This window comes from Amblyraja radiata, chromosome 1 (assembly GCF_010909765.2).
Source record: "Amblyraja radiata isolate CabotCenter1 chromosome 1, sAmbRad1.1.pri, whole genome shotgun sequence".
Classification (NCBI taxonomy): domain Eukaryota; kingdom Metazoa; phylum Chordata; class Chondrichthyes; order Rajiformes; family Rajidae; genus Amblyraja; species Amblyraja radiata.
The window spans coordinates 138709330-138781418 of record NC_045956.1 but is presented as its reverse complement, the minus strand read 5'-3'; the positions used below and the strand labels follow the sequence as shown (position 1 = coordinate 138781418).

General features: G+C 43.0%; 1 protein-coding gene across 1 annotated transcript; it reads left to right on the top strand.

Moving 5' to 3' along the window:
* The first annotated feature begins 42442 nt into the window (after positions 1–42442).
* Positions 42443–67156, top strand: spag8 (sperm associated antigen 8). Its single transcript, XM_033031420.1, has 6 exons — positions 42443–42844; positions 51439–51607; positions 52286–52331; positions 53232–53352; positions 57090–57152; positions 66615–67156. Exons 1-6 carry the CDS (start codon positions 42458–42460, stop codon positions 66699–66701), a joined length of 873 nt encoding a protein of 290 aa, XP_032887311.1. The 5' UTR covers positions 42443–42457; the 3' UTR covers positions 66702–67156.
* Positions 67157–72089: the final 4933 nt, after the last annotated feature.

Below are 72089 nucleotides of genomic sequence, written 5' to 3'. Positions count from 1 at the left end.
AGTAGCCGCAAAAATAGTGGATGCATTAGTGATAATTTTTCAAAACTCTTCAGATTCTGGAGTAGTTCATGAGGATTGGAGGGTAGCTAATGTAACCCCACTTTTTAAAAAGGGAGGGAGAGAGAAAACGGGGAATTACAGACCAGTTAGTCTAACATCGGTAGTGGGGAAACTGCTAGAGTCAGTTATTAAAGATGGGATAGCAGCACATTTGGAAAGTGGTGAAATCATTGGACAAAGTCAGCATGGATTTACGAAAGGTAAATCATGTCTGACGAATCTTATAGATATAGAGGGGGGGGGGGGGGTGGGGGGGGGAGGGACTATAAAACGCAGAAGTGTGGACGTGGCTCACTCTGCAAGATGGAGGAGTGAGAGGTCATGACTCGCTATCTTTAGTGGACTTGCACCCTGCTTGAAATGGTATGAAACTGCACTTGAATTTGGTGGCCTTGAACCCTGCTTGAAGTGGTAGGAAACTGCACTTGAATTTGGTGGCCTTGCACCCAGCTTGAAATGGAATTTCAAGGAATCCCCGTGAGTCAACTGCCAGCCCACCAGCCGTGAGTGAGTGAGCTGCCAGCACAATAGGCTTGAGTGACTGAGCCGCCAGCCCAAGAATCCATTCGGCCCACAATGTCCATACTAGTCCTCTGGAAACCAGTCCCTTCAGCCCACAACACCCATACTAGCACTCCAGAAAGCCCCCCCCCCACCACTGGCCACAAATACTTGAATTGGTGGAGAGGTGGAATATTGCGTTGGGGGACCAGCCCTCCTGTGTGATGCTGGGACCCAACGGGTCCCACTTCATCTAGTACTATACTAAAGTTCTTATTTAGGTGGGTGAGCAATGTCAACAACAATGACATCAACCTGTTTCACTGACACCAATCTTAACATCTTGGTCAAAGAAGTGGGTAACAGGAAAGTCATTCTAAATGCGAAGGGCACCAGAAAGCCATCAGAAATTGATATGAAACAACAGGGATCGGAGGTAGCCAGACAGATCAATGTCTATTGATGATAGGCTGAGTAGAAACATAGAGACATAGAAACAAATAAAAATAGGTGCAGGAGTAGGCCATTCGGCCCTTCGAGCCAGCACCACCATTCAATAAGATCATGGCTGAACATCCAAAATCAGTACCCCGTTCCTACTTCCTCCCCTATCCCTTTATTCCGTTAGCCCTAACAGGTATATCTAACTCTCACTTAAAAACATCCCATGAATTGGCCTCCACTGCCTTCTGTGGCAAATAATTCCACAGATTCACAACTCTCTGGGCGAAAATGTTTTTCCTCATCTCAGTCCTAAACGGCCTACCCCTTATTCTGAAACTGTGACCCCTGCTTCTGGACTCCCCCAACATCGGGAACATTTTTCCTGCATCTAGCCTGTCCAATCTGTTATGTTTCTATAATCTCCCCTCTCATCCTAAATTCCAGTGAATACAAACCCATTCGCTCCATTCTTTCATCATATGTCAGTCCCGCCATCCCGGGAATTAACCTGGTGAACCAACGCTGCACTCCCTCAATAGCAATAATGCCTTTCTTCAAATTAGGAGACCAAAACGCACACAATACTCCAGGTGTGGTCTCACCCGGGCCCTGGACAACTGCTGTAGGACCTCCTTGCCCCTTTACTCAAATCCTCTTGCTATGAAGACCAACATGCCATTTGCTTTCTTCACTGCCTTCTGTAACTGCATGCTTACTTTCAGTAATTGAAGTATAAGGACACCCAGTTGCACCTCCCCTTTTCCTAATCTGGCACCATTCAAATAATAATCTGCCTTCTTGTTCTTGCCACCAAAGTGGAGAACCTCAGATTTATTCACATTATACTGCATCTGCATGCATCTGCCCACTCACCCAAATTATCCAAGTCATCCTGCAGCCTCATAGCATCCTCCTTGTAGCTCACACTCCCATCCAGTTTGTGTCATCTGCAAACTTGGAGATGTTACATTTAATTCCTTTGTTCTTATCGTTAATGTATATCATAAATAACTGGGGTCCCAGCACTGAGCATTGCAGCACCCCACTAGTCACTGCCTGCCATTCTGACAAAGACACGTTAATTCCTGCTCTTTGCTTCCTGTCTGCCAACCAGTTCTCTGTCCAAAGATAGATGCAAAATACTGGCAGCATCTCCGGAGAGAAGGAATGGGTGATATTTTGGGTAAAGACCCTTCTCGACCTGAAACATCACCCATTCCTTCTCTCCAGAGATGCTGCTTTTCCCGCTGAGTTACTCCCGTTTATTGTGTCTATTTTTGGTTTAAACCAGCATCTGCAAGTACCCTTGCATGTTGAGCTCCCAGCTTTGGTCACCCTGGAGCCATGTCTCCATAATCCCAATTATATCATATCTATTAACAACTAACTGTGCTTTCAATTCATCCACCTTATTACGAATGCTCCTCGCTTTGAGGCACAAAGCTTTCAGGTTTGTTTTAACATTCTTAGCCCTTCCACTTTTACTTTTCTCCCTTCTACCTTTTGCTTCTACCCTCATTTTACAACCCTCTGTCTCCCTGCATGGGTACACATCCCCCTGCCATATTAGTTTAAACTCTTCCAAACAGCATAAGCAAACATTCCCCTGAGGACATCGGTTCCAGTTCAGCCCAGGTGAAGATCATCCACCTGGTCCCAGTACTGGTCCCACCTCTCCCAGAACGGGTTATAAAGCCCCAAGACTATGAATTCCTCCCTCTTGCACCATCTCTCAAGCCACGCATTCATCCAAAATCTGTAATTTCTACTCTTACTAGCATGTGGCACTGGTAGTAATCCAGAGATTATTACCTTTGAGGTGCTACTTTTTAATTTACCCCCTAATTCCCTAAATTAGCATTGCAGGACTTCATCCCATTTTCTATCTATGTCATTGGTACCAACATGCACCACATCAACTGACTGTTCGCCATCCCCTACAGAATGCCTTGCAGCTGCTCAGAGACATCCTTGAATAAAATTGGCTTTGATTTTGACTTTGAACATTGTACCAGGGAGGCAACATACCATCCTGGAGTCTCTTTTGTGACTGCAGAAACGCCTATCAATTCTCCTTACAATGAAATCCCTTATCACTATAGAGTACCTGATCGTAGCACCAGAGATAATTTTAAGGGCTTTGAAAATCCAGTCATGTTGGTGAAATGGCCAATAAACTGGCGGATTGGCCATTTAAGGGTACAAAGGACGTAGGGGTACAAAGGTAAGACCTATGCTGAGGATAGACTGTTCAGCATTGGTGAGGGGGAGTTCAGGTGGTTAATGAAGACTTGACAGGAGTTAGACTCAGGACTGAGGAAGGGCAGTGGGGCGGATTAACTCGCAATTATTTTGGAACATTGGTGTTGTGTTTATCACTCGTTCTCAAGTAAGACCATGACATCTAGTTTACAGTGTTGCATTGTGCATTGTGCATTAGACCAATCTAGGTTCAAAAGTTTATTTTACACTGGTGACAAAGCTGTAGGGATGCTGTAGTGGCTGTTGATTTATTGGTTTATTAATTTGTAGTAATTCATGGAAGAACAGTGTGAGCATAATTGGCTAACATAAAATGTATTATTGAAATGGCCTGCACTTCAGGTTCATTTACCATAAGATTGGAAAACATGTAGTCCATATCAACCTGGTCTGGAACTTATTACAGCTCACCATTGTGACTATATTTGCCTCAGGGAGTGGCTGGATCTGGTCATTACCTTGAACATGTTTAAAACTTACACAGGCATTGCTAATGAGATAGGTCTGGTACTAACTGGTCTCCACCAAAGTGCCTTTATATTGCAATATAATCAAATTCTAGCTCAATTTAATGTAATAAATTTCCTGGCCAATTACTTGGATAAAAAAACTGCAGAAACAGGAGATTGTCTATGTTGAATGGGCACTTGGCAGAAATTTGCAAGGATTAATATTAAACCCCTGATGTGGCAATACATCTGGCACAGTCACTGACTGCCAAAGGTAAACTCATTGGAAACATTATCCTCAACAACCTCCTCAGTGGTTGAAATGGTGTCCTTGATTTACAGTGTAGATCTTACCCATCCAGAGGGGCAATGGCATAGTTTTATTTTGTCTTGATGAGTCTTTGAATCCATCAAACAAAAGGAGGCATATTTGGCTGCTCTCTGAAATTTGCCTCCATCCTATGATGATGACTAGCAAGCTGTGATTTTGACCATTAATCTCAGTACAGATTGATGTTAAACCAGGCTGCATTATCACCTAAACATTTCTCTCAATCTTTCTCACCAGAATGCTGCACAAGGCGGCACAGTGGTGCAGCTTGGGACAGCACAGTGGCGTAGGTGGGGACGAGACGATGGCACAGTGATAGAGTTGCTGCCTTACAATGCTTACAGTGCCAGAGACCCGGGTTCGATCCCGACTACGGGTGCTGTTTGTATGGAGTTTGTACGTTCTCCCAGTGACCTGTGTGGGTTTTCTTTGAGATCTTCGGTTTCCTCCCACACTCCAAAGACGTACAGGTTTGTAGGTTAATTGGCTTGGTATAAATGTAAATTATCCCTAGTGTGTGTAGGATAGTGTTAATGTGTTAATCGCCGGTCGGTGCGGACGCGGTGTGCCGAAGGGCCAGTTGCCGCGCTGTATCTCTAAAATAAAAAGGGACCCTGGTTTGATCCTGACTTCAGGAGCTGTCCAAACCAGGCAGTGGAAGAAGTTTCACCCAAAGGATTATAACATTTCAAGGAGGTTGCTCACCCACTTCCCAAGTGCAATTAGAAGTGGGTAATAAATGCTGACCTTACCAGAGATGTGGAGATGCTGCAAAATGAAAAAATAAAAAAGATGCACCGCTTCTAAACAAATCTAACAATATTAAGCAAAGAAAAAATCCTAGAATTGATCATGGATCAATATTGCAATTATTGACTTTGAATTAAGATTTTGTTAGTATAGTTAATTAATTGCAGAATTCACATTAATGAAAACAGGTCAAGGTAACTGAGAATAAAATTACCATTGTGGAACACAACATTTCGTGATCATTCATTTAATGAGATACTGAAATTAGAGGTTAAGAAATGAATTGTTTAAATAGATAACCAAGACTGCAATCAGTAAAAAAAATAGAATTTGCAATGTAATGTGTTAACTTGCACTGTTCACTGCAAGATTTCCCCCTTCTTTTTTGCTGCAGCTCCAGGGTTATACTGTGGGAGTGGAGTTTTCTCATGCTCATTGCGATTATACAGGTTTCCCCATGGAATTCCTTGCACATCCCAAATGTGTGCTAGTAGATTAGCACACATACAGTAGGCAACTGTAAACCTGACCTTAGTGTATGTTAATGATTAAGATAATCAAAATGGAATTGACAGTCACATACACATTAATTGCAGGAAAACTATGAAATAAGGAGAGGGAGAATGGAACAAATTGGATAATTCAGCATGGACTCAAAGGGCTGAATGTTCCCCTGTCTCATTGTAAGCCAACAATAAGATAAGAAATTCTGGCCTGGGATGTAATCACATTGAAGTACTTAAATAAAACAAGATAAATATAATGAACAAAATCAATTAATGATGTAATACAAAATCCAGGTTCCAAAAAATGTCAATTCAAAGTAATTTTATCATTTGCTAACGTGAAAATTTTTATTGGCTTCAAAGTGTTCTCAAATGTACTGACCAGATAGCTCAATCCAAGCATAATCCAAGTATTTTTCTTATCTGAAAGCAGTGGCGTAGCGTGGGGGGGGGGGCCAGAGGGGCGGTTGCCCCAGGTGCTAAAATTTTAGGGGCGCAAAAAAATTGTTGGATAAAAAAAAATTATAAAATGGCAAAAGATTTTGTTCTAAATTTTGCACCTCTTTGGCAGCCTTCCCCTGAATTATTGTAATAAAATGTAAAAAATTTTTATCCAACAATTTTAACCAACCAGCGATCTCCGCACACAAACTTGGGACAATTTACACTTATACCAAGCCAATTAGCCTACTGCCTACAAACCAGTACATCTTTGGAGTGTGGGAGGCAACCGAAGATCTCGGAGAAAACCCACGTGGTCATGGGGTGAACGTACAAACTCCATACAGACAGCATCCGTAGTCAGAATATATCTCAACCATAATGTCTAAAAGAAAGGAATCTGGTGCCGAGGGCAGGAAAAGACGAAAAACAGAACAAGAACAGCTTGCTAAACTAACTGGAAGTCTTGACAGATTTATTGTGAACACTGCTGATAGCACCAGATAATGTCCAGATAATCCACTGCCTGTAAACTGTTCACTTTCTGCTTTAGAAGCAGAGACAGCTTTGCCTGAACATGCTTCAACATCTGGGCAGTCAAGTGCTCTTTCAGAGCATATTGATATGAAAGTTTTCACTGATATTGGTTATTGGCCAGAAAATGTAGATAAAACTTTGAAAAATGAACTTGTTAAGAGAGGGATGTCTGAACTACAGAATAAAGATGCATTTTTTCCAAGAGATAATAATGGCAGATCATTCTCTAAGGATTGGTTTTATATGAATTTAGATAATGGTGAGAGTTTTAAGGACATGGTTGCTGTATTCTCCGGTGAAATGTGCTGTATATTGCTTTCCTTGCATGCTTTTTCAAAAAAATAAAGGAAGAAGTTCTTTTGCACAGCCAGATGGATTTAAAACATGGAAAAAGCTAAACCCCAGAGTATTAGATCATGAAAAAAGTTGCCATCACGTCACTTGAAAAGTGGAAAGAACTTGAAATGCGACTACAGAAATGTGAAACAATCGATGCTGCTGTTCAGATAGAACAACAGAAGTCATTTGAGAAATGGAAAGCTGTATTATCAAGAATTCTTGATTGTGTGCTGTATTTAGCCAGACAATCCTTACCCTTGCGTGGTCACTCAGAAGATCTAAGTGTAAGTGATAACTGTGGAAATTTTTTTGAAGTTTTCAAGTTACTTGCCAAATATGACCCAGTTGCTAATCAACATCTTCACAAAGTTCAACAAGCAGATGGCTATGTCGTGTCTTATCTTTCTCCACAGCCAAAATGAGTTCATCCAACTACTTGGTGATCACATCCGAACAGATATCTTTCAAAGAATTTTAAAGGCCAAGTATTACTCTATCATGTTTGATAGTACACCAGATATTTCGCATACCGACCAAATGTCCCAAGTAATTCGGTATGTGCATATTGAAGATACAGAAGTCACAGTTGAGGAGTCCTTTATCGACTTCATTCAGTTACATGGGAAATCAGCTAATGAAATTACAGAACAAATTTGTGACAAGTTGCAAGCAGATGGTCTAAAACTTGAGTACTGCTATGGACAAGGATATGATAATGCTGCAACTATGGCTGGCCACATACGTGGTGTTCAGAAACGTATTCTAGATGTAAACCCCAAAGCAGTGTTTGTGCCATGTAACAATCACTCACTTAATCTTGCTGGTTTACATGCAGCTAGTGTTGGAACAAAATCTGTGACACATTTTTCTCAAGCTCTACACACAGGTGGGATGTTCTTAAAGAACATGTGCCAGTTAATGTGAAGCGATCCTGTGACACAAGATGGAGTTCAAAGCATGAAGCTGTACACGTTCTTGCTGAGTACACTGAAAAAATAATAGAAGCTTTGGAAGTCTTGAGGGATGGATTAGAAGAAACCTCAGAAACCAAAGGAGATGCAGGCAGTTTGTTAGTTTGCATTATGACCTATCCTTTCTTTGCATTCCTTTATTTTTGGAGCCCAGTGCTTACTGAAGTGAATGACGCTCAGATATACCTACAACAAAGAGGACTTGGACTTGATCAATGTGTTCAAAAGCTAAAAGCATTGACTCTATTTTGTGAGGAAAAGCGTGATTCTCTAGTCACAGAGGCAGCTGAGAGAGCTATGCAGATATGCAATACATATGATATTTCTACAAAAAGAAGAATTGGAAGACGAAAGAAGATGTCAGGTGAAAAAAGTAGTGATTCTGGCTTAAGTTTAATTCAGGAAACACGTCGGGAACAACTTGAGGCAGTAGATAAGCTAACAGCTGAAATTACAAACGTACAGTACAGATGAATACACTTCATGAGCTATTTGCTTTTCTGCAAATTCAAACATTGTTAGATGCAGAAAAAGATGACTTAATTGTTCGACACATTCAGCATTTATGTGTGAAATATTCTGACTTGAATGCTACAGCTATGACTGCTGAAGTACATCGTATTAGACGCCATATTGCTTTATTTAAAGAAGTTCATCCAGAAGAGAGCATTTCTACATGGACAGCTTTAGATTTGCTTTGCTGGATAATTAAGTGGAAGCTGCAAGAAAGTTTAACTAACATTGTTGTGGCACTGAGAATGTTTTTAACAATTACTGTGTCCAATGCTAGTTGTGAAAGGGGTTTCTCCAAATTAAAGTTAATAAAGACATATCAGCGATCAACAATGAGCCAGGAAAGATTAAGTAACCTTGCAATTTTGTATATTGAGATAAATTTTCATGTAAATTTTGATAGTGTAATTGAAAAATTTGCAAGAATAAAATTCAGAAGATTTTAAATAAATGCAATATACTGACAATGTCTAACATTTAATGTGTTCTGTTTCCCTATTATTCGAACACTTTGTAATACTTTTATTGGAACCTGTAAAATGTTGTTACAATTTTGAAATAAATATTAATGGCTGCAAAGAAGTAATTTTATTTTATAAATAAATAAATAAATTTTATGCAAGTGTAATTATAGTAACAAGTAACAAGTAGCCTTTATTGTCATTCAGACCTTGCGGTCTGAACGAAATGTTGTTGCCTTGCAGTCCTACATATAGTAAAAATGACAAAACACACAATAAACACAAATTAACATCCACCGCAGTGAGTTCACCAGGCACCTCCTCACTGTGGTGGAAGGCAAAAGTCTTAAGTCTTTGTCTCATCCCTTCTTATTCTCCCTCTGTGCCGAGGCCGCTGCCGCTGTCCCAGCCGCCGCTGTCGTCCACTGGGCCCGCGGTCGGGTCGAGTGGCCGCTGCCGCCGGAACGTGCCCCAGCTCCGAGTTATGGTCGCCGCTGTACCAGCTCCGAGGCTAGGTCGCCCCTGCCGCTGCTCCAGCCCCGATGCCGTGTGGCCGATGCCGCTGCCCCCGCTCCAAGGCCAGGCCGCCGCTGTCGTTGTCCCCGCTCCGAGGCCAGGTCGCCGCTGCCGCCGCCCCAGTTCCGAGGCCAGGCCGCCGCTGTCGCTGCCGCTGCCGCTGCCGCCGTCCCAGCCGCTGCCGCCGCCGTCCCAGCTCCTATGCCGGGCGGCCGCTGCCGCTGTCCTAGCTCCGAGACCAGGCCGCCACTGTCGCTGCCACCGTCCCAGCCGCTGCCGCTGCCGTCCCAGCTCCGATGCCGGGCGGCCGCTGCCGCTGTCCCAGCTCCGAGGCCAGGCCGCCGCTGTCGCTGCCGCTGCCGCCGTCCCGGCCGCTGCCGCTGCCGTCCCAGCTCCGATGCCGGGCGGCCGCTGCCGCTGTCCCAGCTCCGAGGCCAGTCCGCCGTTGCCGCTGTCAAAGCCGCCGCTGCCGCTGCCCAGCTCCGAGTTCTGGTCGCCGCTGCCGCTGCCGCTGTCCCAGCCGCCGCTGCCGCTGCTCAGCTCCGAGTTCTGGTCGCCGCTGCCGCTGCCGCTGCCCCAGCTCCGAGGCCGCCAGCTCCGCTATTAGGCCTCGGCACAGGCGGAGACGGGGGATACGACAAAAGAAGTCGCATCCCCCGAAGGAAGAGACCAAAAACGTGTTCCCCCCCCCCCACATACACAACATAATAAACCAAAAATCAACTAAACAGGACAAAAGAACAACACAAAAAAAGAGAAAAAAAACAGACAGACTGCAGGTGAGCCGCAGCTGCTAAGGCAGCGCCGCCATCCTTTTGTTAGGTTGAGAAAATAAATACAAAATTTGGATTTATAACAGCTCATGGGCCATGGCTAGCCACTAATGAGGAGGCGCAATATTTTAAACTGCCCCGGGCGCTCAAAACCCACCCTACGCCACTGTCTGAAAGTGACATCAAAGTACAGGTCCACTAATGATTTTCCAGCACCCTTGGTTCCAGAGCATTGCCATGTGATCCATTTTGCCGGAGCAACAGAGTTCAGGGCCTTAGGGGGCAGAGATACCAGCCTGCAAATTCGGACGCGGAAGTCGGCTATGGAATGGATCTAGCGGCTCATCTAGAGCCGGATTTCCAGACTCCTGGCCGCAGGCAGCAAATTCGATCTGCCAAGGAAGACGGCTATGAAACAGATCTGCCTGTTCCGCTAAGCCCAAGTTCCCGAGCCCCGGCTGCAGGGGACAAATTCAACCCGCCGATCGGCGCAGATGTCCCGCAAAGGTCGAGATCAGCAGCCTCACCCGGCCTAGACGTTACATTTTCGGGGAGAATTCCGGTGTGGATTTCAAGTACGCTCTCGTAATTTTGTCCGGATTAAAGAAGGCGCCAGACCACCAGTTGCCATAAAATCGGCAGTGGACCTGTATTACAACTCAGACAGTGCTTACAAGATAACATTATGTCCTAAGAACAAACCAGCAGTCCTCTTCAAATAAAGACAACAGTCATTCTCCAAGCTTGCACATTGGATGTTATTACAGCTACACAAATAAGCTATTTGGCATGATGGATGGCACACATTAAAAACCAAAACTGAGGAATTTAAAATAAAATGTGCAGTAAATTCACTGGAAATGAATACATTGAAACACAGAACCACAAAGTCTATAATTAGAGAATAAATCAACAAGACTTCAGAATTATATTAAATATTTTGTTTAGAACTCAAAATCATTCAGACTGGCAAACATTTTTGCAGCACATCATTTTTTTAATGACACTCACTTGGGAAAGCAACATGCTTTTCATAACTGGCTTAATAAACTAGGTTAGTGTACTTCATAGCTGAGTGAATACATGCAGTACCTGGTAAACTAAAATGGGACACATGCTGAAAGGTCCTGTGGCTGAATCGCGATCTGCACCAAGGTAGCCGATTTCAACTGATATAATAGCTGAATTAAGGTGTGAGGTTCTAATACCAGATGGTTACAGAGCTAAGGGCATCACAATGGCGCAGCGGTAGAGCTGCTACCTTACAGCGCCAGAGACCCATGTTCAATCTTGACTATGGGTGCTGTCTGTACGGAGTTTGTACGTTCCATATTGGTTTTCTCCAGGCGTCCGGGGTTCCTCACACACTCCAAAGACTGTACGTTAAAGACTGTAGGTTAATTGGCTTCGGTAAAAAATTGTAAATTGTACCTAGTGTGTAGGATAGTGCTAGTTTGCAGGGTGATTGCTGGTCACCGCAGAATCGGTGGGCTGAAGGGCCTGTTTTCTCTAAGGTCTAAAGTCTAAAAGATAAAAATGGGCTTGTGTAATGCACAGGAAGATCAGAAAATAAGCATAGCAGGAAGAGTAGGCCACGAGGCCACCTCAAGCCTGCCCCACCATTCAATATGATCATGGCTGATCTATATTGGCCTCAACTTACAGTCTCTTCTGTGTAGGTTCTCTCTCGCTGTCAATTCGTCTTTCTATGCATCTCCACTTTAAAGACATCTAATTAACTAGCCTCCACCACTCTTGGGAACAGAGAATTCCAGAGATTCTCTACTCTTAGAAAATACTTTTCTGTACACCTTTATTTTAAATGATCATTTTATAGCTACTGTATATCCACTTCCAATAATCAAAAGTGTCAGCCAATACACACTGCATTTGTTTACACATAAAGCATCAATACTTGGTTAATTAATTAAGGACTACTGGGTTTGGAGTGCAGTTCAACATTGATCTGTGCTTTCAGGAAAGTAAAAAAGAATAATGAAAAGCGTTAAACAGTATCACACATAATTTATGATAAATTTAACAACCTTTTAATGTAGTTTGTCAGATCCAAGTGAGATTTACACAAGAATGAATAGAATCTCCTTTTGCAGTGTTAATTAATCTAAACATGCAGAAGTAAATTTGATTTAACATTTGATCATTACACATCCAAGATGAAGCACGGAATCAGCACTTCACCCCATTATGTGCACTGTTTCCAGATAGCAGCATGGACCCATAGGCTTTTGACAGGTAAATAAAAATACTAAGAATGAAAGAAACTAACACTACAGGCAAAAGTAGCACATCTGATAACATAGAAATATAATTTGCAGTGGCAAATTGGGTTTCTTTACTGTACATTTTCTTGATTGGATGATCAGCACAAGAAGTATAGCAGTAGATTTATCACCAACCTGCACAACTGAGCAAATTAAATTATTCGACATTAACTTCAGTCAAGACCTCCTGCTACTTATCATATGTCCGTGGGTTGGACTGTGTCTAATGTTATCTTCTTTACAGGATTTTTTGGACAGCTGATCCTTAAAGCTGGCAAATGATGCTACAGTGTGTTATATTCAACCCTAAAGGACAAATTCACAACGTGAGGCCTGTCTCACACAATGTGAATGTCTAATGCCTGGAAGTCAACATAACATTCAAATGAATGTTGAATGTCAAGTAAAAAATTGGCAGTAATTGGCACTGTATAGGATGCAGATGAGACAATGCATTTTTTTCGAAACATCAACGTCTCCCTAAATGTCAGCAAAATGAAAGAGTAGATCATTAACTTCAGGAACTAAGGATCAGTACACGCCCCTGTCTGTGTCATAGAATATTAAATAGTACAGCACAGTATGACTTCCATCGTACCACAATGTCCATGCTGAACATAACGTAATGTGAAACTAATCTTCTTTGCCCGCAAATAATCCACATTCCTCCATTTCTTGCATATCCATGTGCCTATTTAAGAGCCTCTTAAATGCCATTATTGTATCTGCTCCACCACCACCACATCTTACTAGCTTTCCAGACCCACCACTCGATGTGTGAAAGATTTGTCCAGTACATCTCCTTCAAATTTTGTTGCTCTCACCTTAAAGCGGTGCCCTCCAATCTGACATTTCCAGCAGTGTTGGAGTGGAGATGGTCGAGAACATTAAGTTCCTTGCTATAAATATCACCAGCAATTTGACCTAGTCCAACCACATCGACAATATAACCAAGAAAGCTTCTATTCCTCAGAAGACCAAGGAAATTCAGAATGTCTGCAATGACTCTTGCCAATTTCTACAGATGAACTATAGAAAGTACCCTATTGGGATACATCACAGCATGGTATGGCAACTCCTGTGCCTAACATCACACAAAATTACAAAGTTGTGGATGTAGCCCAGTCCATCACTCAAACCAGCCTTCTCACCCTCCAATTCCCCTTGCCCCCATCAACATCTACACCATGTTGCCTCTGGAAAGCAGCCAACATAGAGTCATAGAGTGATACAGTGTGGAAACAGACCCTTCGGCCCAACTCGCCCACACAGGCCAACAATGTTCCAGCTACACTTGCCTGCGCTTGGTCCATACCCCTCCAAACGTGTCCTATCCATGTACCTGTCTAACTGTTTCATAAACAATGGGATAGTCCCTGCCTCAACTACCTCCTCTGGCAGCTTCTTCCATATACCCACCACACTTTGTGTGAAAAAGTTGCCCCTTGGATTCCTATTAAATCTTTTCTTTTTCACCTTGAACCTATGTCCTCTGGTGCTCGATTCCCCTACTCTGGACAAAAGACTATGTGCATCTACCCGATCTATTCCTCTCATGATTTTGTATACCTCTTTAAGATCTCCACTCATCCTTCTGCGCTCCATGGAATATAGAGACCTAGCCTACCCAACCTCTCCCTATAGCTCACATCCTCTAGTCCTGGCAACATCCTTGTAAATCTTTTCTGAACCCTTTCAAGCTTGACAATATCTTTCCTATAACATGGTGCCCAGAACTGAACACAATATTCTAAATGCGGTCTTACCAACGTCTTATACAACTGCAACATGACCTCCCAACTTCCATGCTAAATACTCTGTCTGATGAAGGCGAAAGTGCCAAAAGCCTTACTTGCGACTTGACCTTCAAGGAACCACGCATCTGTACTCCTAAATCCCTCTGCTCTACAACACTACCCAGAGGGCTACCATTTACTGTGTTGGTCCTGCCCTTGTTTGATGTCCCAAAATGCAATATCTCATATAATCAGGGATCACTCACGCCATTCTCCTCATCTCAACCATTGGTCAGAAGATACAAAGCTTGAAAGCACATAACACCAGATTCAAGAACTTCTTCTTACCTGCTGTTATCAGACTCTTGAGAGGACTTCCCGTATGCTAAGAGTATATTCCCAATTTTCCAATCAACCTCAATATGGACCCAGGACATTAAAAATAACAAACACATTTTCACTAGTTGTAACTCTATAGTTGCTACGGTATTTCCATTTATTTTTGTACTACTTAAGGCACTCATGCATGAAACGTGCTCTCATGTGGCATTATCTGTATGAACACACTCAAAACAAAGTTTTTCATTGTATCTCTGTACAAGTAACAATAATAAACCAATACCAATATTAATTTAAAAGATTAAGTGCTGGATATACTCAGCAGTTCAGCTTGCATCCATGGACAGTGGAATAGTTATTATTCAAGTTGATGACCTTTCATCAAAACTGAAAACAAATTTGAAGAACAGGAAGAAGCAGCAATTTGACCTAGATATATATTTCCCAAGATTTCTGGGGAGATTTTTTTTACGGTTGATGGAGCAGGGCAAAAGATGTACAAAAACAGAAGAATCTTAGTAAAGAATGCTTGAATAAAGGAATCATAATCGAAAACTACAAAAGGAAAATACAGTAGCTGCCGTGATCACCGCCAGAATTCAGTTCTTTTTTATAGTTATGTTTATTGGGAGTGAGTCAACTCAGTCCTAGGATAGAGTCATCAACTCATAAGTGCCATGCAGGCACTTGGCTGAACTGGTCCTTGCTGAACAAGGTACCCCATCAAAGCTACTTTGGGCCCATATCATTTTCAACATTTCCTACCCACGAACCTGTCCAAGTGTTGTTATTCCAATGTACCTTTTCAATGTTGTTATTGCACCTGCCTGAAGATTAGTATGTCTTTACTATATATATATATCACCACACATATTATGCATGCTACACATTTCTTATGTAGTCCAGTCCAGATCTTCATCCCTAACTTGGGTACATCGGTCCTGTAGCCAGTGTGTCACTCTCTCTCTTTAGATTTTATGCAGATCTCGGGGATGTAAGCACGTTGTCTCCCCTCCGCTTGTACTGCAATACAGACTATGAGTTCTAACCTCTATGTGTGAGCCCGATCATTCAATACTGCCTCAACTTCCTCCTCTGGCAGCTTACTTCCATATACCCACCACCCTTTGAGTGAACACTCTGCAAGCCAACGGCTTAGGTTTTGTAGTCATTTAATGCCCCTGTCCCACTTAGGAAACCAGAACGGAAACCTCTGGAGACTTTGCGCCCCATCCAAGGTTTCCGTGCGGTTCCCGGAGGTTGCAGATGGTTGCCGGTAGTGAAAGCAGGTAGGAAGACTGACAAAAACCTCCGGGAACCGCACGGTAACGTTGGGTGGGGCGCAAAGTCTCGAGAGGTTTCCGTTCAGGTTTCCTAAGTGGGACAGGGGCATAAAGGAATCCGCGGGGCAGTATCATAGGCCTGGCTATCTTCACTTGCTTCCCATTGGTGAACTTCCTTCCATCATAAGGTTAGAAGCGGAATATTCCCAAGTGATTACATAATTTATGAATCCAATCCCAGATCAGAAAATGAAGCAGTCGATGCTGTTATGATGCAATACCCGACCAAAGTTCAGGCATAGGTTGATAGAAGCAAAATAACATTTGTGCTTCAAAGGTGCCAGGTAGAAATATTTTCCAATAAAGTTGATTTCCCAGAGTTTGACATTTGGCACGTGTAGGCATGGACCAGAGGAATTTATCCGTAAGCCCATGGTCAGGCTAAAACAATGGCAAAAGTTGTAATTTCCAGGTCTTTTCAGATTGATTGCCATGGGAATACACAAATTAGAAGAATCAGGCTAAATTATTCAATACACTGAGTATTGGCTACTGAGCTCCCTCTTAACATTTGAGGGAGGTTGAAGCATAACAAAGTAAGAAAAGTAAGAAAACTATTTTTCATGATTTCATGATTTCAAGAAACAAACAGAGGCAACAGCATAGAGGAAATAAGGTTGCATGGTTTTCTTGTCATATGAACTTTACAGATGGATTTGGTCGGAAATTAGAAGGTCACCGGAATGAAAAAGGCAGGAAGGCAATAAGTGATGGAGTGCTAGAGTCACTGTGTGGCAAGCGCAATGCCAGCATTTATTTCAAGTGGGCTAGAATACAAAAACAGGGATGTAATGTTGAGGCTCTAAAAGGCGCTGGTTAAGCCGCATTTGGAGTATTGTGAGCAATTTTGGGCTCCATATAGTCATAGTTATAGAGTGAAATAGTGTGGAAACAGGCCCTTCGGCCCAACTTGCGCACACCGGCCAACATGTCCCAGCTACACTCCCACCTGCTTATGTTTGGTCCATATCCCTCGAAACTTGTCCTATCCATGTATCTAACTGTTTCTTAAAACGTTGGGATAGTCCCCACCTCAACTACCTCTTCTGGTGGCTTGTTCCATAAACCCACCTCCCTTTGTGTGAAAATGTTACCCCTCAGATTCGTATGAAATCTTTTCCCCTTCACCTTGAACCTATGTTCTCTGGTCCCCAATTCCCCTACTCAGGGTAAGAGATTCTATGCATCTACCTGATTTATTCCTCTCATGATTCTATACACCTTCTATGAGATCTATAATATCTAAGGAAAGATGTGCTGGCTCTGGAGAGGGTTCAGAGGAGGTTTACAAGAATGATCCCAGGAATTAGACAGTAGACAATAGACAATAGGTGCAGGAGCAGGCCATTTGGCCCTTCGAGCCAGCACTGTCATTCAATGAGATGATGGCTGATCATCCCCAATCAGTACCCCATTCCTGCCTTCTCCCCATATCCAGACTCCGCTATTTTTAAGAGCCCTATCTAACTCTCTCTTGAAAGCATTAAGAGAACCCGCCTCCACTGCCCTCTGAGGCAGAGAACTCCACAGACTCACCACTCTCTTTGAGAAAAAGTGTTTCCTCGTCTCCGTTCTAAATGGCTTACTCCTTATTCTTAAACTGTGGCCGCTGGTTCTGGACTCCCCCTACATCGGGAACATGTTTCCTGCCTCTAGGGTGTCCAAACCCTTTACAATTATATGTTTCAATGAGATGCCCTCTCATCCTTTTAAACTCCAGAGTGTACAAGCCCAGCTGCTCCATTCTCTCAGCATATGACAGTCCCGCCATCCCGGGAATTAACCTTGTAAACCTATGCTGCATTCCCTCAATAGCAAGAATGTCCTTCCTCAAATTAGGGGACCAAAACTGCACACAATACTCCAGGTGTGGTCTCACTAGAGCTCTGTACAACTGCAGAAGGACCTCTTTGCTCCTATATTCGATTCCTCTTGTTATAAAATCCAACATGCCATTCGCTTTCTTCACTGCCTGCTGTACCTGCATGCTTACTTTCATAGACTGATGTACAAGGACCCCCAGATCCCGTTGTACTTCTCCTTTTCCCAACTTGACATCATTTAGACAGTAATCTGCCTTCCTGTTTTTGCTACCAGTGGATAACCTCACATTTATCCGCATTAAACTTCATCTGCCATGCAACTGCCCACTCCTCCAACCTGTCCAAGTCACCTAGCAATCTCATAGCATCCTCCTCACAGTTCACACTGCCACCCAGCTTTGTTACTTTGAATCCCATCATCCAAATCATTGATGTATATTGTAAATAGCTGCGGTCCCAGCAACGAGCCTTGCGGTACCCCACTAGTCACTGCCTGCCATTCTAAAAGGGACCCGTTAATCCCTACTCTTTGTTTCCTGTCTGCCAACCACTTCTCTATCCATGTCAGCACTCTACCCCCAATACCATGTGCCCTAATTTTGCCCACTAATCTCCTATGTGGGACCTTATCAAATGCTTTCTGAAAGTCCAGGTACACTACATCCATTGGCTCTCCCTTGTCCATTTTCCGAGTTACATCTTCAAAAAAATCCAGAAGATTAGTCAAGCATGATTTCCCCTTTGTAGATCCATGCTGACTCGGACCGATCCTGTTGCTTCTATCCAAATGTGCGGCTATCTCATCATTAATAATTGACTCCAGCATCTTCCCCACCACCGATGTCAGGCTAACTGGTCTGTAATTCCCCATTTTCTCTCTCCCGCCTTTCTTAAAAAGTGGGATAACATTAGCTACCCTCCAATCCACAGGAACTGATCCTGAGTCTATAGAACATTGGAAAATTATCACTAATGCATCCACGATTTCTAGAGCCACTTCCTTAAGTACCCTGGGATGCAGACCATCAGGCCCTGGGGATTTATCAGCCTTCAGTCCCATCAGTCTATCCGACACCATTTCCTGCCAAATCTGGATTTCCTTCAGTCCATCACATAAAACAGCCTTCCTCCCATTGACCATCTGTTTTTCAAACTGCCTCAGGAAAGCAGCCAACAACCATTTTCACCTGGATTATTCCCTCTTCTCCCCTCTCCTGTTGGGCAGAAGATACAAAAACATGAAAGCATGTACCACCAGAATTGAGAACAGCTTCTTCCCCACTATTATCAGAATATTGAATGGACCTGCCAGAAGCCATAGAGTACAGAGGAGGTTCACCAGACTGATTCCTGGGATGTCAGGACTTTCATATGAAGAAAGACTGGATAGACTCGGCTTGTACTCGCTAGAATTTAGAAGATTGAAGGGGGATCTTATAAAAACTTACAAAATTCTTAAGGGGTTGGACAGGCTAGATGCAGGAAGATTGTTCCCGATGTTGGGGAAGATCAGAACAAAGGGTCACAGTTTAAGGATAAGGGGGAAGTCTTTTAGGACCGAGATGAGAAAAACATTTTTCACACAGAGAGTGGTTAATCTGTGGAATTCTCTGCCACAGAAGGTAGTTGAGGCCAGTTCATTGGCTATATTTAAGAGGGAGTTAGATGTGGCCCTTGTGGCTAAAGGGATCAGGGGGTATGGAGAGAAGGCAGGTACAGGATACTAAGTTGGATGATCAGCCATGATCATATTGAATGGCGGTGCAGGCTCGAATGGCCTACTCCTGCACCTATTTTCTATGTTTATATGTTTCTAAGCTAGGAAGTAGCCCAGACCTCCCAACCCACCTCATTGTGGAATTTACATTTTTTTTTATAGCTGCACTTTCTCTGTAACTGTGATACCATTAAGTTGTAACATTATATTCTGCATTCTGGTGTATTTCTTTCCATATCTGTTCTATTTATATTTAGCTGATTGTACTCAAGAATAGTATTATTTGATTGGATTGTACGCTAACAACGTTTTTTTCACAGTATCTCGGTAGACTTAACAATAATAAACCAATACCAATGCCATTTGCCCATGTTTATTTCATGTTCCATGATGTCCCAATAAAACCAACTGAAAACTTGGTTGACAAATGGCCAGCACTATTACCTTCCGTATTTTTCAGATTCCAGCACTGGCAGCCATGCTTTCCTGCTTATCGGCGTAGAACAAAAAGTATTTTAATAACTGTATTAATGTTGTTTGGATGGCAGAGTTTGGGCAGCACAGTGGTGCAGCAATATAGTTGCTGCCTTAGAGTGCCAGAAACTTGGGTTCGATCCTGGCTACGGATGCTGTCTGTATGGAGTTTGTACATTCTCGCTGTGACTGTGTGGGTTTTCTCTGGGTGCAAGGTGATCGCTGATCGTCGCAAACTCAGTGGGCCGCACTGAATCTAAAAAGTCTAAACTCAGCGGGTCAGTCAGCATCTCCAGAGAACATGGATAGGCGACATTATGGATCGGGACCCTTCTTCACATTATTCTCCAATCACTTTCCAGCAGCTGTCTCCACTTTCACCCTGATTCTATCTGCCTTCCATTCTGTCCTCGTCTTTCAATTTTTTCCGTTTTCTTCCTCTTCTACTGTCTCCATCCATCGTTTTTGAGTGTTGAGAATAAGAGTCAGGAAGTCATGTTGCAGCTTTGTAGGACTTTGGTTAGGCTGCATTGCAGTATTGTGAGAACTTCTGGTTACCCCATTCCAGGAAGGATGTGCAGATAGGTAAAGGAACCGCTTGGAGGTCGTGATCATAATATGGTTAGTTTTAATCTGCCATTTGAGAAGGAGAAGGTTAAATCAGAAGTGTCAGTGATGCTATTGAACAAAGGGGACTATGTAGGCATGAGAGAGGAGCTGGCCATGGTAGACTGGATAGGGATCCTTGCAGGAATGATGGTGGAACGGAGTAGGAGGCAACCGTGGCTGACAAGAGAAGTTAGGGATAGCATAAAATTAAAAGAAAAGATGTATAACACAGCAAAGAGTAGTCGGAAGCCAGAGGATTGGGAAACTTTCATAGGACAACAGAAGGAAACAAAACAGGCAATACAGGCTGAAAAGATGAAGTACGAGGGGAAGCTGGCCAGGAATATAAAGAAGGACAGTAAAAGCTTGTTTAGATATGTTAAGGGAAAAAGAGTAGCAAAATCAGATGTGGGTCCCTTGAAGGCAGACACGGGGTGAAATTATTATGGGGAACAAGGAAATGGCAGAGGAGTTAGAACAGGTACTTTGGATCTGTCTTCACTAAGGAAGACACAAAGATATTCAGGAAGACACAAACAATCTCCCAGAAGTACTGGAGGACAGAGGATCAAAGTGGGTAGAGCAACTGAAAGGCGGGAAATAGTATTGGGTAGGCTAATGGGATTGAAGGAGGATAAATCCCCTGGGACTTATGGTCTGCATCCCAGGGTCCTCAGGGAGGTGGCTCTAGAAATAATGGACGCACTGGGGATCATTTTCCAATGTTCAATAGATTCAGGATCAGTTCCTGTGGATTGAAGGGTAGTTAATGTTCTCCCACTTTTCAAGAAAGGAGCAAGAGAGAAAATGGGGAATTACAGACCAGTTAGTCTAACTTTGGTGGTGGGAAAGATGCTGGAGTCAATCATTAAAGAGGTAATAATGGGGCATTTGGATAGCAGTAAAAGGATTAGTCCAAGTCAGCATGGATTTATGAAAGGAAAATCATGCTTGAATAATCTTCTGGAATTTTTTGAGGATGTGACAAGCAAAATGGATGAAGGGGAGCCAGTGGATGTAGTGTATCTAGACTTTCAGAAAGCCTTTGATAAGGTTAAAATTAGAGCACATGGTATTGCGGGTAGGGTGTTGATTTGGCTAGAAAATTGATTGGTAGACAGGAAGCAAAGAGTAGGAGTAAACGGGTCCTTTTCAAAATGGCAGGCAGGGCGAGTGGAGTGCCGCAAGGCTCGGTGTTGGGGCTGCAACTGTTTACCATATATATTAATGATTTGGAAGAGGGAATTAGGAGCAACACTAGCAAGTTAGCATGTGACACAAAGCTGTGTGGCAGTTTGAGCTGTGAAGAGGATGTTAGGAGGTTGCAGGGTGACCTGGACAGGTTGAGTGTGTGGGCAGATGCGTGGCAGATGCAGTATAATATCGATAAATGTGAGGTTATCCACTTTGGTGGCAAAAACACGGGGCAGATTATTATCTCAATGGGGTTAGGTCAGGTAAGGGGGAGGTAGAAAGAGACCTGGGTGTCCTTGTACACCGGTCATTGAAAGTTGGCGAGCAGGTACAGCAGGCAGTGAAGAAAGCTAATGGAATATTGGCCTTCATAACAAGAGGATTTCAGTATAGGAGTAGAGAGGTTCTTCTGCAGTTGCATAGGGCTCTGGTAAGACCACACCTGGAGTACAGTTTTGGTCTCCTAATTTGAGGAAGGACATCCTTGTGATTGAGGCAGTGTAGTGTAGGTTCACGAGATTGATCCCTGGGATGACGGGACTGTCATATGAGGAAAGATTGAAAAGACTAGGCTTGTATTCACTGTAGTTCAGAAGGATGAGGAGGAATCTTATAGAAACATATAAAATTATAAAAGGACTGGGCAAGCTAGATGCAGGAAAAATGTTCCCAATGTTGGGCGAGTCCAGAACCAGGGGCCACAGTCTTAGTATAAAGGGGAGGCCATTTAAGACTGAGGTGAGAAAAAACTTTTTCACCCAGAGAGTTGTGAATTTGTGGAATTCCCTGCCACAGAGAGCAGTGGAGGCCAAATCACTGTATGGATTTAAGAGAGAGTTAGATAGAGCTCTAGGGGCTGGTGGTATCAAGGTATATGGGGAGAAAGCAGACTCGGATATTGATTGGGGACGATCAGCCATGATCACAATGAATGGCGGTGCTGGCTCGAAGGACCGAATGGTCTCCTCCTGTGCCTATTTTCTATGTTTCTATGTTTTGGAGAGGGTGCAGAAGAGGTTTACGAGAATGCTGCTGGGATTAGAGGTTTTACCTACGAGAGATTGGACAAACTTCAATTGTTTCCTCTGGAGTGTCAGAGGCTGAGAGGAGACTGATGGAGGTATATAAAAAATTGAGAGAAACATAGCAGACAGTCAGAAACTTTCTCTCAAGATGGAAATGTCAAAGACTCAAGGGCATAGGTTTAAGGTGGGAGGAGAAAAGATTAAAGGAAATGTGCGGGGCAAGTTCTTTACCCAGAGATTGGTGGGTGCCTGGAATGCACTACCAGGGGTGGTTGTGGTGGAGGCATTTAAGAAACTTTTGGATAGACACATGGATATGCAGGAAATGGAGGGATACGGATCATGTAGATCAAGGAGATTAGTTTAACTTGGTATCATGTTCGGCATAGATATTGTGTACTAAAGGATTGTTCCTGTGCTGTACTGTTCTATGTTCTATGTCAGTCTGTCTCTCCCAAACAACTCCCTTTCGACCTCCCCCACCTGTCTCCATGCACCAGTCATCCTTATCTCTCTCATCAATCATCTCTTGCTTCTGTCTCACCACTTCTCTGCTCTGTGCTAGCTATCTTCCCCCTCCAATCAGTCCTTATGCAATGTTTTGACTCGAAACGTCAACTATGACACAGATGTTGTTCAATCTGCTGAGTTCATCGAGCAGATTGCTTGTTGCTATGAATAACAGATTTTAGTTTTATTTCTGAAAATGGATTGCAGAAGGAAATCGGATTTATTTGTTTATGCATTGCGGCTGATACACAATGTTTTTTTTCTCTTGCACAGAATATATTGTAGAGGGTTCCAAAAATGGTCTCTTTAAATCTTTATGCAAGGGCAATATCATGGGATTCACTAAATTTAATTATGCACTTTTCCTTATTTGGAGATTTATTATTTTGCCAATCCCTTCGTACAAAAGAGCAAATGTCACATTTTGATTGTAACATTCAAGACTCAATGCCAACCTCCCCTTTTTTATTACAGAAGCATTTATCAATTATGAAAATGTCATATTAATGGACCAAATGTAAAATTCTAATTTGTTTACGTTATGATAGAGTCATAGAGTGGAAACAGGCCCTTTGGCCCAACTTGCCCACATCAACCAACATCTGCCAACCCCATCTGGACTGGTCCCACATGCCTGTATTTGGCCCATATCCTTTTAAACCTACCTGTCCAAATATATTTTAAATTTTGTGAAAGTATCTGTCTCAACTACCTCCTCTGGCAACTGGTTCAATACACCCACCACCCTTTGTGTAAAAAAGATGCCCCTCAGGTTCTCATTAAATCATTCCTCTCTCACCTTAAACTATGTCTTCTGGTTCTTCATTCCCCTACTTCGGTAAAAAACTCTGCATTTACCTCTGTGCATTTATGATGTGATAAATCAGAGTAGATTCACACAATTTAATAAACTTTTGCTAATTTATTTATGGAAATTCTTTGGAGAGCAATTCCTCAAAATGTAATTGTTTATGATGTGTTTTGGAACAGACTCAAACTGGTTACACCGTCAGTCCACAGAATAACATTTATTAAGTTAATCTTTGGTTTATTTTTTTAATATGTTATGAAGTTTAACTATAAAAACGCCATTTTGATTCATAAACCAAATTTATGGAGTCAAGAGTCATAGAATCATAAATATGTCATTTGTTTAGGACATGGGCCAAACACAGGGAAATGGACTTATCTCCAATAAGATTCCTTGTTGGCATGAATGAGTTGGGCTGAAGGGCCTGTTTCCACTCTGTGTAACTCTATGACTCTATACTCAAAGTCTTTTCCAGCATGGAAGTGACAAATACTACAAGGCATAGGTATAAGTTGAGGAGGACAAGAAAGGGAAGAGATACATAGAGTAACTCAGCAAGGAAACAGGCTTTGTCCTGACCTTCCTCGCTTTCAGCTTTCTTAGCCCCCCCCTCCCACCACCACAATCAGTCTCAAGGGTCCCAACCCAAAACATCAGCGATGCTGCCTGATCCATTGAGTTGCTCCAGCACTTTATGGATTTTTTGTAAACAAGCATCAGCAATTCCTTCTTTCTCTGTCCATGCTTAATCTTACATAGCTGTTTGTCACAGCCAGAAATTGAAAAACTCATGCAGAATATTTGAACAATCAGAACATATTATAAATCAGCAGTTGATGGAAATTGAAAATGATTCTTTCATGGTAATGCTGACATACTAATGTCATTTTCTGAACTCCAAAATTAAATGATTGCCTTATAATCATCACAAAGTAACTATTACTCCCTATTTTAATAGTCATGAAAATTGATTCAGACCCAACATAAAACATGTTTAACTGAGCTTTGTAGAACATAATACCATAATATCATCACTTTCCAGCATTTTGTGTGTTCTTTTTTCATTGTACCGCTGCTGGCAAATTCATTTCACTTGCACTTTATGTGCAAGTGACGAATAAAACTGATGTTGATATTGATTGATATTGATTCAAGAAATTATTGTTTTTTTCTGTGATGTTTCTGTATAGTCTGATTTGTTATCATTAATGCTGCTTCAAATAAACTTTGCTAATGGGCGATAAACAGCTCACACCATTCCTTCCCCACCCTAGTCGTCCTGCTAGTTTTACTGTTCGGATCCCCTCCTTCACAGTCAACAATAAACCATTGTGGGCTCATTGGCTGTTGTTCTGTACCGTTACATACCTCTAGTTTCCCTCTCCCATGCCTCTCAGTTTGAAGAAGGGTCTCGACCCAAAATATCACCTATTCCTTTCCACCAGAGATGCTGTCTGACCCGCTGAGTGACTCCAGCATTTTGTGTCTATCTTCAGTAGAAATATTTAGTTTGGCACAAAATGTACAGTTATTTTCTCTGTCAGGAAATCTAGCAAGATTCTTATGTTCAGAACTAATGATCATCAGAGGTACTGAAGCCTTACAGGAATGAAAGAAAGCCACAGTTAAAGAGCGCCAAAGAATGGAATAAAAAGCAAGATTCCAAACTACATGGAAGATAAAAGCATAAGGTTCAAGAAGATCCTTTAACATATCTTAGTGTTAACCATCTTCTTGCAATATTTCTCTTTTAAATCCAAATTTGTAACTTTGAATATGGTTCAGGTTAACAAAATCTTATTTTAAAACACTTTACGGTTGACAAACCCTTGCTGATGAGCGATATTGAGGATCTGGTCAAGAAAAAAGAGGAAGAACATGTGCCAGATTTAGGCAACTGAGTTCAAGCGACCACAAGAGCTCTGGCAAAGATTTATATATCTTTGTTAGCCATGGGTGAGGTATCAAAGGACTGGAGAGTAGTTAAATGTTGTGCTTTTATTTAAGAAGATATGCAAGGACAATCCAGGGAATAACAGACTGGTGAGTTTTACATCAGCAATGGGAAAGTTACTGGAAGAGATTCTGAAGACCAAGATTTATTTGCAGTTGAAAAGGCAAGGACTGATTAGTGATAGTCAGTATGCCTTTATTCGTGGGAGATCATGTTTCACAAAGTTAGCTGTGGTTTTTTGTGGATGTGAACCAAGTTCAAGTTCAAGTGAGTTTATTGTCATGTGTCCCTGTATAGGACAATGAAATTCTTGCTTTGCTTCAGCACACAGAACATAGTAGGCATTTACTACAAAACAGATAAGTGTGTCCATATACCATTATATAAATATTTACACACATGAATAAATAAACTGATAATGTGCAAATAACAGAAAATGGGTTATTAATAATCAGAGCTTGTCTGAGCCAGGTTTAATAGCCTGATGGCTGTGGGGAAGTAGCTATTCCTGAACCTGGTTGTTGCAGTCTTCAGGCTCCTGTACCTTCTACCTGAAGGTAGCAGGGAGATGAGTGTGTGGCCAGGATCGTGTGGGTCTTTGATGATACTGCCAGCCTTTTTGAGGCAGCGACTGCGATAAATCCCCTCGATTGAAGGAAGGTCAGAACCGATGATGGACTGGGCAGTGTTTACTACTTTTTGTAGTCTTTTCCTCAGGGCGCTCAAATTTCCGAACCAAGCCACGATGCAACCGGTCAGCATGCTCTCTACTGTGCACCTGTAGAAGTTAGAGAGAGTCTTCCTTGACAAACCGACTCTCCGTAATCTTCTCAGGAAGTAGAGGCGCTGATGAGCTTTCTTGATAATTGCATTAGTGTTCTCGGACCAGGAAAGATCTTCAGAGATGTGCACGCCCAGGAATTTGAAGCTCTTGACTCTTTCAACCATCTAAATGGGGCTGTGGGTCCCCCTCCTACTCCTTCCAAAGTCCACAATCAGTTCCTTGGTTTGCTGGTGTTGAAGGCCAGGTTATTGCGCTGGCACCATATGGACAGTTGCTCGATCACAAGAACGCCATGCACGTGCAACAAGAAGAGAGTATTAAAGCAGATTTGGTTGCAGCTCAAGCATCTATAGCTCTGCAAGTTGATGGCGTTCTTGTGCACATTGTCTATCCTGCTCACAGTGGGTGCCCAATCAGGATTGTTGACATAATTCCATGCTGCAGGCTTGTCTGTTATTAGATGATAAATAAATAAATAAGTAGTTTGGGTGATTGTGCAGGCTTTAAACAAGAAACATTGAGAAATATATTTTGGCAAATAATAAAATGTCCTGCTTTTGTCCAACTAACAGCTGATAGCTTGCATCTCAGTAAAATTTATTTCAAAACGCATTGATAGTTTACGATTATTTAAATGGTAAATGGAGCTTCAGAAGCGTTTTCATTTTGCATGTTAAAACCCACCTGAGAACCATGGGCAATTTTGCAATTTTACTGACGGGTTTTTAACTTTTAATACTTTTCATATAACAAATGAATAAAGATAAAAAGTCAATAATGCCTTACTTTTGATGAAATGCAGCGAGCAAACGCGATAATTCCCGATATTTTGGATCTTTAAATCTCCACGGCAAATGTCCGCTAGCACTTCCGCTGTATTTACACCTTCAGCTCCCTCTTGAATTTACCTTAGTTTCTATCTTTTTTTTGGACTGTAAATTTAGGTAGCTGTTCCTCACGGTCACCCCGACTGGCACAGTTAATTGCAGCTCAAAAACCGGCCGTTTTCGATGTTTTTAACGGGTGTGAAAGTGCATGTTTTCCCATTCACTAACATGTACCGGAAGTGACGCTTGTCCCCCAGTTAAAAATTTCGGTCACGTGGGTGCGGATCTATGCTCCAGTGACCTTTCGTGAAATCACCCTATACTGTGAAGTAAATAACTTTTGTTTACTTTTGTTAGATACTATTCTACAAAAACATTCTATCACCACATGGTTTCCAATTATTTCATTAGTCATAACTTACTGTTCGCTTATGTTAATCTTATTCAACAACAGATGGTTAATACAAATCAAACGCAAAACAAGGGAATCTTGACATTATTCTATCTCATCTTTCAAGCGGCCCACGTCATCATCCCCATTCCGAGCCGATCATAAGCCTTCCATTTACTGCAATGTATCTACGATACTAGCGGTAGGGTGATCCAATGTAACTTCTCAGGAATGTAAACAAGCTTCGTTATCTCCTCCATTTCTTGATTACATTTACCATCCACAATTCGTCACATTCCCAGACTGGAGGTAATACATCTAATCTTACTTTGTCGATTATCATGAACTTCTTCTGCACCTGGTCAAACGAGAGCTGCCAATTGTCACATCCAAAACACCCTTTCGTTAGCTTGTTCAATTCCAATTAAATAAAGAAGGATATTAATTTTTCTTCCACAACAGGCAAATGCGATTAGTGCATCTTGTTGGCATGGACGAGTTGGACCAAAAGGTCTGTTTCCATACATCCATGAATCTCTACAAATCTACACTAATAAACATATATTTGGTTCTTTACACTGAAGTTTAGTAAAACATGAATGTGCTTTTAAATATTAGTAAATCATATACACTTTAGTTTCACAAATGTTACTCTGAACCTGTGAAGCTAAATTTCCTCTGTAAATGTTCTTAAATTTTCCATCTTTTGGAAAAGGTCTGGAGATTCTGTGGTAGAGGGCGAGACTCGAGGATGGTCTGTTGCCTCCCTGGTGCCAGGGTTAAAGATATCACAAACCGAAATCGAGAACATCCTCGAGAGGGAAGGTGAACAGCTGGCAGTAGTTGTGCACGTGGGCACAAACAACATTGGTAAGAAGAAGAAGGAGGTTCTGCAAGTTAGGAAGAAGACTGAAAAGCAGGACTTCTAGGGTGTTTATCTCTGGTTTGCTTCTAGGACCTCGTGCTAGTGAGGGCAGGAACAGGGAGATAGGGGATCTGAATGTGTGGCTTCGGGGCTGGTGCAGGGAGCAGGGATTTAGATTTATAGACCACTGGAATATTTTCTGGATGACCTATACAAAAGGGACGGGTTACACCTTTACCTTGTCTACTCAGCTGGACACCCGCAGCGGCGGCTGCGGAGGGTTGAGGTCCCGACCTCGGGGGAAAATGGAGGAGGACTGGCCAAATGTTATGCCTTCCACCACAGTGATGAATGCTGTGGTGGATGTTTATGTTACACTTTTATTGTGTTTTTGAGTGTTCTTTTTCACTGTACCGCTGCTGACAAATTCATTTCACTTGCACTTTATGTGCATGTGACGAATAAAACTGATTGTGATTGTGTTGTGATTATGAACTGGAGGGGGACCAATGTTCTGGCAGGCAGGTTTGCTAGTGCTACACGTGTGGGTTTAAACAAAATAGCGGGGGGGAGGAGTTGACAAATTGGGAGTATAAAGATGGAGTTATAGGGGAAGTGAGTACAGGGAAAGTTACAAAAGAGTCCCGAATTAATGAGAAGGAAAGTTCGAGAAGGGATAAGAGAGTAAGGTCAGGGCCAATAGTGACCGGTGTGAGAGGGGAGGTGGATACCAAAGTTAAAGTGTTGTATATGAATGCGCAAAGCAAAATAAATAAAGTGGATGAGCTTGAGGCTCAGTTAGAAAATGGCAAGTATGATGTTGTGGGAATTACAGAAACATGGTTGCAAGAGGACCAGGGCTGGGAACTGAATATTCAGGGGTATCCATCCTATCGAAAAGATAGACAGGTGGGCAGAAGGGGTGGTGTAGCTTTATTGGTGAGGAATGAAATTCAGTCCCTTGCAAGGGGTGACATCGAATCAGGAGATGTAGAGTCAGTATGAACTCTATTTCGCCTTCCATCACAGTGATGAATGTGTCGGAGTCACTGTGGTGGATATTCATGTTAAAATGTGTTTTTGAGTCTGTTGCTTTTAATTGTATGACTGACATGGCCAGTGAAATTCCTCGTATATTGCAAAACATACTTGGTGAATAAAATCTGATTCTGATTCTGATCTGATTCTGAGTATGGATAGAACTGAAGAATTGTAAGGGACAAAAAGACCCTAATGGGAGTTATCTACAGGCCCCCAAACAGTAGCCTGGATATAAGGTGCAAGTTGAACCAAGAGTTAAAATTGGCATGTAGCAAAGGTAATGCCACGTTGCATTTGAGAGATTTCTACATGCAGGTACAATGGGAAAATCTGGACCCCAAGAAAGGGAGTTTGTGGAGTGCCTCCAAGATGGATTTTTAGAGCAGCTTATACTAGAGCCTACCAGGGTGAAGGCAATTCTAGATTTAGTGTTGTGTAATGAACCGGATTTTATAAGGGAACTCAAGGTAATGAATCATTAGGAGGTAGTTGTGGCGGCTCCCAAGGGTCTGGCCATTCCCACTATCAAACCCCTCGGCACAGGAATGGATGAGTCTGGAGGCGGCCCTTAGCTAGAGTGATAAAGTGGTTTAGGTGCCATCTTTCTCTAGCAGACTCTTCTGGTAAAGAGAATGACCGCTATTAAAAATACCTGGCTCCTCGCCTTCATTTCGGGATTGTCGCACTACATAGTGACCATAATATGTTAAGTTTTAATCTACAATTTGAGAGGGAGAAGGTTAAATCGGAAGTGTCAGTATTACAGTTGAGCAAAGGGGACTATGGAGGCATGAGGGAGGAGCTGGCCAAAGTTGATTGGAAAGAGACCCTAGCAGGGATGACAGTGGAACAACAATGGCAGGTAATTCTGGGAAAAATACAGAAGGTGCAGGATCAGTTTATTCCAAAGAGGAAGATTCTAAGGGGAGTAAGAGGCGACCGTGGCTGACAAAAGTCAAGGACAGTGTAAAAATAAAAGAGAAGAATATAACATAGCAAAGATGAGTGGGAAGTCAGAGGATTGGGAAACTTTTAAAGAGCAACAGAGGATAACTAAAAAGGCAATACGGGGAGAAAAGATGAGGTACGAAGGTGAGCTAGCCAAGAATATAAAGGATAGTAAAAGCTTCTTTAGGTATGTGAAGAGGAAAAAAATAGTTAAGACAAATGTGGGTCCCTTGATGACAGAAATAGGTGAATTTATTATGAGGAACAAGGAAATGGCAGACGAGTTGAACAGGTACTTTGGATCTGTCTTCACAAAGGAAGACATAAACAATCTCCCAGATGTACTTGTGGCCAGAGGACCTAGGAACTGAGGGAAATTCACATTAGGCAGGAAATGGTGTTGGGTAGATGATGGGACTGAAGGCTGATAAAAACCCTGGGGCCTGATGGTCTGCATCCCAGGGAACTTAAGGAAGTGGCTCTGGAAATCGTAGATGCATTGGTGGTTATTTTCCAATGTTCTATAGATTCAGGATCAGTTCCTGTGGATTGGAGGGTAGCTAATGTTATCCCACTTTTTAAGAAAGGCGGGAGAGAGAAAACAGGGAATTATAGACCAGTTAGCCTGACATCGGTGGTGGGGAAATTGCTGGAGTCAATTATAAAAGATGAAATAGCGGCACATTTGGATAGCTGTAACAGGATCGGTCCGAGTCAGCATGGATTTACGAAGGGTAAATCATGCTTGACAAATCTTCTGGAATATTTTGAGGATGTAACTAGGAAAATGGACAAGGGAGAGAGAGCCAGTGGATGTAGTGTACCTGGACTCAGAAAGCATTTGAGAAGGTCCCACATAGGAGATTAGTGGGCTAAATTAGAGCACATGGTATTGGGGGGAGGGTATTGACATGGATAGAAAATTGGTTGGCAGACAGGAAACAAAGATTAGGGATGAGTCTGAAGAAGGGTTTCGGCCCGAAACGTCGCCTATTTCTTTAGCTCCATAGATGCTGCTGCACCCGCTGAGTTTCTCCAGCAATTTTGTGTACCTAAAGATTAGGGATTAACGGGTTCCTTTCAGAATGGCAGGCAGTGACCAGTGGGGTACCACAAGACTCGGTGCTGAGACCCCCATCTATTCACAATATACATTAATGATTTAGATGAAGGGATTAAAAGTAACATTAGCAAATTTGCAGATGGCACAAAGCTGGGTGGCAGTGTAAAGTGTGAGGAGGATGCTATGAGAATGCAGGGTGACTTGGACAGGTTGGGTGAGTGGGTAGATGCATGGCAGATGCAGTGTAATGTGGACAAATGTGAGGTTATCCACTTTGGTGGCAAAAACAGGAAGGCAGATTATTATCTAAATGGTATCAAGTTGGGAAAAGGGGAAGTACAAAGAGATCTTGGGGTCCTTTTTCATCAGTCACTGAAAGTAAGCATGCAGGTCCAGCGGGCAGTGAAGAAACCTAATGGCATGTTGGCCATAACAAGAAGAGTTGAGTATAGGAGCAAAGAGGTCCTTCTACAGTTGTACAGGGCCCTAGTGAGACCACACCTGGAGTATTGTACAGTTTTGGTCTCCAAATTTGAGGAAGGACATTCTTGCTAATGAGGGAGTGCAGCGTAGGTTCACAAGGTTAATTCCCGGGATGACGGGACTGTCATACGTTGATAGAATGGAGCGGCTGTGATTGTATACTCTGGAGTTTAGAAGGATGAGAGGGAATCTTATTGAAACATATAAGATTATTAAGAGATTGGACACACTAGAGGCGGGAAATGTTCCCACTGTTGGGGGAATCCAGAACCAAGGGTCACAGTTTAAGAATTAGGTGTAGGCCATTTAGAACGTAGATGAGGAAACACTTTTTCACCCAGAGAGTTGTGAATCTGTGGAAGTCTTTGTCTCAGAAGGTAGTGGAGGCCAATTATCTGGATGCTTTCAAGAGAGTTAAATAGAGCTCTTAAAGATAACGAAGGCAGGAACGGGGTACTGATTATGGATGATCAGCCATGATCATATTGAATGGCGGTGCTGGCTCGAAGGGCCGAATGGCCTACTCCTGTACCTATTGTCTATTGTCTAATATGTGTATATTTTCCATGTGGCCAATCAACACCACAATAATTCCTCCAGTGATAGATAGCTCCATTGGTGTGATCATGGATGTTCCCATTGCATTAAGATTTGGACCTGTGGTGAACTAATTGTGGATTTTCAATGAAAATGGTTTTGTGAGGTGCTTAAGCTGCCTACTGTTATTCTGGAAGTCAGTTGATTCAATGTCAACAGTATTTCTTTACACCACAAACAAGACTACAAAGAATCAAATTAGTTGCACAGTTGAACTTGATGATAGTATTTCAAAAATGCTTAGTTGCTGCCAAAATATTTAATTTGCGCTCTTAAAGTTGGATAAGGAAGTTACCACAATAATAATGCCAAATGTTACATGAATCACTTTCGGGAACCATTGTCGTTGCAACCTTGAGGAGCGCATTTGAGCCAATTTCGCAGTAGATGCCATTTTTAATGGCAATTCACGTAAATTCCTTAAATTTCCTTAAAGACCTTCTTTGCATAGTTATCATTTGCGCACAAAGAAGCAGGTGCTCTAGGTCTGACTTCTATTCAATTGGTACAAAGAAGGCAGATGAAAGTAACTTTTGTAACACACTAAGATGCTGAGGTTGAATACTTGTTCCTTGATTTTAATAAAACCAACTTCTGAGGAGTGTTATTGTCCTGACGTCAAAAGAATCCAGGAGCTCAGAAAGTTAAAAACAGATTGGCAGCCATTAAACAGAGCTCAATTAAAATGCACAGTAGAACATACAGCAGTGATACATTTAAGTGGGAGATCATCCTGAAGAAACAACTGTATAAAGATAGAGACACAAGGAACTGCAGATACTGAAAACTTGAATAAAACACAAATTACTGGAGTAACTCAGTGAGTCAGGAAGCTCGGAGGGAATGGGCAGCTATATTTTGGTTCAGGACCCTCATGCAGACTGATTAAATTGGGGGGATGGTGGGGGAGGGTGGGAGGAAGCAGGAAAAGTGGAGGGGTAAATTGCTGGAGTAACTCAACAGATCAGGCAGCATCTTTGGAGAACATGATAAGGTGACGTTTTGGGTTGGGCTCTTCTTCAGACTTAAACACTACGTTACTTTACACTAGTTCTGTAGTTTGCTCTGGTAATTTGTTGTTGGCCTCGAGGAACCCCAAGTGCTTAGGAAGACGCAACCATACCACAGTGACATAGAAGCAAAGTATTGCAGGTGCTAAAAACATTAAAGAGCAAGGAAGCGCGATGAGGATCAATGCCTCGTTTTGATGGTGGAGACACATTGTCCATAAGTTCATGTTATCGGAGCAGAATTAGGCCATTCTGCCCATCAAGTCTACTCTGCCATTTAATAGTAAGATTAAACGAGAACTTACCAGTTTGAAGTTTGATCTGTATTTTACTCAGAACTGCTGTAGCTTTGGGAGCAACAACAACAGCAGGAGGAGATTAGCAAGAGATACGACTGATTGGCTCTAGCCCAAGTGGGAGGAGAGAAGTGAGTCAGTGCTGGGAAAACAGCTGAAAACTGAGGAATTTGGTTTGTAAATTGGTAAATCAGGCAATTTATCAGTCAAATTAAGTAAGACTGCTCTTAGGGAGCGGCCTTGTGAGAAAAGTGCCCTTGTGAGAAAAGTGCCCTTGTGAGAAAAGTGCCCTGTGAGAAAAGTGTGAGTCTTTGGCTCGAGAGTCTTCGGAGAGGAGGCTGAGGAGAGGAGACTACGCAAAACACTGCAGAGGGAGAGACGAAAGAAGGAGATGTCAGGCAAGCTGATTCAGTGTGATGCTTGCAGTATGTGGGAGGTCAAGGACACCGCTGGTGCCTCTGGCTGCTACAAATGCGAAAAGTGCATCCAGGTAGAGCTCCTGAAGGGCCGTGTTGGGGAACTGGAGAAGCAAGTGGATGACCTCCGGTTCGTCCGAGAAACGGAGTCGTTCCTCGACAAGTTCTACAGTACGATTGTTACACCTAAGGTACTGGAAGAGAGAAGGTGGCAGACAGTGAGAACGGGAGGGAAGCATGGAATGCCAACGACCCCGGGGGTTGTACCTCTTGTGAACAGGTTCACCCACTTAGAAGCTGTCGGGACAGAAGAGGTGTTTACACTGGGCGGCGGACTGGCTTGTGATGCGAATAGGGCTGTTGAGCCAAAACCAAAAAGGCCTAAAGCAGGCAACGCCATTGTAGTAGGAGACTCCATTGTGAGAGGTACGGACAGGGGTTTCTGCGGCAACAGACGGGATGCGAGGATGGTGTGCTGCCTTCCTGGTGCCAGGATCCAGGATGTCACGGACAGAGTGCAGAAAATCCTCAAGGGCGAAGGTGAACATCCGGAAGTGGTAGTGCATGTCGGCACAAACGATGTCGGAAAGAAGGGGATGAATATTCTGCAGCGTGACTTTGGAGAGCTTGGAAAAATGCTGAAAAGCAGGACCTCCAGGGTTGTTATCTCCGGTTTGCTTCCAGTTCCTCGTGCTGGCGAGAGCAGGAACAGGGAGATACGGGACCTGAACGTGTGGCTGAGGAACTGGTGCACGGGGCAGGGATTTAGATTCTTAGATCACTGGGATCTGTTTTGGGGTAAGGGGGAACTGTACAAAAGGGACGGATTGCATCTTAACAGGTGTGGGACCAGCATTCTGGCAGGCAGGTTTGCCACTGCTACACGGGTGGTTTTAAACTGAATAAGGGGGGTGGGGTGTCGAATGGGCTAGTGGAGGATGGAGTTAAAGGGAAAGGGTTTCTTAAATGTGTGAGCGTAGAGACAGAGGGGTGTAAAATGAGGGTAGAAGCAATAGGTAGCAAGGTGAAAAGTAAAAGTGGCAGGCCGGAAAATCCAGGGCACAAAAAAAAAAAGGGCCACTTTTCAACAAAATTGTATAAGGGGTAAGAGTGTTGTAAAAACAAGCCTGAAGGCTTTGTGTCTCAATGCAAGGAGCATTCGTAATAAGGTGGATGAGTTGAATGTGCAGATAGCTATTAATGACTATGATATAGTTGGGATCACGGAGACATGGCTCCAGGGTGACCAAGGCTGGGAGCTGAACATCCAGGGATATTCAATATTCAGGAGGGATAGAGAGAAAGGAAAAGGAGGTGGGGTAGCGTTGCTGATTAGAGAGGAGATTAACGCAATGGAAAGGAAGGACATTAGTTTGCAGGATGTGGAATCGGTATGGGTAGAGCTGCGAAACACTAAGGGGCAGAAAACGCTGGTGGGTGTTGTGTACAGGCCACCTAACAGTAGTAGTGAAGTTGGAGATGGTATCAAACAGGAAATTAGAAATGCGTGCGACAAAGGCAAAACCGTTATAATGGGTGACTTCAATCTACATATAGATTGGGTGAATCAAATTGGCAGGGGTGCTGAGGAAGAGGATTTTTTGGAATGTATGCGGGATAGTTATCTAAATCAACATGTAGAGGAACCAACGAGAGAGCAGGCTATTTTAGACTGGGTATTGAGTAATGAGGAAGGGTTAGTTAGCAGTCTTGTTGTACGTGCCCCCTTGGGCAAGAGTGACCATAATATGGTTGAGTTCTTCATTAGGATGGAGAGTGACATTGTTAATTCAGAAACAATGGTTCTGAACTTAAAGAAAGGTAACTTTGAGGGTATGAGACGTGAATTGGCCAAGATTGACTGGCAATTAATTCTAAAAGGGTTGATGGTGGATATGCAATGGAAGACATTTAAAGACTGCATGGATGAACTACAAAAATTGTTCATCCCAGTTTGGCAAAAGAATAAATCAGGGAAGGTAGTGCATCCGTGGATAACAAGGGAAATCAGGGATAGTATCAAAGCGAAGGATGATGCGTACAAATTAGCCAGAAAAAGCAGCATACCGGAGGACTGGGAGAAATTCAGAGACCAGCAGAGGAGGACAAAGGGCTTAATTAGGAAAGGAAAAATAGATTATGAAAGAAAACTGGCAGGGAACATAAAAACTGACTGCAAAAGTTTTTATAGATATGTGAAAAGAAAGAGATTAGTTAAAACAAATGTAGGTCCCTTGCAGTCAGAAACGGGTGAGTTGATCATGGGGAACAAGGATATGGCGGACCAATTGAATAACTACTTTGGTTCCGTCTTCACTAAGGAAGACATAGCCGGGAAGTGGTGTTGGGTAAATTGAATGGATTAAAGGCCGATAAATCCCCAGGGCCAGATAGGCTGCATCCCAGAGTACTTAAGGAAGTAGCTCCAGAAATAGTGGATGCATTAGTAATAATCTTTCAAAACTCTTTAGATTCTGGAGTAGTTCCTGAGGATTGGCGGGTAGCAAACGTAACCCCACTTTTTAAGAAGGGAGGGAGAGAGAAAACGGGGAATTACAGACCAGTTAGTCTAACATCGGTAGTGGGGAAACTGCTAGAGTCAGTTATTAAAGATGGGATAGCAGCACATTTGGAAAGTGGTGAAATCATTGGACAAAGTCAGCATGGATTTACAAAAGGTAAATCATGTCTGACGAATCTTATAGAATTTTTCGAGGATGTAACTAGTAGCGTGGATAGGGGAGAACCAGTGGATGTGGTGTATCTGGACTTCCAGAAGGCTTTCGACAAGGTCCCACATAAGAGATTAGTTTACAAACTTAAAGCACACGGCATTGGGGGTTCAGTATTGATGTGGATAGAGAACTGGCTGGCAAACAGGAAGCAAAGAGTAGGAGTAAACGGGTCCTTTTCACAATGGCAGGCAGTGACTAGTGGGGTACCGCAAGGCTCAGTGCTGGGACCCCAGCTATTTACAATATATATTAATGATCTGGATGAGGGAATTGAAGGCAATATCTCCAAGTTTGCGGATGACACTAAGCTGGGGGGCAGTGTTAGCTGTGAGGAGGATGCTAGGAGACTGCAAGGTGACTTGGATAGGCTGGGTGAGTGGGCAAATGTTTGGCAGATGCAGTATAATGTGGATAAATGTGAGGTTATCCATTTTGGTGGCAAAAACAGGAAAGCAGACTATTATCTAAATGGTGGCCGACTAGGAAAAGGGGAGATGCAGCGAGACCTGGGTGTCATGGTACACCAGTCATTGAAAGTGGGCATGCAGGTGCAGCAGGCAGTGAAGAAAGCGAATGGTATGTTAGCTTTCATAGCAAAAGGATTTGAGTATAGGAGCAGGGAGGTTCTACTGCAGTTGTACAGGGTCTTGGTGAGACCACACCTGGAGTATTGCGTGCAGTTTTGGTCTCCAAATCTGAGGAAGGACATTATTGCCATAGAGGGAGTGCAGAGGTTCACCAGACTGATTCCTGGGATGTCAGGACTGTCTTATGAAGAAAGACTGGATAGACTTGGTTTATACTCTCTAGAATTTAGGAGATTGAGAGGGGATCTTATAGAAACTTACAAAATTCTTAAGGGGTTGGACAGGCTAGATGCAGGAAGATTGCTCCCGATGTTGGGGAAGTCCAGGACAAGGGGTCACAGCTTAAGGATAAGGGGAAAATCCTTTAAAACCGAGATGAGAAGAACTTTTTTCACACAGAGAGTGGTGAATCTCTGGAACTCCCTGCCACAGAGGGTAGTCGAGGCCAGTTCATTGGCTATATTTAAGAGGGAGTTAGATGTGGCCCTTGTGGCTAAGGGGATCAGAGGGTATGGAGAGAAGGCAGGTACGGGATACTGAGTTGGATGATCAGCCATGATCATATTGAATGGCGGTGCAGGCTCGAAGGGCCGAATGGCCTACTCCTGCACCTAATTTCTATGTTTCTATGTTTCTATGAGGAGTTACGATGAGGGATTACGTGAAGAAGCCCGCCAGGACGCATGCGTGTCATTCTTCAAAGCAGCGGTGTGAAATCACAGATAACTGTAATGACTAAACATAGTAAGATTAGAGAAGAGGTACCAGTTAAGTATATGATCAGGGTGGGAGCAGAGGGCACGTAATCCCTAATCGTAACTCCTCATAAAATACAGATCAAACTTCAAACTGGTAAGTTCACGTTTAATCTTACTATTTTACTTCGGAGTCACGTGAGTGACTACGTGAAGATTTTAAAGCTCTGTGATTTCATGCCGTGGAACGAGTCCATGCATCACGTCTGCCTTGACTGTGGGAGGAATTGTGTTAACATAATTTGGACATGAATTCGACATTGAAATCATAAAAATGTTTAACACAAGTTTATAACCCCTTTTTATGGGTTTAAATTAATTTACAGAACTTAAATTGTTTCTGCAAACGTTCCAGGTTTCATTACTGGTTTATTACAAATAATTGGAATGTTTCCCCTTCAGACCATCCTGCTGCCTTGAGGATTTGGTCCATTGGTACATCGAACTGTATGCTGCCGATGTAGCTGCAGCCCTGGTGGAAAGAGATTTTTAAAAATTTAGTATCCACCCCAGCATGTGTTAGCAACTGTTTCAGCCATCTTGAGATGGTCTGGACCGTCACTCTTGGTGTGGTTGCTAGTGGCTGACCAAAAAGTGCCTTTTCATTGCCTCTTAGGATATTCGTTTTCTTCATGTATAACGACAGATGTCTTATTATACACAGACGGTCATCTGTTGGGTATGACCTAATTGTATATTGAGGCCTGCTGATCCCTTTTCTGTTCTGCTTACTATTTCATAAATATGAAACTTAATATTTTCTGTTGAGAAAGTCATGTTGTCCAGTCTAGTGTTTGCAGTGACTGTATCCTCTGTGCCGTGACCAATACCATTAGCATGACTGTTTAATGTCAGTCTGTGTAGGGACAGAACTGTTGCTGGAGACCAATTCCTGAGCATCTTCAGGATTATTCTCACATCCCATATTAGGGAGTATCTGGTTCCCTTCATAGGTTTTGTACCAGTGGGTGAGTCCCAACAGTGTAATGGTCTGTCCCCTGCCATAGGTAAATCGATAGGGCACTTCTGGCGCAGTTGATGGCACTGTAACTGAGCCCCTCATCATAGTGGAGGCCTGCCAGATATTCCAGAACAGATTGGATGTTCATGTCTCTGATTCCATGTTTGATACCACTGGGAACCATGGTTGTGTAGGCCAATCGGGTACTACCAATACCAGAATGCAGAGTCTTGTTGTATTTCCTTAATACCCGACTGATGAGGCAGGAAAAGGAGGGAATGCGTAAAATAACTTGATAACTGGTGGTTAAGTCTGGATGCGAATAAATCGATATCTGGTGTTCCATGTTTTGCTGTGATATCAGCAAATACAATTTTATTCAACATCCATTTGGTGTTTTTCATTAAATTTGCGTGACCTGGTGTTTGCCACTGAATTTAGTCTTCCTGGTAGGTAAGTGGCTGATATCCAAATATCTCTCTGGATGCACCATTGCCAATTTGTATTTGGAATATAGTGCAGCAAAGTGTGGTGTCATGCATTTTGGTAGTAGGAATAAAGGTCTAGATTACTTCATGGGGAGAGAATCCAGAAATCGGAGGTGCAAAGAGACTTGGGAGTGCTGGTGCAGGATTTCCAAAAAGTTAATCTGAAAGTCGAATCGGTAGTAAAGGAAGCAAAAGCAATGCTAGCCTCTATTTCGAAAGGGTTTATATACAAAAACGGGATGTAATGCTGAGGCTCTACAAGGTGTTTTTCAGGCCTCATTTGGTATATTGTGAACAATTTTGGGCACCATACCTGGGGAAGGTTGTGCTGGCTATGGAGAGGGTCCAGTTGAGGTCCCGATCCCAGAAATTAGTAGGTTAACATATGATGAACTTTTGACGGCACTAGGCCTGTACTTGCTCAAGTTTAGAAGAATAAGGGGTGACTGCATTGAAACATACAGAATAGTGAAAGCCTTGGATAGAGTGGACATGGAGAGGATGTTTCCACTAGAGGGAGAGTCTAGGACTAGAGGTCAGCCTCAGAATAAGCGAGTTTGGTATTCCGAAAAATGCAAGGAATCGGGATTTGTCAAAGGTCGAATGCTATAAATAAAATCGAACGAAGCTCTGTTGATTCAGTGAGTATAGTTTGGATCTGATTTTTTGTCTTTTTTCAGTGGTGGGGGGTTAGACTGGTGGGGCGGGGGGGGAAGAAAATCGGGGTGGGGGGGAGACTGGACCGGCTCTCGGCAGCTGCCGCGTCTAATCTGCAGAACCGCACCTCATCCGCAACCTGGATCGTTCCGTGCCGCCGGCGCCACAAGCGCTGCCGAACCGCTGCTGGACCATTCCAGGGTCCCCCCCCACCCGGCACTCGAGTGTCCCATCCCCGCCCAGCGAGCGGCTGGAGATGTCCGGACCGACGGGACACCGGCCCCCAGGCCCACCACCGGCGCGGAGAAGCGCCAACCCCAACTCACCTCCGCCTCTCCCGCTGGGCCAACCGACAGCCCGGACTGCTGGGTGACAGTGTAAACTGTGAGGTGGATGCTATGATGAGAATGCAGGGTGACTTGGACAGGTTGGGGGAGTGGGCAGATGCATGGCAGATGAAGTTTAATGCGGATAAATGTGAGGTTATCCACTTTGGTAGCAAAAACAGGAAGGCAGATTACTATCTAAATGGCGTCAAATTGGGAAAAGGGGAAGTACAAAAGGATCAGGGAGTCCTTGTACATCAGTCTATGAAAGTAAGCATGCAGGTACAGCAGGCAGCGAAGAAAGCGAATGGCATGTTGGCCTTTATAACAAGAGGAATTAAATATAGGAGCAAAGAGGTCCTTCTGCAGTTGTACAGAGCCCTAGTGAGACCACACCTGGAGTATTGTGTGCAGTTTTGGTCCCCTAATTTGAGGAAGGACATTCTTGCTATTGAGGGAGTGCAGCGTAGGTTTACAAGGTTAATTCCCGGGATGGCGGGACTGTCATATGCTGAGAGAATGGAGCAGCTGGGCTTGTACACTCTGGAGTTTAGAAGGATGAGAGGGATTCTTATTGAAACATATAAGATTGTTAAGGGCTTGGACACGCTAAAGGCAGGAAACATGTTTCCGATGTTGGGGGAGTCCAGAACCAGGGGCCACACTTTAAGAATAAGGAGTAAGCCATTTAGAACGGAGACGAGGAAACACTTTTTCTCACAGAGAGTGGTGAGTCTGTGGAATTCTCTGCCTCAGAGGGCGGTGGAGGAAGGTTCTCTGGATGCTTTCAAGAGAGAGCTAGATAGGGCTCTTAAAAATAGCAGAGTCAGGGGATATGGGGAGAAGGCAGGAAGGGGGTACTGATTGGGGATGATCAGCCATGATCACATTGAATGGCGGTGCTGGCTCGAAGGGCCGAATGGCCTACTCCTGCACCTATTGTCTATTCTTGATTAATACGGGTGTCAGAGGTTATGGGGTTAGGAGGGAGATATAGATCAGCCATGTTCAGTTGCTACTTTTAAGGTTGATAGATTCTTAGACACAAAATGCTTGAGTAACTCAGCGGGACAGGCAGCATCTCTGGAGAGAAGGAATTGGTAGCGTTTCAGGTCGAGACCCTTTTCAGACCTTTCTTCTCCGAAACAAACACCATTCCTTCTCTCCAGAGATGCTGCCTGTCCCGCTGAGTTACTCCAGCATTTTGTGTCTACTTTCGGTATAAACCAGCATCTGCAGTTCCTTCATAGATAGATTCTTGATTAGTGTGGGGAGATGATTCTTGATTAGTGTGGGGAGATGATTCTTGATTAGTGTGGGGAGAAGGCAGGAGAATGGGGTTAGATGGATCAGTCATGGTTGATTGGCGGAGTAGACTTGATGGGCCGAATGGCCTAATTCTGTTCCTATCGCTTATGACTTTATGGGAGCCCCTCGGGGAGGTCACGGTGCAGGTGGGGGTTGAAGGCCAGGGTGGTTTATTACAGCGTGGGTGGGTTGCTCCGCTTACCGTGGTCACGTCGGCCGCGCCGCTCCCTCTTGCATTGACGGTTGCCATGGTAACGCGCCGTTTACGCTCCAGTGCCGAGGCGCCGGGCCTAGCCCCAGTCTCCGCCGGTGACCGCCCGCCAATGGAGCAGGTGGTTTGCGACGAGAGGTTGACCAGCAAGTTGGCTCCTCTGTGGGATGGCATCCGTCGCGGCGAAAGAGAAACGGCCGACGGCAGTAGGACTGGGACTGGCTCTGGTTCAGGTGGAGCGGGAGAGCGGGGCGAGTGTGAAGTCGAAGAGAGAGGGAAGTCTCCGCAGCCGCAGCAGGAGATCTGTGTTTGCGAGGAGGATGGCGACGGGCAAGTTCCGACGGAGGCCAGGGATGATGCTACACCGGAGAGCAACAAGGATCGCATTAAAAACAAATGCCTACTTGGGAACTGGCTGGAAGAGGTACTGAACCTTGAGAAAGGAGCTGACGTGCAGTTACCCAAACCTTTGTTTTACAGTCAGCAATTAGAACAACTTATTTCACCGTTTATTGTCCTCTCCCTCAACCACCATCTCAGTTCATCGGCATGGTTCTGCTATTTGCCTGTCTGAGTATTTCCAGCATTTTTTGTGTTTTTATTACATTTCAGATTTCCAGCATCAGCAATACTTTGGTTTTGTAGCACCACCAGTTTCCGGTGCTTATTTATTGAGACGATGGATATCTGCCAAAATATCATGGATACCAGTTATTTCCCAGTAACTATAACTTGCATTTGAGTCTTACAACAAGACTGGCCGGACATTTTTACTCCGATAGACCTTTCACCGTAGGGGACTGAGGACATGTATGCTAATATGGCATAGTTCAATATCATTAACGTTAACAGTTTATTTGTATCCCCTTACCAATGCCACAGAGGGCTTCTTTGTCAAAAATGAGACAGCATAGTGGGCCATTAGGAAGTGGTTCACCATTCTGTGTTTGTGCATGATCTCAGGTGCTGCCTGTATGGTGTTTGCATGTTCTGTCTGTTATTGTCTGCATATCCCCTGGTTTCAGTCATATCCCAGAGAGCTAAGTAGCATCCGAAGATAAACCCCTTGTACACAAAAGGAAATAACAATGCTGGAGTCACTCAGCAGGTCAGGCAGCATCTCTGGAGAGTATGGATAGTTGACTCTTTGGGTCGAGACCATTCTTCCGACCTATAGTGCTAAACTTTCTAGTATAGACAAGTGACAAAATAATAAAATGGGGGGATGATGGGCATCTGAGAGGGAATAGGTTGTTGAGCTATGGGGGAGAAAAAAAGTTTGGAAATGGGATTGATGGGATTGCTCTGCTCGGAGCTAGTATGGGTAGTGGGCCTAAGGTCAACTCCCATGTTGTTAAAGGTAAGCGTTCTCTATATCTGTACATTGAGAGATTCTAGATGTGCTTAGGTCTCACTTAGAAATAACAAGTGTTCCACTAAGTTCCAGAACTATGCCAATTTGCAAGTAAGAATTACATTGTTCTATCTGAGACGTATGACAACAAAACACTCTTGATTTATCAACAACATCCGTTTCTCCGTTCCAGTCTGATGTGAAAGTGGGATATTAGTATTGGTTTATTATTGACATGTGTACTGAGATGCAATGAAAACATTTGTGTTATGGATTATCCAATCCATAAGATCATATAACCATATAACCATATAACAATTACAGCACGGAAACAGGCCATCTCGACCCTTCTAGTCCGTGCCGAACACGTATTCTCCCCTAGTCCCATATACCTGCGCTCAGACCATAACCCTCCATTCCTTTCCCGTCCATATAACTATCCAATTTATTTTTAAATGATAAAAACGAACCTGCCTCCACCACCTTCACTGGAAGCTCATTCCACACAGCCACCACTCTCTGAGTAAAGAAGTTCCCCCTCATGTTACCCCTAAACTTCAGTCCTTTAATTCTCGTCATGTCCCCTTGTTTGAATCTTCCCTCCTCTCAGTGGGAAAAGCTTATCCACGTCAACTCTGTCTATCCCTCTCATCATTTTAAAGACCTCTATCAAGTCCCCCCTTAACCTTCTGCGCTCCAAAGAATAAAGCCCTAACTTGTTCAACCTTTCTCTGTAACTTAGTTGCTGAAACCCAGGCAACCCAGGAAACCCAGGCATCATCAGGCTATAAGATCATACAACGCATAAGAGGTAGTGTTAAAATAGAAGTGAACAGAATATGGCTATAGAGAAAGTGCAGAGAAAAAGTACAAGAACTGCAACAAGGTAGATTGGAAGATCAGGCAATTCATCCCAAGCTTATGAGAGACCTATTCAAGAGTCTGATAACAGTGGGGAAGAAGCTGCAGTTGGATCTGATGGTACATGCTTTCAAACTTTTGTATCTTCTGCCCAACGGGAGAGAGCAGCGTGAAGCATAGACGGAGTCAGTGGGGAGGAAGCTGGTTTGCGTGATGGTCTGGGCTGCATTTGTAACTGCAATTTCTTGTGGTCTTCAGTAGAGCAGTTGCCATACCAAGCTGTGACGCATCCAGACTAGATGCTTTCTATGGTGCATCTATAGAAATTGGTAACTCATTGGAGATAAACTGAATTTTCATAGATGTCTGACAAAGTAGAAGCATTGGTATGTGTTTGGCTGCAGTACCAATTTGTTTTGACCAGGCCAAATTTTTGGTTATATGCACATCAGCAATTTGAAGCTCTCAACTATTTCCACTTCTGCACCGTTGATATAGACTGAGCATGTACTCCATCTCACTTCCTGAATTGAATGAATGCTATTCAAAGGAAGGTGTGAAGAAGGGTCTCGATCCGAAACGTCATCCCTTCCTTCTCTCCAGAGATGCTGTCCCGCCGAGTTACTCCAGCATTTTGTGTCTATCTTTTAATGAATGCTCCACGGTTAATTTTTATTTTTTTTGTGCATGATCTGTAGTTTCATTTATTATAAAATATCCTAATGTAGTTTTTCAAAGAAAAATTGTCCTGGCCAATATTTATCCATCGCTCAATTGCTTCAAAGAGCAGATTGTTTAGTCATTATTACAGTGTAATTTATTAGACATTAGTAAAGCACTTTCAAACATCTGGAGATGGACTTGCGAAGCACTACAATGCAAATTGTTTGTTTTTTAACAATATACTTAGGAAACAATGATCTGAGCTTCTCGACACCTATTGTTATAGTATAAGAATAGATATAAATAGGAGCAGAGCTTGGCCATACAATCTGTCGAACCTGCGCATTTTGGCTAGATCATACATGGTCCTCTGCCATATCATCATTTTTCTGCACATATGTGGTTCAAATAGTAGAGATACTGCCTGGCAGCTGCAACCACCCAGAGTCACTCCTAACCTCTGGTGCTGTGTATGTAGAGTTTGCTGTTCTCCTGGCATTGTGTGGGTTTTCTCACAAAGTCAGTTTGAATAAGAGTGTATAAAGCATAATTAGTAATTTTGTAGATGACACTAGACTAGATGAGGATGACTGAGGATGGTTCTCATAAATTAGTCATAGAATTATACAGCTCGGAAATACGCTCTTTGACCCAACTTGCCCATGCTGACCGTTGCCCCATCTACAAAAGAACACAAAGTACTGGAGTAACTCAGCAATTTAGGCAGCATCTCTGAAGAACATGGATAAGTGATGTTTGGAGTCAAGACCCTTCTTCAGACCGATCTACACTAGTCCCACCTGCCTGTGTTTGGACCCTATCCCTTGAAGCCTTGCCTGTTCATGTACCTGTCCAAATGTCTTTTAAATGTTGTTATAGTACCTGCCTCAACTACCTCCTCTGGCTGCTTGGTCCATATACCCACCACCCTTTGTGTGAAAAAGCTGCTCCTCCGGTTTATATTTAATCTTATCCCTTCTCACCTTTTTCTGATGTCCTCTGGTTCTTGATTCCCCTACTCTGTGCAAAAGACTGTTCACCTTATCTATTCTCCTCATGATCTCTTACACTTCTATAACATCACCCCTCATTCTTTTGCACTCCAAGGAATGTAGTCCTAGCCTGCCAAACCTCTCCCTATAATTCAGCCCCTCAAGTCGTGCGAACATTCTTATAATCTTCTGCACACTATTTCCAGTTTAACAACATCCTTCCTCTGGCAGCGTGACCAAAACTGAACACAATTATACAAAGTAGTTTAGTTTATTGTCACGTGTACTGAAGTATGGTGAAAAGATTTGTTGCATGCTAAAGTCAGCGGAAAGACAATACATATGATTAAAATCGAGCCATTCACAGTGTACAGATACCTGATAATGGGAATAACATTTAGTGCAAGATAAAGTCCAATAAAGTCCGATTAAAGTTAGTCTGATGGCCTCCAGTGAGGTAGATGGTTACTCGGGACTGCTCTCTAGTTGTTAATAGGATGGTTCAGTTGCCTGATAACACCTGGGAAGAAACTGTCTCTGTATCTGATGGTGAACATTTTCACATTTCTGTACCTCTTACCTGATGGGAGAGGGAGTGACAAGGGAGTGAGACTCATCCTTGATTATGCCGCTGGGCTTGCCGAGGCAGCATGAAGTATAAATGGAGTGAATGGAAGGGAGGTTGGTTTGTGTAATGGTCTGGGCTGCGTCCACAATTCTCTGCAATCTCTTGCGGTCTTGGATGAAGCTGTTCCCAAACCAAGCTATGATGCATCCCATAGAATGCTTTCTATGCTGTATTTGTAGAAACTGGTGAGAGTTGTTGGGGATAACAATCAGTCCTGAACTACTATCTATTCCATCAATGACCGTCAGCCGACTTTACTGGCTTTATCTTGCACTAAACATTATTCCCTTATCACATATCTGTAAACTGTGAATGGCTCGACAGTAATCATGTGTTGTCTTTCCGCTGACAGGTTAGAACGCGACAAAAGCTTTTCACTGTACCTCGGAACACGTGACAATAAACTAAAACTGAACTGAACTGAAAAAACTTCCTAAGTTTTCTGAGGCATTTATGTATATTCTCAGCCATTGCTTTGATTATGAGTGTTCCAGGATAAGCTGTTGGTGATATTTACAAATCTGGCTTCACCAATGTCTTGTACAACAGTAAATTAAAGCAGGATCTTGATCAGCTAGGCAAGTTGGCAGAAGAATGGCTACTGGAGTTTAATGCAGATAAGTGCAGAGGAAAAAAAATTAATAGAGGCAATTTTTTTCACAGAGGGTTGTGGATATATGGAACCAACTGCCAGAGGAGGTAGTTGAGGCGTGTACTATAATAACGTTTAAAAGACATTTGGACAGGTATATTGATAGGAAACACTTCGAGGCATATGGGCAAGTTGGGCTGAAAGGTCTGTTTTTGAACCGTATGACTCTAGTATGTGTGACTAGCTGGTGAGAGTTGTCGGAGACAACAGTCCATCCTGAACTGCGATCTATTTCATTGGTGACCCTCGGATGATCTTTTTTCGACGTTACTGGCTTTATCTTGCACTAAATGCTATTTATTCCCTTATCACACAGCACGGAACAGACCCTTCAGCCAACGTCCATGCTGACCAAGATGCGTCATCGAAGCTAATCCCATTCTCCGCTAGGCCAATTTCCCTCTAATATCTTCATTTCAATGTAGCCATCTTTTAAATGTGCTGTTATGTTACCTGCCTCATCTACCTCCTCTGGTAGCTCATTCCATATATCCACCACCCGTTGAGTGAAAAAGAAAAGTCTCCACCCTACTGCTTTCCAGAGAGACTACTCTCTATGCAATTCTGTGGTACACTTATTAGATTAGGTTAAGTTTATTATGGCCACATGTACTGAACACAGTGAAAAGCTTTGTTTTGTGTGCTATCAAATCAAATCAGATATATTGTACATAAATACAATCATGCCAAACTCAAGTACAATAGACAGAGTCAGGTGAACCGTACAGAGTGCAGAAAGTAGCTCAAAGTATAGTTCTCAATATTGTGGCACACCAGTTCCAGAGACAAAGTCCATTGGCCGCAGTGGGGCAGAGGTCTTTGATTATGTTGGCTGTACCTACCCTCCAGTTCCCAGGCACTTTCCCTTGTAACTGCATGAGATGTGACACCTGTTCCAACACCACGTCTTACACTACCACAGCCTTTCCCGGTGAGACAGAAGTTCTCTTCCAAGCGTGTCTTTCATTTGGAACTCCGGATGTGGCCTCCTTTACCTTGGGTACACTAAGCAAGTGTTTTGCCAAACACTTGTGCTCAGTCTGCCGAGGTGGGCATCAATCTTAACCCTCTTTCCCATTTTTACCTTTCTGTTGTTGACATCCTCTGCCAGAATGAGGCAACGTAAACTGGAAGAATATCACCTCATATCTTGCTTGGATAGCTTATAATCCAATTGTATGAACATTTAATTCTCCAATTTCTCATTGTACCCCCTAACCCCTAACCGCCCCCGCCCCCCCACCCCCCACCCCACCGCACCATTCTTCTATCACCTTCACCCAACCCCAGGTCAGCCTGGTGCACACACATTTCTCCCCCCACCCCATCATCCTGCTCTTTTTCCCTCCTTATGCTCCCATCCCCAAGTGCCCTAGTTCTATTTTCTTCTCTCTGTCCTCCCCATTGTCCACTTCCAACCATACTCTCCCTCTCAGTCCAGATTTTGCTCCTTTTCTTTCCTTACCTGATGGCCTCCTCTCCAACGCTTGCCTTTTTCACTATTTCCACCAATCAGCCAATCATCCCACCTTATCTGTATTGACCTATCTCTTGCTAGGTCTAGCCCCATGCTAACTCTAATTTTGGGTTTTGTCCCCTCTACTCCACCTCAACCAGAAATATGACGGAACATTTTCCTGTGCACATTATGCCCCACCTGCTGAGTTTGTGCAGCACTGCTCAAGATTTTTGCTCAAGACTTCCACAACTGTGTTCTCTTGTGTTGCCAATTTTCATTGGTGGGCGTCAGTGGTGGAGAGATTGGCAGCTTCTAATTCATGTGTATTAATATCTCGGATGACCTGTCCTGAGCATGGTACATATTTATAATCACAAAGAAGATGCCTTTACTTTTGTTTTAAAGTTTAAAGTGATTCCGCATGAATACTCAAACAAACTTGTGCAGATGCACTTTAGAAAGGTTCATGACTAGTTACACCAGGATCCGTTCTAAGCAAGAAGGAGCATAGCCAGGTGGTCAGATTTCAAGTTCAAGTTCAAGTGAGTTTATTGTCATGTGTCCCCGATAGGACAATGAAATTCTTGCTTTGCTTCAGCGCACAGAACATAGTAGGCATTTACTACAAAACAGATCAGTGTGTCCATATTCCATAATATAAATATATACACACATGAATAAATAAACTGATAAAGTGTAAATAACAGATAGTGGGTTATTAATAATCAGAGTTTTGTCCGAGCCAGGTTTAATAGCCTGATGGCTGTAGGGAAGTAGCTATTCCTGAACCTGGTTGTTGCAGTCTTCAGGCTCCTGTACCTTCTACCTGTAGGTAGCAGGGAGATGGGAGTGTGGCCAGGATCGTGTGGGTCTTTGATGATACTGCCAGCCTTTTTGTGGCAACAACTGCGATAAATCCCCTCGATGGAAGGAAGGTCAGAGCCGATGATGGACTGGGCAGTGTTTACTACTTTTTGTAGTCTTTTCCTCTCCAGGGCGCTCAAGTTGCCAAACCAAGCCACGATGCAACCGGTCGGCATGCTCTCTACTGTGCACCTGTAGAAGTTAGAGAGAGTCTTCCTTGGCAAACCCACTCTCCGTAATCTTCTCAGAAAGTAGAGGCGCTGATGAGCTTTCTTGATAATTGCATTAGTGTTCTCGGACCAGGAAAGATCTTCAGAGATGTGCACGCCCAGGAATTTGAAGCTCTTGACCCTTTCAACCATCGACCCGTTGATATAAACGGGGCTGTGGGTCCCCATTCTACTCCTTCCAAAGTCCACAATCAAGAGCAGAGGAGGAATGGAGCGATTGACATTTGTCACGATGGTATAATTGTGCTTGAGTGTGTTGGGTTCACTAGTGTTGATAGTGATAGATTGATGGTAATACAGCAGATACTTCTGCAAGCTGGCCTGGTTGATGTCTCCAGTGATAACGCAGAAGGCATCAAGGATATGACATTTTTGTGCTTCTTGATTGCAGTTTAGTGAGGACATTGTGTGGATTATAGTGTGATACAAGGAGTGATTTGTTTGGATTTGGATTGTGTTCTCAGAAGCAGAGAGGCTGACGTCGACCTGTTGGAAATGTATAAAATTATGAGAGGCATAGATTGGGCAGCTGATCAGTGTTTTTCCCCAGGGTGGAAATATCAAATACAAGGGCGCATAGCTTTGTGAGAGGGAGAATGTTCTAAAGAGGTTTACGAGCCAAGTCTTTTACACAGAGAGTAGTAGGTTTCTCCAACAAGCTATCAGGGGAGGTGGTAGAAGTGATATGATTGCAACATTGAAGAAGCATTTAGACAGGCACGGATTGGGGCGATATGGATCACATGCAGGTAAATGGCTCGAAGGAGGATGAGAATTAATCTTACACAGGTGTATAAAGTCATGAGGGGAATAGATGAGTGAAGGCCGAGAGTCTTTTATCCATTGAAGGCGAATCAAGAACCAGGGGACATAGGTTTAAAGTGAGATGGGAAATATTTAATAGGAACCTGAGGGACACCATTTTGCACTCAAAGGGTGGTGGTATATGGTATGAGCCAGAGCAGGCAGTTGAGACAGTTTTTATAATGGCATTTAAAAGACACTTGGACAGGTACATGGATAGGAAAGATTGAGAGGGATATGGGCCAAAAACATACAATTGGGACTAGCTCAGATGGGCGTATTGGTTGGCTTGAAGGACCTTTTTCCGTGCTGTATGACTCTCTGAGATGGGATTAGTTTGTTAGCAGCACGGTTGGCACAGGCATAGTGGGTTGAAGGGCCTGTGTCTGTGTTGAATTGTTCTATGTTTTAAGATTTTTTAATATTCTTTGTTTTTCTAAACTTAATTTTTCATTATGTGTATTAAAAATGTTATCTTTAATTTTCTTTTTTTTCTCAACTCTTATTCCAGCGAATGTCAGCTCCTATAGATCAGCAGGACGCTAAGGTCACAAATGCTTTAGCTTTCAAGAATGGGCATAAAGGTCTACTTAGTATTGATTACTGGTCAAAAATGTCGGACGTAACTACGTATAAAGAATATTATACTCCTCCCAGGGGACCAGTAGAACGGGAAAGAGGTAATTATGGGTTTAAATGAGGGGAATTGGTTTTAATGCCATACATTGCTTATACTTATACGGTGGTTGTTATGTACAAGATTTGGCTTGGTTATTAAACTATAATTTAAGAATCCAATTATCATCTAAATTTATTTGCTGCATTTTTTATATCCAATGAAAAGAACTAAAATGTTTTCTGGTAAATAATGAACAAAGTTGTGTAGGTATCTAAGCGATAAGAAGACAATAAACCTACTAGGTCTAGTAGTTTTTTAATATTATTTTATATTTTATATTTTTTATATATTATATTTTTTTATAGCTCTCAATCTCATCATCTTTTCATCCTGCTGAGTTTCTCCAGCAGTTTTGTCTACCTTCTCTCATCTCTTCATATCATGTTCTTCATACTGGTCTCTAAATCCAACCTGATTGCTTATTGAAGCAACTTTTGCCGGTAGCCCAACCAATGTATTAAATAAAAGGTCTACCTGTCTTCCCTTCCTGTATCTGACTTTATTTTTCTGACCTGTGGGAACTCTTGCCGAGATCTATTTTAGTCACTCTGTTGGCAATTAAATTAAACTTCAAAATATATTATGATGCACTGTTGTTGACATGGATATTGTATAAATGGTTAATATTAACTTGTTAACTATATATAGTTGTTTTAAATATATCATTTTTTTTGTCTAGGAATTAAGAAAGAACTCATTGAAAAGTACTTGCATTACAAGATATGGTAAATATAAAGGGTTGGGCATTAAACGAGAGGGGAAAAAAATCAATTTATCAAACATATAGCAATCTATTTCATTCCAAAAGATCTTTACAGCTGTATGGTAACTGGAAACATCTGACAAAATTCATACTGATTGTTTTCAGTTCTAAACTGTTGTTATATTTACCGATTTCAAGTTTGACTTCTGGTACATCTTATTTCTCCCTTGCCAACATGATTAATAACTTGTTCCTTTTTAAACAGCTATTATAAATGTAAAACAGTATTTTCCTTTTAAATTCTAATGATTAATTCTATGTTGATCAAGTTGATTTCAAAAAGTTGCTTATGCTTTATTGCTGTAACATTCACTATTGGACTTGTTTCTAATTCTAGCCCATCGTCTATTTGGCTGATTACAAATTTCTGAAATTAATTGGAAGGGTGAAATTTGAAAACCTCATTTGTGTTGGTTCAAATAACTAGAAAATTGGGTTGGTTTTGACCACTGTAACACCATGTTCTATAGGTGTATAAAGTTGCTTTCTCAAAACCAGCTGGGAAATCTTAGCCATAATGCACATCTGTTTCAACCCCCTTTGATATATTGCTTCCTTGACACAAATAACTGGCGTGCCATATTCTTGATGGTTTAATTGAATGACATTTCCTTAGCTTATTATGGGACTTGACTTTTACAGACAGACCTCAATCCAGCTATTCTGTTTCATCTGGCTGCTGTTGCCATGTGCAAACCATATGTGGCATCTGAGAATTTGATGTAGAATGGAAGACCCATGCAGCCTTGCTTTAATTATTTTTTGTCTTCCTTTCAGTGATGATGGTATACATTGTAGTTGATACATCACTAAGCAGGTCCGTTTGCAACATTATGTTCTTGTACCTTTGTTCATATTTCAGCAAGGAAGTATATGATGAACATGAAGCGATCTTCGAGATAAAACCGATGGAAGCGCTGTCTGTAACACAAACAGACTTCAAAATGGAAGGCTTTAAGTCTGTTCCATATCCTCCTGTTATGGTAAGATCTGAACATAAGACATTGATTATTTAAGTTCATGCCTCAATAGTTGGTACAAATAAACTGAAGAAAATCCAGCCATCCAAACATGGAAAAGGCGGAACGGTCTAGCTATTTCCTGCAGCACTATTTAAAAAGCACATGTGAGCATTTCTCAAAGTGTAGATAGGAGTAAAATAATGAAATAAACTTTTGTACGCGATAAATAACTTTGATAAATATCTTCCAGCAATTAATGTATTAATGCAATTAATGTAGGTGCTTAGAATTAAAAATTCTTGAAAGAGTACTTTAAAAAAAAAAAAAAAAAATTACACTTAGCAATTATATTGAAATCTGACCTGGAATAAAACAGTTTCCATTTTCATTTTCAAGATTTATATGTTGAACATGTCCTTGATCACCCCAGAAATCTGTCTAAATGGGAATAGTTACTGCTATGCACATAAGGTCCTGAGTACTGATAAATTGATTTGTACACAGACTGGGTCCACATCAAAAGAAAGCAGAAATGTGTCTGTATTTTTTAATTGATTTTTCACTGGTCAAATTGAGATTATTGAAGTACAAGTGCAATGAAATCTTACATACAGCAATATCACAGTCACATAGGCTCAACAGCAAAAAGTTTGTCCATAACACGACTAAAAATAAAACAACTCTATTGTGTATTGCAAGTGGAGGTCAATTTAAAAATTGACGGTCTATAAAAAAAAAACGCCCTGTCGCACAGCCACATTTCGGGAAAACTAGATGTGCTTCAACTCTGGGGGGCAGCTGAGAACGAAGGGGGACCCAACAGGCGGTCCCAGTCTACATCAAACGTGAAAATCGTTTCAAGATCAGTTGCACTGGCATGTTCCAATGAGGAAGAGAGATGAGGATGGCAAAGTAAAGGAACCTTGGATGACTGAAGAGATTGTACATTTGGTCAAAAAGAAAAAGGAAGGCGATCAAGAAAAAAAGCAAAAGTTTTTCAAACCTATATTAAAAATAAGAGGGTGACCAGGGAGAAGGTAGGACTGCTAAAGGATTAAGAAAGGAATTTGTGCTTGGGAATTGGGATGTCAGCGATGTACTAAACAAGTATTTTGCATCTGTTTTCACCAAGGAGAAGGACATGGAGGACCATGAGGAGATAACAAATATGCAAGGCCAGTTTGAGATTAAGCAGATAAATCCCCAGGAATTACCCCAGGTTATTGGGAGTGGCAAGAAAGGAGAGAGCAGGCGCCTCAACAGATCTTTGTGTCTTCTCTAGCCACAGGCAAGGTCCCAGAGGACTGGAAATAAGCTAATGTTCCTTTATTTAAGAATGAAAGTAGAGATAATCCAGGTAATTGATTCTAATGTCAGTAGTAGGGAAGCTATTCAGGATAGGATGAACTCTTATTTGGAAGCAAATCAGTTAATAAGGTACAGTCGGCATGGCTTAAGATAGGTCGTATCTTACTAACTTGATCAAGTTTTTTGCGGAGATAATGAAGTTGATTGATGAGGGTAGAATGGTGGATGTTTTCTACATGAATTTTAGTAAGGAATTTGATAAGGTCCCCCATGGTAGGCTGTTCCAGAAGATTAAGAGAGTAACAGTGTCTTGGATGTATGAATTCAGAACTGGCTTACAGATAGACTGTGGTGGAACGACAATATTCAGGCTGGAAGTCTGTGACCAGTGGAGTTCCGCAGGAATCTGTGCTGGGACCTCTGTTTTTTGTGATATGAATAAATGAATTAATGTTTATTGGCCAAGTATATTCACATACAAAATAATTTGCCTTGGTGCTCCTCCCACAAGTGACAACATGACATACAGTAACAGTTAGGAATGACACATAAAACATTAAACATTAATAATAAAATATTATCGATTAAACATGTGAATTAAATAAAATACCAGAGCAAAAGGAGGATACAGATTTTTGGTTATTGAGTAGAGCTACTACTCAGGTGGGGGGGGGGGAATGCGGTTGCAGCCAACAACCTTCTCAGCTGATCGGAGGATTCGCTGCAGCTCCGAATGTCGTGCTTGGTGGCTGAGCCACACCAGATCATGATGGAGAAGGTGAGGACAGACTCTACGATGGCCATATAGAATTGCCTGTGCCAGATTGTGCTTCCTCAGCTGCCGCAGGAAGTACATCCTCTGTTGTGCTAGGGGGTATTAGCTACTGGTAGACGTTCGACACACTTGGATTGTTTTCTCTGGAGGTTGCAGGAGATCTGATAGAAGTATATTAAATTATGAGAGGCATAGATAGGGTGGATAGAGCATTTTCCCCAGGATGGAAAAATCAATTACTTGAGGGCATTACTTTAAGATGAAGATAGCAAAGTATGAAGGAGATGCTGGGCAGTTTTTTTACACAGTGGGTGGTGAGTGCCTGGAATGGCTGCCAGTGGTGTTGGTTGGTTGAGGTTGGGCAGGCAAGGAGTTTATTCTTTGGAGCACAGGAGGCTGAGGGGTGATCTTATAAAAATGTATAAGATCATGAGTGAAATAGATAGGGTGAATGCACAGTCAGGGCATGGCAGGGGAATTAAGAACCAGAGGACATAGGTTTAAGGTGAGAGGTATATGAGAATTACTATACAGCCATACAAAAAAAAGCAACAAGATCCACAACTACAAAAAAGTTAACATAAACATCCACCACAGCGGATTCCCCACATTCCTCACTGTGATGGAAGGCGAAAAAGTCCAATCTTCTTCCTCTTTATTCTCCCGTGGTCAGGGCAGCCGAACCATCTGTTGGGGCGATCAAAGCTCCCGCAGCCGGCGGTTGAAGTCCCCGCGTCGGGCCGATCGAAACTCCCGCGTCGGGGTGATCGAAACTCCCGTGTCGGGCCGATCGAAACTCCTGCGTTGGGGTGATCGAAACTCCCGTGTCGGGGTGGTCGAAACTCCCGCGTCGGGCCGATCGAAACTCCCGCGTCGGGGTGATAGAAACTCCCGTGTCGGGGCGGTCGAAACTCCCACAGTTTGGTGTCCCAGAAGTCAGTCTCTGACCAGAGACCATGGACTCCATGATGTTTAAGTCCGCAAGCACCCATGGTTGGAGCTCTGAGGTCGATTCCCTGGCAAAGGGATTGCGGGCTACGTGATGTTAAAGTCCCGTAGGCACCCGCGTTGGAGCTCTCAAAAGTCGGTCTCCAGCAAAGGCTGCCAACTCCTCGATGTTAGGCTGCAGTGCGGACAGAGATACGATACGGAAAAAAATCGTATCTCCGTCGAGGTAAGAGATCAGAATAAGTTTCCCCAAACACCCCCACATAAAATAAGCTAAATAACACTAAAAACATACATTTAACACATATTATTAAAACACAAAGAAGGTAAGGACAGACAAACTGTTGGCAAGGCGGAGGGTTCGCACGGGGGGTGTTGGATATATGGAATGAGCAGGTACTATAATAACATTTAAAAGACATTTGGATAGGTACGTGGATATGAAAGACTTAGAGGGATGTGGGCCAATGTGGGCAGGTGGACCAGCATAATTGGGGCACCTTGGTCGGCATGGACAAGTTGAGCTATAGTGCTTGTTTCCACACTGTATGACTCCTGCCTGTTAATCTATCCCTTTGTGTTATTTTTCAACAATAGTTTATTCCTTTTTTCATTGTATTAGCTATAAAAATTTATAATGTCCTTTATTTATCCTATATGGTTAATTGATGTTAATCATATATTACTTTGGCCTGTTTTATATTTACGTGTGAACTATAATTTACAGCGTCATAATTATAAAACTGAACAACCTATTACAATCTGGTCGGACAATGTTAAGCAAGTACAGGTGAGTACAAGTCATTTTTCAAGAAGTTGAGCAAACGGTGAAGATGGGACATAAGGATTCTGATCATTGTCTTTACAATGATACCTACAATATGACATGAAGAGAATTAAACACAAAAGTTTACAATATACTGTTCTGAATTCTGTATTTAATTACAAATATAGTGATTGAGTGAAAAAATTGATTTTGTAATTAGTTGATTTAAAAATGCCTTGTTTAGGGTTCATTATTGTCATGTGTACCAAGGTACAGTAAAAAGCATACTATTTTGCATGCTATCCAAGCAGATCAGATATGCCATACATAGATAACATCAGTTCAAACTCAAGTAGATTAGATACAGCAAAGGAGAAGATGCAGAGTAGGATATAGTTCCCAGTATTGTAGTGCATCATTCCTTAGACGGTCCAATGTTCTCCATGGGTTAGAGGTGTATCGACCAGTACCCTAGCTTATGGAAGGACCACTCAGGAGCTTGATAATGTAGTGGAAGAAGCTGTTCCTGAGTCTGATATGCATAGTTTAAAGTTTCTGTTTCTTCTACTGGATGGGAGCAGGGAGAAAAAGGAATGACTAGGGTAGGACAAGTCTTTGACTATGTTGCCTGCTTTTTTGAGACAGCGTGGGGTGTAGATGGAGTCAATGGTGGGAAGTCTGATCTGTGTGATAGACTGGGCTAATTCCACAACTCTGCAAATGTGTGCATTCTTGGGCCGATAAATTATAAAAAGCTGAAATTGTATCATTTACAAAATCCTGCCCTTAACCATTTATGAACTGTTTGCAGATCCACTTACATGGCTTTGCATCTGAAAAAATGCCGGGAAAAACTTTTTTGGTGGATTACCCAGGTTCAGGTGGGATAGGTTAGCCTGAGTATTCAGAATATTTGCTCACACTGGGCTCTCTGTCTTAACCTGGAGGCCTGTGCGGTTAAGTATATGTGCTCCTATCTGAAAAGGAGCTGTGTATAATTACAAGCCTCAGTGACAGCAGTGGATTTACGAGGCAGGGGGTATGAGGAGGAGGCCAGCACTGACAGCTGCTTGATGCTTGTTAGAACAGTAATGGAAAAATGGCCAGGCTCAGAAGGTTATTTCAACAACCATATCTTGAGTTTAACTTTCTCAATCTAACTATGTTGCAGATTTATGAATGTGACATATTTCAGTCTTGCAATCCTGATGTTTTACTGTGCATCAGAAAACAAATTATTTGTAGACTAAAAAGTTACTTTATTCACTCAAGGAAAGTTCTATCAGCAATAATCATAAAAAATTTGAGATTGAAAATTAGGTGACATAGTTATGCAAGATACTTAAGGACAAACATTAAATTAAATATATGTTGCTTACTATATTGTTTACATGGCTAAAATCATGAAAATTAGGTGTAAGAGATACAAATGTTTTATAATTTTATTAATCTAGGTTGATAGTGGTATTTTTGTTGTGACATCTATATCTATCTATACATTACTAAAACTCATGTTTGTTTCTATGTCTGTCTGACTGCGGGCTGTGATCCAGAAATTGCGCCAAAACGGTATACGATAGTGCTACAATTTTTGGCCCACCTTAATGACCACACACCATTGTTCTGGTGTGCAGTCTATCAAGTTTTGTTCAGATTACTGGTATATTTTACAAGTTATTGACATTTTTAACTTTACAAATCCAAGCGATGAGGGAGAAGCTGGCCAAAGTTGACTGGAAAGATAACCCAGCAGGGATGACAGTGGGACAACAATGGCAGGTATTTCTGGGAATAATTCAGTGCAGGATCAGTTCATTCCAAAGGGGAAGAAAGATTCCAAGGGGAGGAAGGGGCGACTGTGGCTTGTGAGGGAAGTCAGGGACAGTATAAAAATAAGAGAGAAGTATAATATAGCAAAGATGAGTTACAAACCAGAGGATTGGGAAACTTTTAAAGAGCACCGGAAGATAACTAAAAAGGAAATATGGGGAGAAAAGATGAGGTACGAAGGTAAGATAGCCAAGAATATAAAGGAGGATAGTAAAAGCTTCTTTAGGTATGTGAATTGGAAAAAATTAGTTAAGACCAAAGTTGGACCTTTGAAGACTGAAACAGCTGAATTTATTATGTGGAACAAGGAAATGACAGATGTGTTGAACAGGTACTTTGGATCCGTCTTCGCTAAGGAAGGCACAAACAATCTTCCTGATGTACTAGTGGCTAGAGGATCTAGGGTGACGGAGGAACTCAAGGAAATTTACATTAGGCAGGAAATGGTGTTGGGAAGACTGATGGGACTGAAGGCTGATAAATTCCCAGGGCCTGATGGTCTGCATCCCAGGGTACTTAAGGAAGTGGCTCTAGAAATCGTGGATGCATTGGTGATCATTTTCCAATGTTCTATAGATTCAGGATCAGTTCCTGTGGATTGAAGGGTAGCTAATGTTATCCCACTTTTTAAGAGAGGCGGAAGAGAGAAAACGGGGAATTATAGACCAGTTAGCCTGACATCAGTGGCGGGGAAGATGCTGGAGTCAATTATAAAAGATGAAATAGCGGCACATTTGGATAGCAGAAACAGGATCGGTCCAAGTCAGCATGGGTTTACGAAGGGAAAATCATGTTTGACTAATCTTCTGGAATTCTTTGAGGATATAACTAGGAAAATGGACAAGGGAAAGAGAGCCAGTGGATGTAGTGTTTCAGAATGCATTTGATAATGTCCCACATAGGAGATTAGTGGGAAAAATTACAACACATAGTATTGGGGGTTGTGTACTGACATGGATAGAAAAATGGTTGGCAGACAGGAAACAAAGAGTAGGGATTAACGGGTCCCTTTCAGAATGGCAGGCAGTGACTAGTGGGTTACCACAAGGCTCGGTGCTGGGACCGCCGCTGTTTACAATATACATTGATGATTTAGATGATGGGATTAAAAGTAACAGCAAATTTGCAAATGACACAAAGCTCTGTTTCTATGTTTCTATGTGGCAGTGTGAACTGTGAGGAGGATGCTTTTGGAATGCAGGGTGACTTGGACAGGTTGGGTGAGTGGGCAGATGCATGGCAGATGTAGTTTAATGTTGATAAATGTCAGGTTATCCACTTTGGTGGCAAAAAGAGGAAGGCAGAGATTATTACCTGAATGGTGTCAAGTTGTGAACAGGGGAAACATAATGAGATCTGGGGGTCCTCATACATCAGTCAATGAAAGTAAGCATGCAGGTTCAGCAGGCAGTGAAGAAAGCAAATGGCATGTTGGCCTTCATAACAAGAGGTGTTGAGTATAGGAGCAAAGAGGCCCTTCTGCAGTTGTACAGGGCCATTAGTGAGACCACACCTGGAGTATTGTGTGAAGTTTTGGTCTCCAAATTTGAGGAAGGACATTCTTGCTATTGAGGGAGTGCAGCGTAGGTTCACAAGGTTAATCCCCGGGACCGCCATATATTGATAGAATGAAGCGGCTGGGCTTGAATACTCTGGAATTTAGAAGGATGAGAGGGTGTCTTATTGAAACATATAAGATTATTGAGGGATAGGAGGCAGGAAACATGTTCAAGTATTGGGGGAGTCCAGAACCAGGTGCCACACTTTAAGAATAAGGGGTAAGCCATTTAGAATGGAGATGAGGAAAAACATTTTCACACAGAGGGTCGTGAATCTGTGGAATTCTCTGCCTCAGAAGGCAGTGGAGGTCAATTCTCTGGATGCTTTCAAGAGCGAGTTAGATAGAGCTCTTAAATATAGCAGTCAGGGGATATGGGGAGAAAGCAGAAACGGGGTACTGATTGTGGATGATCAGCCATGATCAAAGTGAATGGCGATGCTGGCTCGAAGGGCCGAATGGCCTACTCCTGCACCTATTGTCTACACTATTACTAAAACTCTTCGTCTTGTTTGTGGCTATCTGCGTGTATGTTTGTGTGCCAATTTCTATTTTCCTATTTTCTTCCAAACACTAAACCAAAGCCTTCCCATTTTCACACATTCTGTTCACATTTTTCCGTCGAGGCAATAAACATCTTCCCGTCGCATTTCCACCTATATTTCCGCACTTTTTAATAATTTAAAGTTTTTTTTAAAAAGCCCGAAAACTCACCCATTTCAAAACCCAAGTGACGTCAAAATGGACTCACAAGGCAGGATCGGACGGTCTTCTGGGAGGGAGGGGCACTCCAGTGTATTTGCGTAGGGGCCGCTGCCGGCGCCTCACGCATGTTAGCGAGGGTGATGCTGCTGGCCCTGGTTGCAGCCGAGCCTGGTGCTGGAGTGAGAGCTGGGCCCGGGGCCGAAAATAAAGCCACTGCTGGAAGCAAGTTTCAGGCCCAGCCGCTTGTCTATGACCTGGGTAGGTCCTGTGGCAGGGAATGTGAGTGAGAGGAGGAGGATGACGGAAATGAGGAGGAGGGAGATGGGGTGGGGAATGAGGTGGTAGAGGGAGATGCCCCCTCCCTATCTACCCTCCCACCCTCTCTCCCCCCCCCCCCTCCTTCACCCCCCCCCTCTCCCCCCCGTCATGTAATTTGAAACATTGTAGCACGCAGGGGCAGGGCAAGGGAGGTTGGTTTATGTGATGACCTGTGAATCTACAATTCACGGCAATTTCTTACGGTCCTGGATGGAGCTGTTCCCAAGATTTGGGAAATCCATTGGATTTGTACATGGCTGCGTAGTCGTGGATGTACAAGGAGTAAAGAAGGGGGCTTAGAACGCATCCTTGTGAATTATCGTGGAGGATGATTTGTCCCCTAGCCTAAAACCCCTGTCCCACGGTACGAGTTCATTCCAAGAGTTCTCCCGAGTTTGCCCTGATTCGAACTCGGCAATCTATGGCAATGGCCACTCGTCGGTACTCGGGGCTCTCGTGGACATTTTTCAACATGTCCACGTTGAAAAATGTTCACGAGTCTTCCCGTGCTTACCTGCCGTTAACGAGTCTTCCCGAGTACCTGCCGTTAGCGTTACGAGCCGCTAAGAGACGTCCCCGAGCTCCGACGTACCCCCTACTTTCATTCTCCGAGCTTACCATGAGTTTGATTTTTTAGAAACATAGAAAATAGGTGCAGGAGTAGGCCATTCGGCCCTTCGAGCCTGCACCGCCATTCAATATGATCATGGCTGATCACCCAACTCAGTATCCTGTACCTGCCTTCTCTCCATACCCCCTGATCCCTTTAGCCACAAGGGCCACATCTAACTCCCTCTTAAATATAGCCAATGACCTGGCCTCAACTACCTTCTGTGGCAGAGAATTCCAGAGATTCACCACTCTCTGTGTGAAAAATGTTTTTCTCATCTCGGTCCTAAAAGATTTCCCCCTATCCTTAAACTGTGACCCCATGTTCTGGACTTCCCCAACATCGGGAACAATCTTCCTGCATCTAGCCTGTCCAACCCCTTAAGAATTTTGTAAGTTACTGTAAGATCCCCCCTCAATCTTCTAAATTCTAGCGAGTACAAGCCGAGTCTATCCAGTCTTTCTTCATATGAAAGTCCTGACATCCCAGGAACTCGGGAGAGCTCTTGGAAAGAACTCGTACAGTGGGACAGGGCTATAACTGATTGGGGTCTGTTGGTCAGGAAGTCGAATATCCAGTTGCAGAGATGAGTGCTGAACCCAAGTCCTGCATGTTTGGTGATAAGCTTGGATGGTATGATGGTACTAAAGGCAGAGCTGTAGTCTGTGAAGAGGAGTCTGGCGAAGGTGTCTCTCTTCTCCATGGCATCATCCGTGGACCTGTTGTGGCGGTAGGCGAACTGCAGTGGGTCAAGGCCACTGGGTAGACTGGATTTAATGCATTCCATAGCTAGCCTCTCAAAACATTTCATGATGGTGCATGTCAAGGCCACTGGACGGTAGTAATTTAGGCATGAAGTCTTGCTTTTCTTCGGCACTGGGTTGCCTTCTTGAAGCAGGAGGGTACTTCAGAATGGTGTAGGGAGATATTAAAGATGTCCGCAAATACTTCCGCAAGCTGGTCCGCGCAGCTACTATGGTCACGGCCAGGAACTCCGTCTGGTCCAGTTTCTTTTCGTGGGTTTACCCTCAGGAAGGCTGATCTAACCTGTGCTACAGTTAGGGTTGTCAACTGTTCCGTATTAGCCGGGACATCCCGTATATTGGGCTAAATTTGTTTGTCCCATATGGGACCTCCTTTGTCCCGTATTTGGCTGTTACTACTTGGGTCGAGGAGATTGTCGGGTCGGAGCACCGCGTCCAGCCCAGCCTTACCCGTCCCGACGTAGTGCAGCAATGGAGTGCAGCTGCAGCACCTCACCCATGGCCCCGTCGGTCGGCAGCCTGGCCAGCTGTCCAACCTTCAGACCTTCACTTACCGCCAACACCACCAACCTTCCTTCTCATGGCCGATCATCGGTATATGGATGGGGTGCTGGAATTTGAGTGCAGCAGAACACAAAGCCCAGCCGGTAGGCCAGCTGAGGAGTTTTGGCCCGGGCGCTGGACTTTGCGAGCAACGTCGCGCGGCCCGGGCCAAAACTCCTCAGCTGGCCTTCCGGCTGGGCTTTGTGTGCAGTCCAGCACCCGGGCCAACTGATCATTCACCCAGCCACGGCCGAGTCGGTCAACGAATTGCTCCGGACTTGGTGACTTGGCTGACGTCCTGTCATTTTCCGTGCATCAGTTACGCGTCTGGTTCAAAATTCGAAGTACGGTTCCCACTGTACTTTTGCACCATCGTAAAGTCGAAATATCGTAAGCCGAAGCATCATAAGGAGCATCTGTACTCTGTAATCACCAGAGGGCACGTTTACAGGCAGATCCAATAGACAATAGGTGCAGAAGTAGGCCATTCGGCCCTTCGAGCCAGCACCACCATTCAATGTGATCATGGCTGATCACCCACAATCAAGTCAAGTCAAGTTTATTCGTCACATACACATACGAGATGTGCAGTGAAATGAAAAGTGACAATCAGTACCCCATTCCTGCCTTCTCCCCATATCCCCTGACCCCATAACCCCTGACTACAAGGTTAATACCCAGGATGGTGGTCATATACTGAGAGAATGGAGCAGCTGAGCTTGTACACTCTGGAGTTTAGAAGGATGAGAGGGTATCTCATTGAAACATATAAGATTGTTGAGGGCTTGGACATACTAGAGGCAGGAAACATGTTCCCGATGTTAGGGGAGTCCAGAACCAGGAGCCACAGTTTAAGAATAAGGAGAAAGCCATTTAGAACGGAGGCGAGAGTGGTGAGTCTGTGGAAGTCTCGGCCTCAGAGGGCAGTGGAGGCAGGGTCTCTGGCTTTCAAGAGAGAGCTAGATAGGGCTCTTAAAAATAGCGGAGTCAGGGGATATGGGGACAAGGCAGGAACGGGGTACTGATTGGGGATGATCAGCCATGATCACATTGAATGGCGGCGCTGGCTAATCCTGCACCTATTGTCTATTGACTCCGCTATCTTTAAGAGCTCTATCTAGATCTCTCTTGAAAGCATCCAGAAAACCGGCCTCCACCGCCTTCTGAGGCAGAGAATTCCACAGACTCACAACTCTGTGTGAAAATGTTTTTCCTTATCTCCGTTCTAAATGGCTTGCCCCTTATTCTTAAACTGTGGTACTTGGTTCTGCACTCCCCCAACATCGGGAACATGTTTCCTGCCTCTAGCATGTCCAAAGCCTTAATAATCTTAGGGATTGTAACATCCAGTCCTACTAATCAATCTGAACATCTGGATCAAACCAGTGACCGCTGCGAAAGGGCAGCTGACAACCAGGGAAAGACCAAGTGACGGCCTGGAGTGACTGCTGACCGGGGCTGGCATGGGCCAGCTCCTCATGCCAGCAGGATCCATCGCTAATCAGTGTTTTGGATCCACCCTTATAGTGCTACGGAAGGAATCGACTATGAATAAGACAACTAGCACAGCAATTGACAGAGCAGCAACACCAGCAGGACATAAGCTACAAAGCTGCATCTGTGGCTGGGAAAATATAACATCAGAGAAGGGTCTCAAGATCCACCAGGGCAGGAAAAAGTGCCTGAGAGAGCTTGGTGAGGGGCCTCGCATTGACCATTACTTTCTAAGAGGTAGGCCAAATCAGTCGAGTGAAGCCCAGTGGCAGGTTAACCACCACAGTCCACAGGGTATCAGCACCCCAGGCGAAGCTCAACCAAGTACTGTCCCACCAACGGACACAAGTCCATGGGCCCAACCAGCCACAGTCAGCGGTAGAGAGGAAGATGGAAGGAAAAAAGCCGAATGGAGCAGTCACTGGCTGTGGCTGAAGAGAAAAGATGCTGTCTGGGCTGCCACGTGACCATCTAGAAGCTAACCATAAGACACACACCCAGTTCTGATCACCCAGCGGTGGGCCTGCCTCGACTGAGGGTGTCTTGTGATAAAAGGCCGAAACACCCAGTGACGTTGAGGTACACAACTGAAGATGGGTCTGATTGGTAGCAAAATCACCTAGTAGTAATCCCCAAGAATACCAAATGTCAATTGTAGTGAAAAACCTTAGGGATTGTAACATCCATTCCTACTAATCAATCTATGTTTCAATAAGATGCCCTCTCATCCTTCTAAATTCAAGAGTATACAAGCCCAGCCGCTCCATTCTATCAACATATGACAGTCCCACCATCCCTGGAATTAACCTGTTAAACCTACCACTCCCTCAATAGCAAGAATATCCTTCCTCAAATTTGGAAACCAAAACTGCACACAATCCTAGATCTGATACAACAGCGTGCGTGCATGTTGCATGTGCTGTTGACCCCACGCACGAGTGATTCACCTGTCATCCAATCACAGGCCCCCTTATGCACATCAGTTATACGTTATATTTTGCTAATTCCTGCCAAAACAAAATGTTTCAGTAACGTCTGGTGTTTGGTCGGTTTGGCATGTGCAAATATGGATAAACCTGCAAAAAAGAAAAGACTACAGCGATAACAAGCAATGGGAAGCAAAAAAGCCGTGGGTTAAGCCCGTCAGCGGTGACTCGATGAAGGCCTTCTGTATTTACGCCGTCGGGAATTTGTCCCTTATTTTGACCTTTTATCCCTCATTTGGGAGTGAGAAAGTTGGCAACTCTAGCTACAGTCACCCTGGGGAGAGGCACACTTGAGTCTGAAGGGCCGGGTGTCACTGACCTGTTGGCCTTCTGCTTGAGGCGAGCATAGAAAGCATTCAGTTCATCGGGCAGGGTGGCACTATCACCAATCATGTTGCCTAACCGTGCTTTTCAGCCAGTTATCTATTCCGACCATGCCCCATTCTCTGTGTATCCGAGTGATTATACAGGGATTCAAGTTTGTCCCGGTATTGTCTCTTGGCTGCCTTGATGGCTTTGTGGAGATCATAGCGGGGCATCTTGTACTGCACGGGATCATCATCAATGGTGCTCTCTTTTAACAGCAAAATTATAATATGAATTGTGTTATATACTATACGAAAAATATTGGTCTTAAAATTAATAACAATTTTTTTATTTTCTTTATCTCTCCAACAGGGTGTCACTGAAATGAAGACCGGTGATGCTCCATTTAGAAAAAATACTTCATTTACCAAACCAATAATGGAAGCATTGGATACTTAACAACAGGCTCCCAGCCATAGAAATTAATCATTTATAGAAGTTGGATATACTGCATGTATTTTACTTTGTTATCCTTCAGAACTTTCGTACTGATTTAAGGGAAAATATCAGTTTCCAAAAATTATATAAATAAAAATGAAATTAGTAATAACATTTTAAGAGTTGGGGAAATATTTTTTTGTATCATGCACTGAAGAATCTCAATGCTGTCTGCCCAGTGAATTACATAACAGTATACTTCCAGCCAACAGTTTGTACCCATTAAAGATATTGGCTAGAGCATTATACACCATCACCTTATGATCTTCTGCCAATTGATTTTCATATTATCCTATTGGTATTGCATTTTATAAAATTTTGGCTGTATGATTTTAAAATATTCTGTTATCTACAATGTATTAGAACAAATAGACCAGAAAACTGATAATAGAAATTAAAAAAATGATGGAAACATTCCCAGATCTGATGAAAGGTCTTCAATCTGATACATTAACTCTCTTTCTGTTTCCACAGATGCTGCCCAACCTATTGATTGCTTTCAGTTTTTCTGCTGTTGTTTTGGATTCCCAGCTTCTGCAGTTCTTATGATTTGCATTTTTTCTGAAAACTGATGACCTAGTTCTTGCATTGGGATGAAATCAATTATGCTGAGAAATACAATGATGCTCCTCCTTGGGATGCGAGAGTGAATTGCCATTGTATTTTTCAGGTTTTATTTATTTCAATAATATTGAAGTACATCCAGAACAGCATTAGGAGATCTGAGCTAGCCACTAGGTAGGGTGATAAGAAAAATGCAATGATGGCAAACTGCTGTAGAGCAGAGCAACCACATCCAGTTGAAAAACACAAAACTACGATTATTTTATGAACCTTACTATCCTCAGTAAAATCAGCATGGCAACTTATGTATATTGTCGGCACAAGAGGTCAGACAAGCGAGAATGGCACTCGCTGGAACCATTATGTCAGATCAAAGGAGGTTGATGAAGTAAGCAATTTGAGCTTTCAGCAAGTCCAATTGGTTCAGAGAGATAAATCGGACTGCACTTATTTTTAATTATGGGCTGGAAGCTTCACTTTGAATAGCAATTCATTTATGCAGTCGAATATAGGATCAGCCAACTAGCTAGAATATACGACACGATTTTGTAAATTTAATAATGAGGAATATAGTTGCTTAGGTCAGTGCAAGTGACCTTACTATTGCACTGAGCTCTGCATCAATGAAATTCAAGAACTCTAAGGTTTATTTTGGATTTAAAGTCAATTACAATGCAATGTAGCTAAATCAGGCGATGTGATATTTATCCAAATTATTTAAATACCAGTTTGTTCTATAGAACTATTTAATACTGATTTACTTGGTGAGAGATAACAATGTACTATATTTCCCATTTGGCACTTGGTGCAAAAAGTTTTACAAAATTGATCTGCAACTATTAGAAGTCCAAAACTTCATCCAGGTAGGTATAGCACTCTGCAAACAGATATGTATATGTGTTCTGTAAGCCCCTCGGCCTCTTGTGCACCATGGAATAAAGTCCTCACCTACCCAACTTTTCCTATAGCTCAGGCCCTTGAGTCTTGGCAATATCCATGTAAATCTTCATTGCACTCTTTCCAGCTTAATGACACCCTTCCTATAGCAGGGTGACCAAAAGTGAACATAATACTCCAAATGTGGCCTTACCAATGTATTACACAACTATAACATCCCAACTTCTACAGTCAATACCTTGAATGATGAAGGCCAATGTACCAAAAGCCATCTTGACCACCCTATCCACCTATGATGCCACTTTCAGGGAACTATCTACCTTTGGTCCTGGATCCCTCTGCCATACAGCATTACTCTCGGTCCTACCATTCACTATGAAGGCCCTGCCCTTGTGTTGATCTGCTTTAGACTCCATTAGCCATCCTTCAGCCCACTAGTCCCAGCTGATCAAAAGTCTGGTGTAATTTTAGATATGTGATGAACAAAATTTGCCATCTCCATAAACTACCTATCCAGATGCCCCAACAACCACTATCTGGGAGAGCCCATAGTTCCAACATTTGGTCTTATAAAAGAAAGTACCAACAAAATATATCTATTTGTTATGTTAGGAAACAGAGAAGTAGAAATTGACAGGGCAAGAGAATTGGTTATGTTGCAGTAATTTCAGTAACTTGATATGACCAAATAGTATGGAGGTCATGAGATATTTCAGTCTAACCCTCACATCCTTATTTGGCTTCAAGAAAAAAGGCAAATAATTGTTCCCCCTCTGACTTCTGCAGCAGCCTTACCACCATTTGAGCTGAAGCAGCTACCGGGTCACAAGATGGGAATTATGGATTCATATTACAAATTGCAGAAAACTGCACATTACTCATGTGAAAACATATGGTTTGAATAAAATGTAAGGGGGCGCTCCTCTGTGTGCAGCCATGTCAGCAGCGCGTCAGTTTTTTCAATTTTTTTTTTTTTTTTTAGAATGTTTTAAAGTATGTATTTAATGTTCCTTCGTGTGTTTTGTGTGTGGGGGGGTGAGGGAGAAACCGCTTCGGTCGCCTCCTCCATGGAGAGGCGACTTTTTCCAGGTCGCCTCCCCCGTGGCCTAACATCAAGGATCGGCGCGGCCTTTCCCGGAGACGCGCCCGGGGCTCCAGCGGCGGGCGCAGCGTGGACTCTCGATGTGGAGCGGGTGAGCCTTCGCTGGGGCTCGCTGGAGGGGAGCGCTCCGTTTCGCTGGCCCGGGGCAGCCGGCGGCCTGAAGTCGCAGCCTGAAGCCGCGGTCTGCAGAGCTCCAGCTGGTGCGGCGTCTACAGCCCGGGATCCCTCATGGGGGACCCGGGGGAAGAAGAAGCCATCACTGCCGGCCCGCGGCCAACTTCTACCGCAGGGCCGGCATGGACTTACCATCACCCCTGGAGGGGAGCTTCGACCGCTGGCCCTGCAGTCTGCGGTGCTTCTGGCTGCGGCGGAGACTTTAAATCTCGACCGCCGGCCTGTGGCTACACCATCTTAAAGCCCGGGTCTCCGGTGAGGAAGAGCCGATCCTGGACTGACTCTGGACTCTGGTCCTGTACACGGGGGGGGGAAATGGAGGAGGACTGGCCAAATTTTTGTGCCTTCCACCACAGTGATGAATGCTGTGGTGGATGTTTGTGTTACAGTTTTATTGTGTGCTTTATTATTGCACTGCTGCTGACAACCCAAATTTCCACCGACCCTGGTTGTGTGGCAATAAATTATATCTATCTGTCTGTCTGTCTATCTATCTATCTATCTATCTATCTATCTATCTATCTATCTATCTGAATGACCTTTTAAAAAAAATTCTCATTACAATCTTGATAAGAGCCAAAATATTTATGAAAATGCAAAAGTAATCAAATCTGGGTCTGGAAGGAGACTGCAATAAATAAACTATTATTCATATGGTTATACAATTTATATTTGAGAATTTGTAAGAAAATAAGATTGCAAGGATTTCAACCTATGACCTGAATTAAACAAAATAATGTACAAAATCTTGCAGGGAGATGCAGGAAGAATACTTAGAATGAGGAATCTAGAATTAGGGAGCACAGTAAAAAGATTTTGATTTAGGTTTGTTATTGTCACATGTACCATGGTACAGTGAAAATATTTTGTTTGCATGCTATCTAATCAAATCAGTTAAAACAATATTATTAACACAATCAGGGCAAACACAAGTACAAAATGTAGAGTGAGGAGAATGATACCAGAGTGAGGAATGATACCAGAGTGCGCCTGAAATTTTGTTGTATGTATTTACAATGACAAAGTATTATTATTATTATTATATAGTTTCTCAGCATTGTAGCATGACAGTTCCAGAGAGAAGATACAATGTCTGCAATGAAGTAGGTTGGAGAATTGGGACTGTACTCTAACTTATGGAAGGACCGTTCAGAAGTCTGATCAGAGGGGAAGAAACTGTTCCTGATAAATAGCAGAACAGGTAGTATAAAGAGAAATTTCTACTCCACAAGGATCTATAAGCTCAGCCATTGCTTCAATACAGTGATCATTAGATTTTAGGATGTCAAAATAATCAAGAGATATGGAAACAGAGTAAGAAAATGTTTTTTAGTGGTGGAAGTTCATGCATGATCTTGATGCATGGTGAAGCAGACTAGTGGTCTATGCCTACTATTTCTTGTGTTCAAAGTATTTAATAAACAAGCCAAAATAATGAATGGGGCTGATATTTGTCTTTACGAGCTCTTTATTAAAACAAAGTGCCTAATCTACTTTTGTTAGCAGATATCTATACTCTATTTGCCAACAGATTTGTGCATTTCAAAAAATGGTTCTGTTCCGATTAACATTTGAAAACAATAACATATTGAATGGCCTCAATTTCCAAGGCAATACAAAAGAAGAAAATTAAATCTATGTTACTTGCCCCATCCCTGTACAGATGCACAGAAAACAAGACTTGCCTAATTTTATTCCAGAGACAGCAAAAGTGACTGCCCAGTATCATTTAATTCAACATTTGATCTGAAGACCCAGGGGGCGGGGGGGAAAGACGGCCAGAAGAGAAAATTGGAGAATTCAATGTTCATACTGTTGGGTTGTAAGCTAACCAAGTGGAATTTCGCATATGGCCTCACTGGCAATGGAGGAGGTCAGGACAGAGAAGGTCAGTATGAGAATGGGAAGAGGAATTAAAATGGTTAGCAGCAAGAAATCCAGTAGGGCCTTAGTGGACCGAGCACAAGTGTTCAGCAAAACATTGCTGAGTTACACTTGGTCTGGCCAATATGCAGGAGGCCACATTGGGAACACAGATACATTAGGTGAGATTATAGAAAGGTGCATGTGAACCTCTGTCTTAGCTGGAAGGACTGCTGGGGTTCCTGGATGGAGGTGAGGAGAGGTATAGAACAGGTATTACATCTGCAGTTGCAAGGGAAAGTACCTAGGGAGGGGATGGCTTGGGTGGGGATGAGTAAATCAAATAGCAGTCTCTGCAGAAGGCAGAAATGCTGGGTATGGAAGATGTGACTGGTGGGATCACATTTGATGTGACGAAATGTTAGAAGATTATATGTTTTTGGTTGGTGAGCGTTGAAGACTAGGGGAACTCTATCTAAAAAGAGTAGAAGGGCACATGGTTGTGGTCGATTGCTATTTATGTGCTTGCGTATAATGCCGTCTAGCACTCACAAAGAGTTTCACTTTAGAGCAACCCATTCCTTCCAATTGTCCCTTTACTCTAATATATAATGAGGGAGCAACAAAAATTTTGGACAAGGCTCCTCAATCTTTCAACAATCACACTACTGATTGTAGCCCCATGCAATTAGAGTCTTAATCACAATACTTAATCCTTCAAGCATCATCGAATGCAATAACCCCAAAAG

What these genes read in the sequence shown, in the direction of transcription:
- spag8 (XM_033031420.1), top strand. Translation starts at nt 42,458, where the DNA reads ATGGTAACGCGCCGTTTACGCTCCAGTGCCGAGGCGCCGGGCCTAGCC. An exon ending in TTGGGAACTGGCTGGAAGAG is followed by an intron (nt 42,845 to 51,438) that starts GTACTGAACCTT and finishes CTCTTATTCCAG; the next exon opens with CGAATGTCAGCTCCTATAGA. An exon ending in TACTTGCATTACAAGATATG is followed by an intron (nt 52,332 to 53,231) that starts GTAAATATAAAG and finishes TTCATATTTCAG; the next exon opens with CAAGGAAGTATATGATGAAC.